This window comes from Onychomys torridus, chromosome 7 (assembly GCF_903995425.1).
Source record: "Onychomys torridus chromosome 7, mOncTor1.1, whole genome shotgun sequence".
Classification (NCBI taxonomy): Eukaryota; Metazoa; Chordata; class Mammalia; order Rodentia; family Cricetidae; genus Onychomys; species Onychomys torridus.
Window position 1 is genome coordinate 29627469 of NC_050449.1, and position 60948 is coordinate 29688416.

Genomic DNA, 60948 nt, shown 5'->3' on the forward strand with positions numbered 1-60948 from the left:
TAGGAGACATGGAATAAGTTGCTTAGAAGGTATGATGGAGCAGGTGGGCACAATGAGCAAGCAGCCCCGGCTGTCTGGAGTGCATGACATTTGGAGGATACCACGCAACACACAGAGAACAGAGCAGGATGGGCTTAGGAGTCGTATGAGACCTGGATTCACACACAGTAGCAACACATGTCCTTGAACAAGTCACTTGACTTCTCTGGACTTTAGTGTTTACCAAAAGAGAGGCTTGGGTTCATTAATACCCAATTTTACACTGCCTTAGAATTTCCTAGAGCTGGTCGACTACCCAGGGCCTAAAATCATGTGCTCAGTGCTCGTACGCATCCATAGAAGGGGCAGAGCTTTTTGGAAACAGTCTTCCTCCCCCACATCATCACCTACCATTCTTGCCTGTTTGGCAAGAGCCAGAGACAAGCTGGAGAAAGAGTAAAGTGAGGAACTCTGGGCCCTTTAAGGCTAGAACAGGTGGTGGCTGTCAGAGGGCTGGCCTTGAAAAAGGAGTTGGGTGTGAAGGTCAAGGAAAAATAAAGGGTCTTTCTCCTGAGCACTGTGGCAGCAAAGACGCTGATCGGACTCCTGGTCCCAACACTTGGACATGTGTGTTGGTCATGGGTCCTGATTCCCAGCAGGCCGGAAGGGGAAGTTGCCTCAGAGCTGAAAACCCTCAGAGTTGGTTGTCTGTACGTACCCTCCCAGAACCACAGAAACGGAAGTAATGAACTGAATAAACAAGGACAGTGACCATCACCATTTTTTTTTTCAAAGAAAAGCCATGGACTTATGACTCACCAGTCACTGCATGCATAACAGATCCCTTCCTTAATGCTGAAGAGAGCTAAATTAGCCTAGCCTCGCCCTGCATCTCCAGTTTCACCCACCCACCCCGGCCCTCCACTGTCTGTTCTAGCACCTGCCCCTTCCCCTGGCTCCTCTCTACTCTCCACCTACCCTGTGTCCTTTATCAAGTCTCAACATTCCTATCCAGAGCTGACCCTTGTTGGACTGTCTGTGCCTACCCAGGCCCGACCGAGGCATTCCCAAGAGGGGCCCACATGGCAGTGGTCTGGCCCCAGCTTGGCAGGGGCTGCACCTGGGGGACTGGGCAGGATCCTAGCAGGACAGTAGGTTTCTTTGGCCCTCATCAGACTTGTCTATTTCTCTCCCACAGAGTCTGTGCCAATGGCCGTCATCATCGGGGTGGCCGTAGGAGCTGGTGTGGCCTTCCTCGTCCTAATGGCAACCATTGTGGCCTTCTGCTGTGCCCGTTCCCAGAGAAGTACGGGAGGGAGACCCGGGATCTCAGGGAGGGGGACAGAGAAAAAGGCCAGGCTTAGACTGCCCAGGAGAGCAAGTAAGCAGGAGTACAATGAACAGGGGCCATAACAGTGTTGTGAGCTCCTGGGGCAGGGATGGGTATGATGTGCTGTTATGCACCTGGAGGGTGTCTGGCAGCAAGTGGGAACTCCACTGAGGCTGAACCAAACTCAACTGGCCTCCATCTAGCAGGACAGGCCACTAGTGCTCTGGGTTGGGCACACAGCACTCTTATTTGGGGTGGAGAGGAAAACCTCAGAGGGAATGGGGTGGTTTGACCCTCCTTGCTCTGCAGACTGAAATTTTAACCTGAAAAGCAAGTCACCCACACAGGGCACAAAAGCATGTGCAGAGTTGCTCCAGACACACTTTTAACGAGCTTTTCCTCATTAGCAATACAGTTCTAGTGTCAACACACTTAAAGAACTGTATGAACACAGGGCTTCCATTCTGGGCTCCGCTCTGGAGTTACATGTAATTGGCAGGTGTAAGGGAAAGGTAGGATGGCTGAGTTGAGTTGAAGATAGGAGAGATGTAATCTACTCTATGACCCTGGGCAAGTCACACACATGTAAGGCCTCAGTTTCCCCATTTGGGATATTAGGTGGTTGGATGGCATGACTTTTATGACTCCAACCAACTCTAAGCTTCTAGGATCAGAATGCACTGAGTCACCAGAACAAGTCACGATCACCTGGCATCCTTTACTGCTGGAAGGAAGCCACTGCTTCCTCTCTCATATTCTCCACTCCTGGCTAGCAACCTTACCAGCAACCTTACCCAACAAGATGGCCTTGCCACCTCCCTCGCTGCCTCCCCACGGAAATGATAGGAGAACATATTCCAGTAAGACTTACCAAACAGGCTGCTCCTGTAGTTCAGGGAAGCTAGACCTGTGTGTGCTCCGGATTGGACGAGAGACCTTGTGGTCTTTTTATCATTAAGATTTGTGGTCCTAGAAATGGAAAGCTCAAATCCAGGTGGCAAATCCAGGACAGAGAAGACTTCTTGAAGGGAGTGGGGACTCACAGTGACAGGGTCTAGGTAGGTGAGGTGAAGGGATGATGAGGACTACCTCTCCAACCACAGGAGATGCTGAAGTACCTATACCAAGGAGCTAGGCAGTCTGCATGGCTAGCCTTTAAGGCCCATCCAGCCAAAAGTAGATCTCTACAGTGGTTCTATGGGTGGGGAACCCTCAAAACTTCAAATTCAGAGTCTGAGGGGAGGGTAAATCCTGAGGTGGGGGGCAATGGGTGGCAGCAGGGGGCCGTGGGGAAGTTGATGTCTCTTGCCTGAGGACGAGAACTGAATTTTTGTCTATGCTTTCCTATCTTATGTCCAGATCTCAAAGGTGTTGTGTCAGCCAAAAATGATATCCGAGTGGAGATTGTACACAAGGAGCCAGCTTCTGGCCGGGAGGCTGAAGACCACACCACCATCAAGCAGCTGATGGTAAGAATGCCGCCTGTGCCCCACTCCATTCTGAGAACAGAAACTCTTTGATGCTCCATACTGCCGAGAGGCAGCACATCCAGGCAAACCCATGCTGCTCCAGGCATACACGCAGCCAGTGAGCATTTATTTGTGTATCTGTGAAGTAATATAGGAGATTCATAGACATGTGTGATTCAGTCCCTGACCTGGATCCTGATCGTCGAGGTGGGAAAGAATCTGTGCTTAAATTTACATGTGTGGCTACATGCAGTCATATACATACATACACACAGAAGGGTGGGGGTATTATAGATATTCAGTGCATTTTCTTCTCTTCCACCTTCATACACACACACACACACACACACACACACACACACACACGCACGCACGCACGCACATGCGTCTTCCAGAAGCACTGGTTCGTTCTTGGGAACTGGATGTCTACCAGAAGTAAATGCAAAGCTTCTCCAGCAACACCAAGCCGGCACCTCCTCTTCCTGATCCTCCCATCAAGGACCAGAATCCTCCTCACTGTGCAGGCAGAAACCTAATCAGCTATGCCAGAAGCTCGTAGAGCACACGATACAGGATGAGACTATCTGGAAAGAGTGACAGAGAGCAAGGAATAAAGGACATGGGCTTCTCTGAACCTCAGTCTATGAAGTGAATGTAAATGCAGTAATATGCAGGTTCGTCAGCAGGATTATAGGGGGAACAGCCTGAGTATATCTGTGTGGGATGTGGTCCCATGATTCCCAGATATCCAAATCTGAGGATGTGCAAGTCTCTTGTATAAAATGGTATATAACATTTACATAGGAACCACCCGTATTCTCTCATAGACATAAATCATCTCTACCTATAATATGTAATGTAATATAAATGCAATGTAAACAATTACTGTACCATATTATTTAAGGATTAATGATGAGTAGAATATGCATGTTTGGTACAGGCAATTTTCCCTAAATATTTTTGATGTATGGTTGGCGGAATCCGCTGTGCAGAATCCAGCAATGTAGAAGCCTGCCTGCAGGAGCCCAGAAATTGCTAACTACTGTGTTGCTCTAAATCCACCCACTAGATGGGGAGCAACTGCTGCCTGATTCATCCCTGGCAGAGGCTCACGAAAGCTTGGTGAATGAAACTGACCTTTCTCTCTGCTACACTCTCTCTAGCCAGTCAATTCACAGAACTCTGCTTCAAAAATAGGTCTCAGATCTATGTCCCACCTCTCCTCCATGCTCACTTCCTTCTTTGGGGTCTTGCCAGTGCCCCCTGGACCACTGCAGCAACCCCTTCATGGAAGTTGGCTTTGGCCACTTGTCACAATCCAGCCTCTGGGGCCCTACAAAAAGTGTCTTTCTGAAAGACAAATCTGGCGACACACATCTGTAACGCCAGGTTACAAACCAACAGTAGTAGCTCTGTGACTTTGAGGCCAGCCTGAACTGATTGATGAGACTCTGTCTCAAACTAAATAAAATGTTAAATGTAAATCTGCTCTTGTGACAATCTACTGAAGTCCCTCGGTGGCTTCCATGCATGCTGGATGAAGTCCAGCTAGCTGCTCAATACGTCATCACACCCTTCGCTGCAAGGGACCTGCCAATCTTTCCAGTTCCGTCTTCCAGCCAAACTGATCTGGCTTTCCAGACATAAGAACGGGTGGTTCCTGGTCTGGGAGTCCTTTATATACCAAAGACCCATGTCCCCTCGCCCTGTCAACCTGTCTGCTGAATTTCACGTCCTGCGATAAGAAGAGATTCAAATGTCATCCACTCCGAGATTTTCTCCACTGCCCCTCCTCACACAACGGCGAGCTTTGCACCCTCTGCTCCAGTCCCCTTGAGTCTCTTTGAGAGCCCAATGCTGGAGGACAAGGAAGCCTCTCCAAGTCCTCTGGAGCTTGTCAAAGGCAAAGGTCCTGTATCTCCCCCAGGGCCTCCCTAACATAATACCAACATAGCAGAGTGTTCCTTCACACAGGAGGGAACCCACAACCCAGACCTGAGAAGGAACCATGCTCCTTCAGCTTCATCAGGTCTACCCCTCAGGCCTAATGGATCCTTCAGCTCTCTCTCTCTCAAGGAGGCATTTCTTATGTCTCAAAGTCAAGCCCTCAGGAAGAGGGCAGGTGTCCCTGAGTATTTTAGGATGAGCAGAGGGGGTAATTTGGTAGAAGGGACTTTCTGAGGCTCTGTAACTAGTCTCTCCCTTGGGAAAACGTTCCCTGGTCCTCCTCCTCCACACGGGGAGATCTTATACCCTATGATCTGGTGGTCCCCCTCCTCCACACGGGGAGATCTTATACACTATGATCTGGAGAATACTCCATTAAGAGGAAGTAAGTTTAGCTGTTACATCTGGGGAGAAAGAACAACAATCTAGATGGAGCCAAAACATTGACTGGAAAAATGAAGAAAAAAAAAATAATAATAATGCAATTAGTGAGAGAATAACAGGATGAAAGCACATTGGCCCGTGCTGTGGGCCTCCAAGACTGAGATGTAAGAGAGACAAACAAAACACCCCACTCAAAGAGCTGGGTGGGAGCCTGAGCTGGAGTGCCGCTGCTGGAGCGAAGATGCACCGTGTGTGTCTCAGGAAGCATCCCTATGCTCCCTGACCACTTTACACACTCACTCTGCACTGTGGAAGCTTTGTTCTGATCTTATTCCCCAATCACTACTCTCAGTGAGCTGCTCACTTACTCAGAAATACCACGCGTTGCACTCACCCTGGCCAGAAGCATTCCAGTCAGTGACCACAGCATACAAGGTCCTAAACCAGGTGTGGTGGGGATTGGAAGAGAGCGAGATCTCTTCCCTCAGGCTGTTTGGCATATGTTAAGACTGTTGCCCGGTGCATTTGAGTCGCTGCTATAAGGAATAGATGTGACCTACAGTGTAGTCAGTTTTTTGTTGCTATGAGAGACACTGAGAAAATCAGGGTCGGAGTCGGGGGAATGGCTCAGTTGATATGGTGTTTTGACACACAATTATGAGGACCTGAGTTAAGTTCTCTCAGAATTCGTGTGAAAAAGGCATGCACCGATAATCCCAGTTGTGGGGAAGTACAGGACAATTTGCTGGGCTCACTGACCAGCCAGGCTAGCTAAATTGGTGAGCACTGGGCTCAGTTAGAGACCCTATCTCAAAAAATAAGATGGAGCATGATTTTAAGATACTCAACACCAACCTCTGGCCTACACACACATGTATACACACACACACACACACACACACACACACACACACACAACTTATTCACACAAAGATTCATATACAACACACACAAAAAGAAGAAAAAATGCATAGTGGCTCATGCTTCCAATCCCACTCGGGAAGCAGGAGGATTGCCAAAAGTTCCAGGTCAACTTGAGCTACAAAATGAGTCCCTGTCTCAGAACAGCAACAACAAAAACAACAGTGGTGAGGTGATTCAGAAGGGAAAAGCCAATGATGCTCAAGTCTGACCATCTGAGTTTGAGAAAATTGTCCTTTGATGTCCATACACACCACACACACATACACACACACACACACACACACACACACACAGAGAGAGAGAGAGAGAGAGAGAGAGAGAGAGAGAGAGAGAGAGAGAGAGAGAAATTAATTAACTTAAAAAATAAAAGAGGAACAGTTTCTCTTGGCTCATGGTTTCAGCCCATGTTCATGTGGTCCTGATGCTGGCAGACCCATGTCAAGGCAGAACATCACAGCAAAGCATGCCTCAGAGAAGACTGTCTACCTTATGCTGGCCAGGGTTCCAGTGGTCTCTTCTAGGGCACACCTTCAGTGGCCTTACTTCCTTCTACTAAGCACTACCTCCTAACTGTGCCACATGATGGGTACCATGCCTGGACCACATGGTCTTTGGGAGGATAGTTCAGATCCAAACCATAGCACCTATGTTGCCAGCATCTCAACGGGAATTCCTTCCAACATCCTACCCCTGGTTGACAGACTGCCCTAAAGAGCCTGCTCTGTACCCAGTGTTGATGTTCTATGATTACTCACTTACCTCTGATACATCTACATCTATCTCCCTGATGAGCAGAGCTCTGTCTTTCTGCATCTCACTCTCTATATACAGGGCCCTTAATGCATGGCCTGGCCATAATTTTTCAACAAACATTCAAGTGGGAAGTCTGGAGAAGAAGTCCTTGCCCAGTGGAAGAAAACAAGGCTTTACAATTATACCAATGCATCATCCACCCTCCTGTCCTGTGGTGGATGAGGGTTCCCAGAACATCACTGAGGTCTGGAATTGTATTCTAACTTTCCCACCTGCCTTTCTGCAGTCCAGCTGTGCAGGGTACACATATGGCAATCCTCGAGCTCATTTCTTCGTCTTCTCCTGGGAGGAGATGGAGTTGAGCCCACCTTGAGTAGCCATTTTTGGGTTGTAGATGGACCGGGGCGAATTCCAGCAAGACTCAGTGCTGAAGCAGCTGGAGGTTCTCAAAGAAGAGGAGAAGGAGTTTCAGAACCTGAAGGTAGGAGTAGCTGCTAGCCGGGTGTTTCTGGACTACAGAGACCACGGCCCCATCCCTTATGTAAACAAAGCACCACAGCAAGCAGGATGGAAGGGCTCAAGGCCAGCCTGGGGGCAGGTGTCACTGTCTAAAAGGGAGGGGCTGAAAGTAGCTTCTCTCCTTGCCCTAACACTAAGAAACTGAGTTAAGACTGGGTTTGTGCAATTCTCCTCTCCCACAGCCTTGTAGCAAATAGATTTTAAAAATCAGTGTTCGTGTTCTGGACAAACACATAAAAACAGTTAAAGGCTGCTTTCCCAATGATCGTGCATCACCCTGATGTAAATCAGGTCCCTCCTGACAAATGAGCATGGGCCAGGCTCTGCTGGTATCCAGGCCATGCTAACCCTTCCTGCATCCTGGTCAGTACCCAACCTCCCCAATCCTTTCCTCCTTCCATGTCTCCCCTGTGCAAAGCAGGACTGGTCAGCCCAGCCTCCTGCCACAGACAGCGAAGGCTCCCTGGTGAAATGCCTCTTGTTCTTGCCTACCCAGGACCCCACCAACGGCTACTACAGCGTCAACACCTTCAAAGAGCACCACTCAACCCCAACCATCTCCCTGTCCAGCTGCCAGCCAGACCTGCGTCCTACGGGCAAACAGCGTGTGCCCACAGGCATGTCCTTCACCAACATCTACAGCACCTTGAGTGGCCAGGGCCGCCTCTACGACTATGGACAAAGGTTCGTGTTGGGCATGGGCAGCTCTTCCATCGAGCTTTGCGAGCGGGAGTTTCAGAGAGGCTCCCTCAGCGACAGCAGCTCCTTCCTGGACACGCAGTGTGACAGCAGTGTCAGCAGCAGCGGCAAGCAGGATGGCTACGTGCAGTTCGACAAGGCCAGCAAGGCCTCTGCCTCCTCTTCCCACCACTCCCAGTCCTCTTCCCAGAACTCCGACCCCAGTCGACCCCTGCAGCGGCGGATGCAGACTCACGTCTGAGGATCATGCACTGTGGCGGGGATGGGCCAGGGGGGAGGACAGGGCACATCTTTGTTCTCCAAGGACTGGGGCTACTTAGCAGAGGACCCTAGGACTGGCCGCCTCCAGGGTGACCTCCGAGCACCTCTGCCACCACCTTCCTCCGAAGCTCTAATCAAGCACAAATCTGTCTCCCAGGTGGGAAATAAAGAGGATGCAGCTGAGTGCATACTGCTCAGGGCTTTGGCCCTTGCTCTCCCCTAAAGGCCCCTCAGCCACCCTGCCCTCCCACAGGCACTAGTGGCAGCTAGAACTTTGCTTTTATGAAACTGCCGTCCACTCTCCTAGTTCCTCTTGCTGCCCATAAGCTATCCCTGGTGTCTGTGTTCCTTACAGCTTTGGGGAACGGAGGACTTTTCCCCAGCGCTGAGTTGCTCCAGAGACCCCAGCTTCCCCACTGTGCATAGCCTGTCCCACAGAGGCTGAGGGTTGAGAAATGACCCTGGCCAGCGGAGCATCTGCCTGGGCGCCCACCCCCTGATTTGTCTGGTGTTTTGTGACTATATTCTGTTCTTGGACTTGATGCCTCTGAGCTTGGTGGTGGGACTGGCCCGTCAGCCCGGTGTCCTCAGAGCTGAGGAAGGGAAGGAGGGAGAATGTGAACGCCTGGAGAAGACCTGGCCCCACACACTCTGTTGCAGGCTGTCCAGTGCGGCGCCCTCACCCTCACCCCTGCTTCGTGTTCTCCCTTCCTTCCTGCAGCACAATCAAGCTGATCTAAGGAGTGTGAGAACTTCTCTGGCCAGGGTTTGGTGAGCAGTTACCTCAGAGTGCTTCCTGGGAGGTGTGGATTTGAGGGCCTGAAGTACAGGCTGGAGGATGAGACAGACTTTTTCAGCTGATGAACACAAGAAACAATTATCCATTCTCCAGTGGACTGGACTCTGTGCAAGGGGAAACATTTTTCTGCACCTCTCCCTCCCATCACGCTCCACTTAAGAATAAACGGTAGGGCCGTTACCCCCAACAAAAGCTGTCCTGTGCTTTTGTTCCTGCAGAGCCACAGCAAGACCCCCAAGAGTCCAAGTGCATTGTGGGAACTCAGGGGTGTTGTTGGTTTGGTTGGTTTTGGATGTTCTTCACTTCAGGTTTTCCCAGGAAGGGAAAGTCATTGTTGGGGCTGGTTATGGCCATAATAGAACCTACAGGTTGACTCTCTGTGGATGACATCAACCAAATAACAGGTCTTGCCAACCTTGGTTCCTGCCAAATGCAGTAAGTCAATACCATCACTCTAGCCAGATCCTTCTAGCCTTTTGTCTCAGTAATAGTCTGTAGGGGCGTTTTCCTCCACTTTGGAAATAAGAAGCTGGCCCTCTTGAAAGACCATAATCCAACAACAACAACACTCTAACACTCACAAAAAGTATAGGACTCACAAAAAATAAATAAATAATAACTTTTTTGGGTTTTTTTTTTTTTTTTTTTTTTTTTTTTTGAGACACGGTTTTTTCATGTAGCCCTGGCTGGCCTGGAACTTGTTTTGTAGACCATGCTGGCCTAGAACTCAGAGATCCACCTGCCTCTGCCTCCCAGTGCTGGGATTAAACTTGTGCACCACTACCACCTGGCCAGAGTAAACTTCTAAACATCATCATAGCAGATAGGATGGATAAATGAATTAGTGTTCTAGAACAGGAAGTGGAGTTCAAATGGAACTCTGAAGAACCAAATTGTCCCAACAGCTTTTGACTCTTCCTCTGCAATCTTCTTGGAGGTCCTTACCAATCATGAGATCCTTCATCATCAAATCTGTGCCTTTTCCACACACAATTTCCTTGAATGATCCTAACCTTAGATCTTATGCCTAGCCTTTATAGCTACTCCACTCAGAGTAACCTTCTGCTTCATTTATATTTCCTATTGCTTTAAAACTTTCTCAGTTTCCTTGCTATCTTTCTCTGCAGTCCCCAAGCCAGAAGGATTAGAAACCCATTAGAAATGAAAGTATTCACTGGAGCCCTGCATCCTGCTCCTTGTACCCTCTTGGCTTGTCATAGATTCCAGGATTGTTGATCCCTGTCCCCTCTAGGTTCATCTCAGAAAGCTTTCCCTCTTCTCATACGCATTTACCCTTTGCCAATGGAGGACAAAGGCCCATGACTACATGTAAACCGTCTTGATGTGCTGGAATAAGAAAGGAGTGACTTTAGAGGATTGGCCCATTAATTTCTCCTCATCTTTCCCACTTGGACATGTGGGAAGCTACTTCCTAATCCTAACCACAGCTCACTTTACCCTATACACCTCCTCTCTTTCTCCTCTCCTCTCTTCTCTCTCTCTCTCTCTCTCTCTCTCTCTCTCTCTCTCTCTCTCTCACACACACACACACACACACACACACACACACTGAACTAATAGGGTGGAAGTATCCATTCTTTCCCAGAATCAGGGATTATGGCACAATAACCATAGCAGGAAAGAAAACTGTCCCATGGAACAGAATGAGCCCATCGCCCTCTAGGACCTTGACACTCACAGAGAAAAAAATGTGGATAATCATAGAGGACGGAATGACAGCACCAAGAGGCTGTATGCTGCACCACTTTCCCATGCACAAACACATTAAGAATTGTAGAGGAAGCAGGTCTCTGGTACACAGTGCTTGTAAGAGAGTACACCATGGACAGAAAAGCATACAGTGAACTGGATAGTTTTCTGTAGTTGAAGTTCCCTCCACTTGGGGTTGCAGGCGTGGGGGATGGGAGGTGGGGGTGGCATTCTCTGGAGCATTGAGAAGGAGCCTAAACATGTTCATCCCTCAGTTGTCTCCAGCCTCGCTGACTCTCACCAGAGTGGAGGCAGAGAAAAGGTCGGAGGGGGAGGAAGTGGGGAGCCCCGAATTCTCCTGTAGGTGTTTTCCTGTGGGGTAGAATGAGTGTTCTACGCTCGAATTTTACTGAATCCTCCTCACATTTGATAAAGCCTCCTCATCTTTTACATATGTGGGTACGAGGCTTAAAGAAGCCAAAAGACTTGCTCAAGATCACAGAGATAATAAGATGCAAATGTAAGATTTGGACACACATGCCAGTACACGATGTATCCATGACACCGTGCAAGCTCAAAGCCACTCTCTAGAGTACTGGCAGAAGGGGCTCACAGTGCAGGTCACATGCCACTCAAGGGCTGGCTGAACAAAGACAAGCCACAGCTCCATCAAGGAGGCCGGCCTCCATCCTCTACCTTAAGTCCCCAGATGACCTGGAAAGACCACAAACTCCCTGAGAAACAAAGACACTCTGTGTATCACCCCCAACTCCAGGCCAGGATCCAGTTTTCTGATAGCTGGGACTTCATTATTGGCTCACAGTCACTGGACAGGAGCCCAGTTTCTAATTCTCAGACTTGCTATCAGTCTGCAAAGGCCGGGGTTATTTCCACCGCCCTTCAACTTCCACAGAAAAGGAAGTACTCTCGAGTGAAGAGCTAAAATGCCACAGTGCCGAATCTATTTCTGAGAAGCCTGTTGAAACAAGTCATTATACAGCACAGGCCCAGAAGCCACCTTTGAGTTTCGGGAATCCAAAACGACAAACAATGTAGACAGACCCATCGACGTCGTCCTTGGATGGTTTCTCAGAACAGAGAAGAGTTAACAGGAAATTCATCCCTCACTTCCTGGATGAGGAGGAAAATATGCTGGGTATGGCATTTGCTATTATGGAGCAGGAAGTGAAACGGAAGGGTTCACATCCACCAGTTTGATTAGAACTTCCCAGGAATGTGTGATTTGTGATGGTGTCCATCAAGGGAAAAAAATAAAGGGAAGTTCTGACCTTAGAACCCTCCTTACAAAACTTCCCACAAGACAAACTTTTACTATTTTTTTATCTTTTGTAGTATGAAGGCTCAAGCCCAGGGCTTTGAGCAGGCTAGGAGAGTACTCTATCACTGGCCATGCCTCTGCTCTCAAACTCTTACTAACTGTATAGATACTTAAATTTAAAAAATCTTAATTCAAATATAAATTATTTAAAGGGCCGGTAAGTTTGTCTATTAGGAAAAAAAAAGAAACATTCAGACATAAACTGATGACAAGGATGTGAAATCTCAAATTTCCCTTCCACTTTACAGAGGTCTTTCGGGAGCATCTTAGCTGGGTTGGGTTTAGCGACTGTAACTGCACACCAGCCATCGGCAGTTCTAGCATCAAAACCTGCAGCCATCTCTGGTCTCTGCGGATAAAGAAGGCTCCAGTCAAAGAAGGCTCGGGTCATCCCTTGTGTTTCAGTCTTCCTAGCAAGGTCACAAACAAGGAAAAGTGAGAAAATGTCAAGTTGCCCTTCTCTGCTGACAAGGATTCTTTTCTCAGATGAGCAGATGTTTGCTCCTGGATTATCGATTCTCTCCCTCCATAGTTGCTGTTCTTCCTTGAGACACCTCCCCTCGTGCCTAATCCGGATCTGGCATGCACTGAAAGCTTTTGTCACGAGCCTTGCAGGTTAAATCCCATCACAGCTCTCCTCAAAAGGCCCTTTGTGGAGGAAAAGGGTGCAGCTCAGTGGCAAGGTGCTTACTTAACTTGTGCAAAGCCCTGGGTATGATCCCCAGAACTTCAAAACAAACAATAAGTAAACAAATAGCCTTTTGTGAACATGTATCATTCACAGGATACACTGTTGAACTGTGGTGTCCAACCTTGATTTTATACTTTGTATACATACATATTATGTGTCCACTACCCTATGGGGGATTGTGTGTCCCGTGTCGTGTCGTGTCGTCCCGTCGTGTCCCCCCCCCCCCCCCCCCCCGAGACAGGGTTTCTCTGTGTAGCTTTGCACCTTTCCTGGAACTTGCTTTGTAGACCAGGCTGGCCTCGAACTCACAGAGATCTGCCTGTCTCTGCCTGCCAAGTGCTGGGATTAAAGGTGTGTGCCACCACTGCCCATCTGGGGGATGTTTTTTTTCCCACTTTCCACTTAGCCAGCCCTGGCAGTAGGTGTGCCTCTGTCAATATCCACCTGTCACTCCCTGTCCCCGGTGCTCTTCTTCAACTCACAGGGCAGGGACATCTTGAGCCACTGATCAAGAGGATCCCTTGAAGCCGGACAGTGGTGGCACATGCCTTTAATCCCAGTGCTCAGGAGGCAGAGGCAGGCAGATCTCTGTGAGTTCAAGGCTAGCCTGGTCTACAGAGCGAGATCCAGGACAGGCTCCAAAGCTACACAGGGAAACCTTGTCTCAAAAAACAAAACAAAACAAACAACAACAACAACAAAAAAGAGGATCCCTTGAGTTCTCTGACTGGGAAACAACAGACAAACAAAAGCATCTCTTTCTGCTGCTCCTAAGCCCTATGATCCTTGGAATGCAAGGATGTCTTATATCTCGGGATGCAACGAGGACATTCGAAGAATGCTCTAATGGTGGCGGTGGTGTGTATGTATTGGAGGGGACGGTGAGTCTAAAGAATTAACACCCAAAAAGATTAGAAAATGAAGTCTGGAAGCCACAACTTCATTGGGAGAATGTGAGTCCTGTGAAATCTGTTCCCAGTTAAGCAAGAGGAAAATATTATTCCACTTAAGAAGCTGAATTTAGGAAAGGATTCATCCCCCAAGAGTCACTGCCAATTAGGCAAAGAGGATATCAAGGGGACTAAGTTAAAGACACCCCCTTCACCCCTTCTGCATGGAAATTTAAGGACCAGGGCTATGTTGCCTGGGCACTAACAAATTCTTGACACTAAGTGGGTACTGAACTTTGGAGAAATCCGGAAAAAGGTAAGTACAGACAAAGTGATGACGGTGTGAGGGGCAGCGGGGATTTTCAGGTAGCCTAGTCTGAAAGTTTCTCCGGCTCGCCTATCACACAAGGGCTACACCAGTACAGCAAATCCACAGTGAAAGGACGAGCCGGAGTCCCGGGCAGATTCCAACTTCTAATCCTGAGATCCACCTCCTCAGGTAGAGAAGCTCTATGCTTAACAAAGAGAAAAACTCACTTTGAGACAAGTGAAATGTTAAAGTTCATGGTAGATGTAAGTGGTGTTTTAGGAAGTCTCTGAATCACAGATGGTTCTGAAACAACCTCGTTCAGTAATTGCAACTTTGGTCCTCAAGGGGTGTTTTGACATCCCGGCCTCCTCTCACTCTCTCTGCCCAGCTCCACCCAGCTCCATCCTCTCCACCATCCCCATCTTTCCCAGAGGGAAGACATGCCTCTGTATACTTTACACTGTTAACCCTCCCCAGGAATCTGATATGAGCAAGCAATAACATCTGCTTCCCAGAGTTCAAGTTTCCCCAACTTTTCCGCCAAACACTAGCTGTTCTTCCTGCTGTCCTTCTAAGTGAAGAAGCTGAGGCTTCCAAGCATCTGGGCTCCTCCCAAATGGGGGTGAGCTTCAAGATCATTTCCCAACCTTGCTTTTTTCATTCCCTTTCCTTTTTGAAACAGTCTCATGTAACCCAGGCTTGGCCTCAATCTGGCTATGTACCCAAGGATGACCTCGAACTTGGGATCATCATGCCATCATTTCCCAAGTGCTGGGATTGCAGGTGTGGGTTGACCACATTCTATTTGTGTGGCATTGAGAATTTAACCCAGAGCTTGTGTGTGCTAGACAAACACCTTCCAACTGAATTACATACCCCCCCTATCAGTCCTCTACCTTATTTATTATTGTTTTGTTTTCTGACAGGGTATCTCTTTGTTGCCTCAACTGTCCTGGAACTTCTCTGTAGACCAGGTTGGCCTTGAACTCACAGAGATCCACCTGCCTCTGCCTCCAGAGTGCTAGGATTAAACGTGTGCACACCATCATATCTGGTCAGCTTATTTCTTGGGCACAAAAATCTAAAGATCGAGGACATGGCTGCTCCAAGGTATGGTTGAGGGAAAGATTTTTATTGTGGATATGAAGCACAGTACAGCCAGACAACAGGGAGAGAAAGTAGTAGACGATGGAGCCCTGTGGGGTGGGAGTGGCAGGGAGAATCCAGAGAGGAAGAGAGGAGACAAAAATAAGAGAGAGAGCAAAGAGTGGAGGGCCAAGAGAGAGGGGGCCAAGAGAGGAAGATTAAAGAGAGAGAAACAAGAGGGTGCGTGGTCGAAATGTGGGAATGAGAAGCTGGGGAAAGGGGAGCTCGCGACCTGGAGATCGTTAGGGTAGAGGGCTGGGGGGCGGGGGGCAGACAAGAGCCGAAGATAGTCGTGATACTGAGAGAGCCTGGAGACTCAATGCACTTTGGTTTGCTAATGGGTGCCACAGACAGCCATTGGTGTGTTTTCCTTCTTTCTTTCTTTTTGGTTTCTCTTTGTAACAGTCCTGGCTGTCCTGAAACTTGCTATGTAGAGTAGGCTGGCCTCAAACTCACTGAGATCGGTGCCTGCCTCTGCCTCCCAAGTGCTGGGATTAAAGGTGTGTGCCACCACTGACCAGCTGTCCCTGCTTTCTTTGAACCTGACACTGAGCAAGGTTTTTGTTGTTATTGTTTGTTTGGTTGGTTTTGACAAAGAATGGGACAGAATAAAAGCAGATGGACTATACACATACACATACATACATACATACATACATACACACACACACACACACACACACACACACTCCTTGATTTATAATGGGGTTATATCCTGATACACTTCTTTGTTCATGGTATAGTATCAGTAAAAATATGCATTTAGCCATGGGTACCAATAATGGGAAACTCCAATTTGAGACTCTTCTGGCTTCTGCCCATGGGTGTCTTTCCTTGGTGGATGTTAATCTTTGTGCTTAGTTATAGTAAACTCTAGCTGTGAGAAAAAAAAAATGCATTTAAGCTTGGTATGGTGACACAATTTGTAATACCAGCACTGAAGAGGCAGGAGGATTGCCACAAGCTCAAGGTCAACCTGGGCTACACAGTGAGTTCCAAAGCTAGCCCAGGAGATACAGCAAGGCCCTGCCTCAAGGGAAAAAAAAAGCAATAATACACATAGCCACAGCACAGCCCAGAGTAGAGCTCCATAGGTTCCCCCATGGCCACAGGAATGGCTCTGTGTGCTGTGGGTCACTGTCCCTGCCCAGCATCAAGGGAATATTGTTACACACACACACACACACACACATCATTAACAAGGAAGATCAAAATTCCACTGAATGCCTCCTGATTTCACAATGGAATCCTCATTAGTTGAAGGATCTGCACACACTTCCAACTTTTCAGTTCAGACCTAATTTCCTAAAACCACAGCCTGTACAAAACCAAGGTGATTTTGAACTACCAAATCATTTTCTGTAGCTATAATTAAGATAACAAAAAAAAAAAAAAAAAAAAAAAAAAAAAAAAAAAAAAAAAAACCAAACCAAACCAAAAAACAGAAGGCTTAGAGGAGAGACCATCAACTATGAAATTGTGCTTCTCAATCGTGTTTAGGAAGCTACAGTTACATTCCACATACCACTAAAAAAACGAGTGACTTCACCCTCCAAACTTTTCTTCAAGATTCCCTAGAGGTGGCAGGCAGACTGTAACTTGAGAACCAATGCTGGAAAGGGGGTTTGAATTCAGTCTACTGACTATCCAAAACCTTCCTTACACACACACACACACACACACACACACACACACACACACACACACAGAGTCTCTTAAGCGTGTGGGTATGATTCAAGATTCAAGACAGACTTTTCTTACCAAGTGAGTTAACTCAGTACGGGGGCAAGTATTTGGTCCCACAAATCTAGCTCACGGGTTCCATACACTCTCCAGAGTTTTCCATTATGCAAGGCTGCTTTATAATTCTGTTATTTATAACTCGCTTTACAGTCATGCTCCCATTAGATCCTTAGGATTTCATTGTGAGACAGGCATGGGTAACCGGTATTTTCCAGATGGAGAAACAGGTTTCTTCAGCTAATTCAATGACACAGCAGGGAGGGGCCGCTTTTTGGGTGCACACTACACTTAACTGTCTCTCAGACAGTATTGTTTCCAAGTTCAAACTTTTTGCAGACTGGACAGTCTCAGGAGGAAAGCAATTGGATATATACTTATGTCCTCTGAAAGTGTTAATCAAAACCTCAAGTGGGGGGGCTTGAAAAGATGGCTCAGCGGTTAAGAGCATGCAAGGGCCAGACGACCAGAATTCGGTTCCCAAGGATCCATCATGGGCAGCTCACAACCACCTGTAACTTCAGCTCCAAGAGGATACAACGCTTCTGACCTCACATGTGCATACCCATTCACAGACAGATACATTTAAAATAAAACAAACTTTAAAAAAAACACCCTGAAGTATTTAAATTTAAGACATTAACATTTAAATGTGTTAGCTGAAAGACCTATACTCTGTGTCGCCCAGAACAGTGATCTCAAGCTGGGAGATCCTCCCTTCGTTTCTAGGGCCTCAGTCTCCCCCCCCCCCCCCCCAAAAAAAAGAAGGAATTGGTTTGTAGAATCTAACACAGTGGTGAAGACATCTTTGGCTTCCTGGAAGTCGGTCTCTTCTCTTGGGGCTCGTGGGGCGCGGCAAAGCTCCGAGCAGCGATTATACCTCGACTCCCCACTCCGGGAGAGAACAGGGGGACCCAGTGCTCAGCGGGACGCAGCGGACTTGGGCGGAGGCTAGCAAACGGTCTGGAGGGCGGCGGGCGGGGAAAACTCAGCCGGATGGCCCCGCCCCGTCAGCCCGATGACCCCGCCCACTCAGTCCGATGGCCCCGCCCACCCACCAACAGGGTTAGACAGACTCAGCGCCCCTATCCCCACCTCGCCTGGGGCGTAACCTGCGCGTGCGCCTAATTTAACACCGCTCAAGGGCACCGGAGATTAAGATGGGTTTTAATTGCAAACCAGACGGGAGGGTTAAAAAGAGGCCCACGTGATCTTCCTAGAGTCCAGACTTAAGAGCGGTGGATCTGGATGCTTGTAAGATTTTGATTCCGGACCCCACACCCCTGAGACCCAGGAATCTCCATTTTTCAAGCACCCCAGGTAACTGAAATACGTGGATACGTCCTTTGGTTTTATGGCCAGAATCAGGAATGAAGCCCGGAGCGAACTGGCAGGAGTTACCCGGCCCAACCTGATGTAAACCCACTTGTGCCCTCATTCTCTCCCCCCCCCCCCCTCCCACCGCTGCCTTTTCAGGGCATGGTTTAATCAGTACCAGGCAAGCTGGCAGACACTCCATTCACATAAGTTGGGCTGAAAACTTCTTTCCCAGAACACCAAGGAACGGCATCCAACAACTCCACATCAAAGCTCCACTCCCAGGCCTGACCCTTGCAGGGTACTGCCTCAGCTTGCACAGTTTGGAGAGAGTTAGGCCCATTCCCACCCCCAGCAAAGAATGGTCTGGGTGGATGCCCAGACACACACTTTGCTATGTATGCGATCGTGAGGGTCTGGATGTCACCCTAAGATTATCAACTCCCCCATGTAACTTGTGGAGTTGGGAGGGGCAGCGTGACCCAGTGTGCTGGCTTCTGGTTCAAGTTGAGGCACGTTCAGTATCAGGCAGTGGCCTCAGTCCAGGGCAGCTGGATCATATGTGCAGACAGTCACTTTCAAAGGACTTGGATGGAGAAATGGATACTCCCTTTTTGGGATAAGCAAAGCATAGATGCCTAGAGGCACTCACAAACCCCTACAAAGTCTTCCCAGGATGCAGCCTGTAAGATAGCTTGTCCCAGTGGGAGAGAAACAAGGGAAGGGCTTCAGACATTATGGTCCAACTGCTTTTCAGAATCCCCCCAGACCACACACCTCAGGAGTGCCCTGTTGGATGAGGCTGGCTGTTCTCCTTACTGTTCCAAGGTGGTGTCATCCTGTTCATTCCCTCCCAAGCCACTGCCCTTTCTGTATCCATCGCATCCTGGCTTGTCTTGTCTCAAAAACCTCAAGACTGCAGCTCTTTCTGAGCAAGCCCGGGACACGGCTGTGAGTTCCAACACTCCCTCCTGGCTCCAGATGTAAAGAAACAGCTGTGGGGGTGGCAGCAGGCCCAGCTGGCAGTAGAGCAGGGCCTGGAAGGTGGGGAATAAAGGCCAGAGAGCCAAGCAAATGGCAGGACTGAAGATCCAAGGGACCTGGGACAGAAACAGCCTCATTCCCTGGTCCAGTGACGAGTTCACAGGACTTGCCAAGCTCCTCCAGCCCTGCCCACTCTGGTCTTGGCAAACTTCACCGCTGCACTCACAGGACCTTCCGCCAGCTCTGTTTTATGATTCCTACTTAATTTGAGAAGAGAAATAGCTTTCTCTGTCTAACCCCACCCTGTCCTTAAAACATGCGATTCCCAGAGAGGAGGACAGGGGAAGAGATGCTGCCACCTCCATCTGGCACCCTCCACCTCTCCTCCCTCCCTTAGTCCCTTGGGATGCAAGACACCAACCAGGCTGGATGTCTGAAGATAGGGCTGATCTGGCCACTGCTTGCTCATACCCTCTGCCAGCGTGGAAATGCTCACCTGGGCACCATCTCAATACAAATTCTTTGCCGAAATGACTGTGTCCTGCCATAATCTCAGGTCTGTGCGCTACCACACTCCCAGCCATATTCTTCCCAACCCGAAAAGACACAGAGCCCACAAGTGCTTCCATTTTAGGAAAAAAAAATATTTTATTGGTCTTTTGTAATCTCTTTTTCAGGTGAGGCCCCTTCTAGATGGAGCCCCCTTGTCAATGCCCTTCCCATGCCTGCTGGGAGGTAGCAACCCCTCTCTAGAGGACACTTTCCCACTTGCTGCCTCCATCCTCCCAGGAGGCCAGCTCTAGGTCAGGGCCTTTACAGGCCAATTTTCTGTAAATTTTATTAAAAAGTGGGCAGAACACTGTATTGTGTCCCTTTTGTGAATGCCACGGGACCAGCCCATTGCATTTTTCTTCTCCTTAATTAAATAGCATGTTAAATAATCTCTTGTTGCTGGGGCCAGGCATGTTCATACACGCCTTTAATCCCAACACTTGGGAGGCAGAGGCAGGTGGATCTCTGTGAGTTCAAGGCCAGCCTGGTCTACATAGTGAGTTCCAGATAAGCCAGGGTTACACAGTCAGACCCTGTCTCAAAACCAGAACAAAACAAAACAAAACAAAACAACAAACAAACATTGACAATAACAAAAACCCAAACAAACAAACAAACAAAAAACAAAATAAAAAAAGGAGCCCCCAGAACAAACAAAACCACTTTGTGCTGGCAGAGAGGGGATACCACAGCAGCAAGCCCCCCTCCCTTGGCCAGGCTCCTGTAGCCTCAGTGTGTCCACCCTGTCTAGACCTGGACTCCACCAGAGGAGCAAGAGACATAGCCTCTCCTAAGACCTGGCCAGTCCCAGGACACCCTCCCCATTGAGGGTGAGTTCAAGTGAGTTGTACTGGCACCAGGCATCCTGAAGCCGTAGACAGGGGTCACTCAGATGGCAAAGTAGGGAACTGGCATTTACAGCTTTCATCCAAGTCAGAAGTACGTGAGGTTCTTGACAGCTCCCATCTCTAGCATCCGCTTGATGGCTACAGCCTCTTGGGAGACATTGTGCCCTGACCCCTGTGGAGACAGCCAAGGAAGTAAGTGAGGGGCCCCCAGGTAGCTCTCTGTCTTCAGAAAGGTCTCCCTCCCCTCTTTCTGGTCCCACAATTCTTGGGAGTTTTCTTTCTTATGTGGGCTCTCAGAAAGGAGACAGAAGTCACGTAGCAAATGCAGAGGATGCCAGCTGGGGTGTCTAGATGCCCAGGTCCCACTTCTGACACTGAATGACCATATCCCAAATCACTTTCTGCCCCCACACCTCCTCCTCACCCAACATTCCTCTAGTTGTGGCTCACTGGGCTCCCAAGCAAGGCTGCTTACCGCCATAGACTTAAGTGTGATCTGTTCGTAGTAGTGGATGGTCTGTTTCTTGTTGTAGGCATCTGGGTAGCCAAAGCCAGCAATGTGCACTAAGTCGCAGAGGTGTAGGGCCAAGGTGATAGCTAGCAGACCTGTGGTTGGCTTCTGAGGGGCAGAGGAGGAGGGCATTTGAAGGGGTCCTCCACCACCACCCACCTCACACACACTCAGCCTCAGTGCTCTGCCATGGAAATATCCTTTACCTTAGCTGTCCAACGGGGCAACGGCTAACCAACCAGGCACCTGAATACAGCTAATACAGCCGAGGAAGTGATTAGCTACTCTATCAAATTCTAAACTTTTTGCTGTGCAAGAGCTAGAACCTGGACCTCTTGTATTCTAGGTAAGTGTTCTACCACTGCTCTACACCCCTGATTATTAAGTTTTAAATTTAAAGATTTAACTATTTATTATTTTTATGTGTATGCACCTGCTTGAGTTATGGGCACCATGTGCATACAGAAGCCTCCAGGGGCTGGGAGAAGGCATTGGGTCCCCTGGAACTAGTTACAGGTGGTGGCAAGCTGCCCAAAGTGGGTGCATATAAGAAAATCTAGGTACTCTGCAGAAGCAGAGAGTGTCGTGAACTACTACGCCACCCACTCAGTTCCTAAGTTTTAAATGTTATATGTCTAGTGGCTACTGTGGTTACCTTGTCAACTTGGTTAGATTGAGGCGCACCTACAAAATTACTATAGTACACTTCTAAGGGTGTCTGTTAAGGACAGTAAGGATTCACCAAAGAGTGAATATTCACCCTAAAGGTGGGTGGCACTGTCCCGTAGGTAAGGGGGCTGTAGGTATTTTCTCTCTGCTTCCCACATGCCACATTTGAGTGCTCAGTTCCATCATGTCCTCCTGCCAAGACTGACTGAAACCTCTGAGACCATGAGCAAAATCAATCTATCCATCTGTCAGTTGCTGCTATCAGGGATGAAAGTCTGGCCGACACAGCAGCATACTAGATAATACACCTCCACAGATGTGGGTCTCCAGGGAGGATCATGGCAAGGATCAAGGATAGTGACAATCACCATGATCCTGTCTGTATAATACACCATCCCCTTCCAAACACATATGCACAGATACTATTATTAGCCTCGTTTTATAAATGAGGAAACTGGAGCTTGCAAATATAAACAACTTGTTCAAAGAGGGGAAGAGGGATCTGCCCTTCTCCTGGGACCTGATGGGTTGACACTCATGGCTGTGTGAACTTTCTTGGGATGATATATGCCTCTGTAGAGCAGGATCAACAGTACCTTGCCTGCCTGCCCACCTTATGGGCTGCTGTGAGGATCCCATTTTCTCCATCCCCAATTTATCCACAGCAATGGTCAACTTAATATTCAAACTTCAGAAAGCTGGCCCTGCCAGCCTCCAATGGCCAGCTTTATAGAACATGTCACCTGCCCACTCACCCCAAGAGTCACTTCCTGGACTCCATAAGGCCTCTTAAAGCCAAATCTCTCCCAGCATCTCTTTCAATTGTCTTTGCCCCCTCATTGCTTCTTAGTAAGCCTTCTTTTTCACCCTTGCTACCTTTTAAGACAGGAGCTTGTGTAGCCCTGGCTGGCTTTGAACTTAATCTGTCCGTAGCTGAGGCTAACTTTGAAATCCTACCTCTACCCTCTCAAGTGCTGGGATTACAGGCATCTACTACCACACCTGGCCACCCCTGCCACTTTAATCACCCTGTGCTCTCACATCCAGTTTGGGGTCTTGCAGAATCACGTGGCCATCACTTCCTCAGCAGCTCTGCCCCTCCTCCTGGCACTCTCTGTATTAAGTAAGTAGAGCACAGTTGCCCATTCATCCAGCAGGAAACCTAGAACTGCTTATCCTGCTACACAGCATCTGTTCGGAGCAGGGGCACCGCTCAGTCTCCAAGCACGTGGGCTCAGGCTCACCACTAGGCAGTCACACGGCAGGCGTCCAACGCATGACATTGAATAACATAGATAGTCAAGAATAAGCATATTTATTTAAAATCTGGCTAATATTCGCTGGGTATAGTGGCTCATCCTTGTAACCCCAGCACTTGGGAAGACTACCAAGAGTTTGAGGCCAGCCTGTCTCTAGAAAACTAACAAGAAGACAAAAAGGGGCAGATACTGTTAGAGCAGCCGCTGTGTTCCAACTTTGTTATCTTAAGTCCTGCCATAGACTTAAGAGGTCAGCCCAAATATTATCCCCACCATGCAGATAAGCAGTTGAAATCCCCCAGTCCTAGACCTCCCTGGTAACCACAGCAAGTGGAAGAACCGTGAGTCCTGCCAATGCCTGCTGGTGACCTCTTTCTGCTGTCTCACATGCCCCCATGAGAAAGTCAACTATGACACATGGGAAAACTATCTGTAAAGCTACACTATGGGGTAAACTCTGTCAGTTGTGAAGTACCAGGAAACAGAGTGCTGAAATCAAAGCTGGGCTCACAAAACTGTGATAGCTCCCTAAACTGGTTTACCATACTCATGATACCCAAGACATCAGATCAGTATGTCCCAAGATAAGCATCTAACAGTAACTCTTCATTGACTCAGGCTGTTCTCAAAGATAGGGCCAGTGAGTATGCCGGCAGCTCACTGACTCTGACCAGAGTTTACAGGCTCTGACCAGAACCTGCCAAAAACATCATGAAGTCCAGTGCCCAAATCCAACCTAGACCTTTCGCTCACTCCTACTTTCAGGGTGCCCGATTCAATTCTCCCAAGTACACACTGTCCATCAGGGCAGCACACCACAAAGCCTGTCTTCAAAGGTCAAGTACAAGCTGCACCCATATCATTCTTGCCTCTCGAGTTCCTCCTCACTTTCCACCCAGGACCCCAATCTCCTCCCAGCTTGGTCTCACTGTTGCCAGCTTCTCATCACCTGCTTGATCTTTCGAGGCTGCTGTATGGGCAGGCCCAGGAGCTTGTCTGCTGCAATCTCCATAAAGAAGGGGTTGAGAATCCGAATCTGTTTAGGGTTGACATCCCAGATGAGGGGAGGCTGTTTCCAGAAACCTTTTCGCACCTATGGGGGCAGGGTCAGAAGGGAGAGATGAAAATAGGTAAAGACCTGTTTCTGAACTCTAACCCAGTTGGTGGTCTTCAGGCAGAGGATGGGGTCCAGGTCAAGGTTGATACCTCAGGTGCGCAGCAGAACTGAGGTAACACTTGTGCCAGAGATGAGAGACCAAAGGAGGTCGAAGGGTCCCCTTATGAGGAAGGAAGGGTAATGTGGAGAGTGCAGGGTCTGACCACTACCTGTTTCAGAGATACGCACACAAGAAGGGGCTTGAGCCTTAGACTGTCTACATACTGGGCAAAAAAATGCCAGATCAGACAGTTCAGCCTTTAACCAGATGGCCAAGTGAGGGAGTAGGCTCTTTGTGAGGACCATCAGGAAAGGCACAAAAACTGCCTGTTCCAAGGTAACTGTGGGACAGCTCCCCTGTTCCAGGGTTTCTCACACATTCTGACAGTGTTCCTATTACAGCCCAGAGGGCCTCTGGCTGCCACCCCAACTCCTCCAGGCTCTTGAGCTATAACGCAGGGCAGCTTATCAGCAGCCCTATAAAATAATGCCCTTGGCGAGAGGCCCAAGGCTCTGGCTGTGGAGAGCCTGGTTCACCCTGTCCCTTCACCAACTCTTTCGAGTCATCACAAGGCACTCTGTGGGACGTGAAGCCCTGAGGAGGATAGTATCCCCATAACCATATCTCTCTCCCATCTGTCCCAATTTACCCGCTTCTTATCGCTCAAGATGGTCTCAATCCAGTGGAAGTCCATTGCCTTGAAAGCTACCAGGACCAAGAGCGTGTCTGGGTTGTTTTCCATTTTGGGGTCGAAGTGGGCAGACTCAGGGTAGAAGAGACGTATGGTGGTCTTGGAGCCCACGTCTCCCTCGTAACCAGCCACAGGAGCATTGTTCAATCTGGGCCAGGGAAAGAATATCCATTACTAGAGATGTCAGCCCCCTGTTTGGGACATCCAGGACCCAAAAAGAAGCAGGAGGGATGGCCACACACCTGATGACCACATCGTACTTGTTGATGACACTTCCCAGTGAGCTGTTCCGCAACCGGTGCCCATTCCCCACCACAACACAGCGACGACACTCGAGGCTGCCGTGGGAAGAGGGGTGGTCAAAGCCAGGAGGAGCCCCTGCTCTGCTGAACTCTCGCTGCTCTGCATCTGCCTGGGGGCCACCTCAGGTCACTTCTAGGTTCTCCTCAGTCCCTGATGATCGGCATGGATCAGGCATGCTAAGTGGCCCTGCTAATAGTCTTACTGACCTTGAAGTCCTAGGCATCACAGTGAAGTACAAACAAGCCAGCATGGCAAAGAGATAATAAGAGGAAGGAAAGCATACAGAGTACCGCGGGCAACCCCGGCACAAGAGCTGGGTAAGCTGGCACACATCTGTAACATCAGCACTTAGGAAGTGTCAGAAGAAAATTACAGAATTCAAATCCATCCTGGGCTTCATAAAGGAAAAAAAGAGGAGAAGGAAGGGAGGAGAAACCCTAGGACACAGCTCCCTTGCCTGTGGCCCAGGTCTGTCTGTTGCCATGGCAACACCGTCAGCAGCTTCTGCCTCCTCTGGCATCTAGATGCTCAGGCTAGGTTGCTGTGGTTTTTAAAATTTTTATAATTTTTGTTGTTGTTGGTTGTTTTTTGAGACAGGGTTTCTCTGTGTAGTTTTGGAGCCTGTCCTGGATCTCGCTCTGTAGACCAGGCTGGCCTCGAACTCACAGAGATCCACCTGGCTCTGCCTCCTGAGTGCTGGGATCAAAGGCGAGCGCCACCACCGCCTGGCTGGCTGTGGTGTTAGAGTACCTGTAGCTCCTGGAGACAGGCAGGCTAGGGGGTGTCAAATTGGCCACAGTGAACCAGCGACCGAAGGCTGGTTGACATGGTACTAACCAAGATGATTTGACCCTGGAGCAGGGAAAGGTGAAGGTACCTAGACTGCAAAGAGAAGAATACCTCCTTACCTCTGTATGCTCTCGGGGACAGAATAGCTAGTGATGGCCAACACCCGGAGAAGAAGGTCTTCTACAAAAAGAATGAATAGAAGAAACGAAGACCATGGTCACCAGCATTCTAAAGGCTGCTCCCACTCCACTCCCCAGACTTCCTCTCCTTGACATAGGTACCTGGGTCTGCGCAAAAGAACCCAGGCCTGGAGCCAGTGGACAGCAATGTCCAACAGCATGGCTCACATGAACAGGATATGAACTTCCCACGTGCTTGGGTAGGACAACTCATTATTTTACCACTTCCTTTGGTCCCACTAAACAGCTCACAGGTAGTGAGCTGCTAGTCCACTGAGCTGAGCAATAACTTACCACTCCCTTTAGTCCCAAAGGGCAACTCATAGGCGGATGATGTCTTTACCCAGAAATAATCCTTAAGCTGCAGGAAGATGGGGTGTTCCCTAGAATGGCTACACAGGGTAGGGATGAGAAAGAGATTAGTCTGGCTGAACAAGGTCAGGTCTTTGTCATTCCAATTTCATCTACCCTCCAGCCAGTTAGCAATGAGGCAAAGCCCCCTCAATCCTCCATCCCCCATGCCCTGTCCCATCACCAGGTGCTTACTTGCCGAAAATCTTAGAGGCCTGCCTCTCTGCCTCACCCTGGGAGCACGGCTCTTTCTTCTCTGTGACGGGAAAATAAAAGCTGGAGAGAGGAAGAGAAGAGTCAGGAGGCCCAGTCAACTGAGGCCCCGAGGCTAGCATCCCAGACAGGGTCCACCTCCCCAGTGATGGCACAGAGCTCCTACGGTACTGGAGAAGGATTAAATAGTTAGCATCTCCTCAACCTAAGTTCCACTTTGAACCCAAACCATCGAGGGTGCAGATCTTTCTGCCCCAATATTTCCTTTGTGAGAGATCATAAAAACCACCTGGATCCCCACCCCTACCCATCCCACCCAACCTCATGAAAGGGCTCTGGGCTAGCAGCTGAAGAGGAGAGGTCAGGCCAAGGGTCTCAAAAACTTCCTGCCTTGCTAGACACCCTGCCTTTGTATCAGCCCATCTCTGACAAGAAACAATGGAATGACACAGAAAGCGTACTCACAGTTCAACGTACCTATCTTCTCGGGAGATGGAATACCACACCATGACAACGACAAGGACCAGAGCCAGCATGGCCAGGAACTTCCAGCCTGCAAGGTACATGCACAGAGGAGCTGGAGGTAGAGATAGGAAGGTACAGCTCCAAGCCACCTTCTCCTTTACCCATCCCTCTACCCCTGGCACAGCAATCCCTGGCATCTCCTGTCCCAGGAGCTGGGACCCAGGTATTTCAGGATGAAAAGAGGGTCCCTGGCTCCTAGTGTGACTGTCTACCATCCTTGAGGGAATCCCAAAATGACCCTCCAGCTCAGGGGAGCCCCTGGACAACACTCACGGGATTTGCTGGTCATGTTTCTCAGCAGATAGCAGGGTTCCTGGGGAGAAGTGTCATCCCGGCTGCCTCGGGCCACCTAGGAGGCAGGAGTCCCAGGTGTCAGTCCAGTTCCATCTGCGCTCCTACCTAGACACTAGAGCAGATCACACCCTGTGCCTGACCCTTTCCTCTTCTAGGAGCACGAAGCCACGCCATGGGGCGGCCAGCCCCAGGTGATCTTCCTCCTCAGCTCTCAGAGGGCAGTGTGAGAGATCTTGGTGGGGCCCGGCTACAGGAAGGGGAACTGAGGCCCCAGCCCTCTTTCAGTTCCCATGCCAGACTTACTGACACCAGTGTTCAATGAGGTTCTCCAGCATTTTGACTCAGGAAGAATCAGTTTGGGGGACAAGTAGGTGCATCCACCATTTCTGACACAAAAGTTAACTATGCCAGATTTTGATTGGTTCTTGGTCCAACTGAAGCTCATCCCATCTGGGGCCACTGCTGCCTCTGGCCCCATGAGCAATCTCTGCAGACTTCAGCCAGGCAGAGGCACTGGGACAGATACTGGGAATGAGGATGCGGCTATGAAGGTCCTCAAGAAACCCTCTTCTCAGCCCTTCTAGACTCTGGCAGTACCCAGGTCTCACCTCCTAAGATACATGGTAAACTCAGGAAGGAAGGCTGGTGCTGTACACGAGGGGTCAGGGAGCCCCAAGGGTACGGATTTACAAGGAGTCAAGGGTTACTTCCCTTGTCAGTGGGCAGAAGCTAGCAAAGTAATATGGGAGGTCAGAAGCAGTAAATTGTTCTACAGACCAACTCCTCTAAGACCACACTACTAAGAAATCTTTGTGGCTTAACAGACTTAGGTAGATGTATAGATGCTAAGTGCCAGCTTCTTCCAGTCTATGTTGCTTCTGTCCTGTTCTGTTTCTCAAATGGTCAGGAACAGAGAAAATCACAGAGCCATGCACTGAGCACATGCATTCCACAGACATGGGCTTTATTGGTTTGGATGGGTCCTGGGACATGCATTTTCACCTACAGAGCAAATGACTCATGACAGACTGTGAAGGAAGCGCTAGTTTGTGCTCTCCTGAGGCCAAGTAAAACATCTTGGATTATTTCTTGGAGGCAGGATCAGCATCTGGAGGAAATGTCGTGTATCACAGTCATAAATCTATGATTCTGAATACACTCCTATTATGGAGTCAAGGGTGTGACCCCAAGTGGAGACATTCCCCAGATCCCACTATGAGTTCAAGAACCATGACCAAACAAACAAACAAAAACCACCAAAAAACAAACAAACAAAAACAAACAATTGAGTATAGGGTAGAACCCAGACATGCCAGACACTTCCTCATTCCTCTGTAGGGAATTAGCAGCCATCTGCAAAACACTGGAGGGGATTGAAGATGCTCCTCCTCAAAAGAAAGAAAAAGACTAACTTTTGTTTTACTTTGTTCTCTTTCTCTCCCCTTCTTTCATGTGTGTGTGTGTGTGTGTGAGTGTGTGTGCTTGAGTGTGTGTGAGTGAGAATATGAGTGTGTGAGTGTGTGAGTGAGTGTGTGAGTGAGTGAGTAAATGAGTGAGTGAGTGAGTGAGTGAGTGAGTAAATGAGTGTGTGAGTGAGTGAGTAAATGAGTGAGTGAGTGAGTGAGTAAATGAGTGAGTGTGTGAGTGTGTGAGTGAGTGTGTGTGTGTGTGTGAGTGTGTGTGCTTGAGTGTGTGTGAGTGAGAATATGAGTGTGTGAGTGTGTGAGTGAGTGTGTGAGTGAGTGAGTAAATGAGTGAGTGAGTGAGTGAGTGAGTGAGTGAAAGAGATAGGTGCCACCACACTCACTCAGCCAAAAGTGAGATCTGTTATCCTAAATTTTAGTTAAAGTCACCCTTAATAATTCTTGACAGTCCTCAAAGTGAACACACCTTCCCTTGCTACTCACAACAATCTCCAAGTCATTCCTCATCACATGGGCTTCTCCTGCATGGCTGTCTCCCATGAACTACACAGTGAGACCCTGTCTCAAAAATTAACTAATTAACTAATTTACTTCATTAAAGGCATTAAATGGATGAGTCTTCTTTGAGAAACTCACACCAATGCTCTGGGGTCTATATTTCTAAGCACCTCTCTCTAAGTCTTCATGCTTAAAATTATATTAAACTATCTTTAATAAGCCCCAACTCTGACCACCAAAAGTTAAAAACTGAAACATTAAATGAATGGCATGTTAGGTGACCATGGAACATATGTCCTTCTCTGGCTCTCATTCTCTTCAGCTGTCAACACAGGAAGTAAATCAATAGCTAAATCCCTGGTGCTCAAAATGCATTTGTCAGCTCAGCAACATAAGCACCAAAGGGACTCTTATTAGCCAGGTAGAGTCTTAGGCCTCCTGCAGACCTACAAAATCAGGATCTAGATTTGAACATGGTCCTACATTTAAGTTTGAGAAGCAGTGCTCAGGGAAGAGGTTCTGGATGACAGATGAGCAGGAAAACAGTCTGTTGTTGTCTGGGCAGCAAGATGGCTCAGCAGGTAAAGGTGCTTGTGGCCAAGCCCGTTGAATTACCTGTGTTCAATGCAGGGGACAGGAGGAGAGAACCACTCCCTCTAGTCATCCTCTGACCTCCATACACAAGTTCCCTCCTCCCTCCCTCCCTCTCCCCCCCAAAAAAAGAAATAAATATAAAAATAAAACCACTTAAAATTCTTAATGAGTATTTGTCTGGGTTCCACATGAAGACATTTCCAGTTCACTGGTCTAGCCCAGCCCTGGAATTTGCTTACACACGGCAGGTGATTCTAATGTGCAGTCATGGTGGAAAACCACCAGCTTAGTTAGACAGCCTCCAAAGATGACTACTTAACCTTTGATGAGCACATTTTGATTCAGAGGGTATGGGTGAGGCCTGAGGATTTATGCTCTTACCAGCTCCCTTAGGCCTTGCTAGGACCACACTTGGAGTTGAAAAATTCCATGCCCGGATTCATCATCAACTGCCTCCTCTCCTACCCTCCTTTGTCTAGATCTCTCTTAAGGGGGAACTTTCCAGTTAAAGCTGGCTACACAGTGCAGTGACCGAAGGGGTTTAAAATATCCAGATGTCCAAGTCTGGCTCTCCATGACTTTGATCACATTAGTTAGAGGCCAGGCATCATGAGTAAAAAGGAAAACAAACAAAACAACAGATCCACTTTCTCTGTGACTCTAGCATGCCGCCAAAATGGAAAATCCTGCATAGAACAGGTTCCAGAGTCTATGACAGACAACTACTCAGCCATACTCTGGCACTGACCTTGGGAAGAGACTTTGGCAGTCATTGGGAAGTAGCTTGGAGCAAACTCAAACAAGACAACTACTCCTTCATTGGCCTCTTTCCCAATGCAGGTCTACACTGGCACATCTTTGTTCCAAATCAATACCAGGACAATTGTAAGCAGCCTGGCTAGTCTTAGGGTTTTCTCCAAGGTGCCCAACCTAGGACTTATTTCCTTTCCTTGCTGGGCCAAGCCCAGAGGATTGTTCTGTGTCCCTGGATATTCCAGGGGGACAGGGCTTCTTGACTGGTGGCTAAAAGGACAATCTGTTGAGGAGAAACCTGCAACCCAGTCCAAGGCTCAGCAGCGTCTCCTCTGAACCAGCTGCCAAGGAGAATCTATTCACCCAACCTGCTAGGCAAAGCCAGCCATGTCAGGAAAGTTGTCTGCATCGTTGGTATTCTTCCATGAACCAAGGTATCCCTGGCATAAAGTGTGCTGATAAGCACAGTCAGGGGACTCTCAAAATGGCAAACAAGGACATAGGAAGAAAGGGCCCTGGAGAGGCTGGTAACCAGCTAGTACCTGCTACCCAAAAAAGTCCTATTGATCAATATCCCCCAAGGGCTGAGGCTACCCACGGGACTCAGCTTAATGATATTGCTGAGAGGGAGGGTCTAGGACTGTGTGTGTGTGTGTGTGTGTGTGTGTGTGTGTGTGTGTGTGTGTGTGTAGTAGGGGGCAGGCTGAAGTCCAAGGCTTGCTGAATGGTTCTATGCTCGTTAGCTCTTGAATATCTGCCCCTCAGGATTTTTTTGTTTGGATTGAATTCAAAGCCTTTGGCATGCTAGGCAAGTGCTCTCTCTACCATGGAGCCATATCCCCGATGGCTCTCAGTTCTGTAAGAAAAACAACAATAACAAAAAAACAAAAACAAAAAACAAACAAACAACAACAACAAAAAAACCCTGGCTCTGCTTGCCATTTTAACACCTTTAGACTCATCCATCACTTCTCTCTCCAAATCTACCACCTGGATGAGGGATCCCTGTCTATCACCTTCCCAGAATCAGGTCCAGCCTAATTCTCCACCCCTCTGCTCTTCCTACCTCTTCTGTTCTGTCTCTGCAAACACCTGTGTTTGCTTCATCTCCTCCTCAGGCTATCCTTGTTTCAAGGTTTCCTCCAAGGTCAAACTTCAACACTCCACTTCCTTACTGCCCACTCCACCTCTTGCTGAAAAATGACACACAGCAAACCTTGCTCTGGTTTACAGTGCTCCGATCCAAAACCATCTCAAAAGACACTCTCATGACCACAATGTTGGCACTGTGTCACCAGGAAGCTACGAATGCAGGTATACCAATGTATGTGTGAGGATTAATACTCAACTTGACAGGACACAGAGTCACCTAGGGCATGTTGAGTGATCTTTCAGATTAGCTTAATTGGGAAGACCAATCATTCCACCGGCTGTGGCCAAGACTGATTATGAAGGAGAAAGTGAGTGGAGAACCAGCTCCGAGGGCTCTCGACTTCCCCAGTCTGAATGCAGTGTGACCAGCCACCTCTCACCCTGGCTGCTGTGCCTTCCCCACCATGACGGACTGGACCCTCCAACTGTGAGCCAGAACAGATCCTTCCTGCCTTCAATTGCTTGTTCCAGCTAGTTTGTTACATCAACCAGAAAAGAAACTAAAGGTACACTGAGTAGCTGTACCCCAAGCACACTAACAGAACATCCACTTCCACACCCCCGACTCTGCCCAGGTTGGTCAGCATTAGGATGCCTCCTATGGTTTAAATGTGAGCCCTAAAACTCATCAGTGCACACTTGATCCTGAATGTGGTGGTATTGGGAGACGGGACCTTTAAGAGGTGGGGAGGTCTCCAGAGTAAAAAACTTGGCTAGCGTTCAATTCTCAGTGCTTTGTGCAGAGAGCTTTGCTCTCGTGAGTGCTCAGTGCTTTAACACGGGAATGGATTCCATAAGATGGGAATGGAGCCAGTGTGAAAAGACAAATTCAGCCTCTGACCCTCTCCCCTATTCCCACTCTCTGCCTTTGGTCTGGTGATGAAATAGCCAGAAGGTCTCATCTTGGACTTCACACCCTCCAGAACCATGATCCAAATGAACTTGTTCATTATACATTATCTTGGCTACAGAATGTAGTTAGAGATGTACAGAACAGACTAAAAAAACCGACCTAGTCGTGATTAAGTGGGGCTATCGCTGTAATAAATACCCTTAGGAGCTGGGGAGAGGCTAGAAGAATCGGTATGTGTGGGCTAGGAAAAGTACTGTTAGGATGAACACAGGTTCGGGGAATGGCTCACACCAGAACTGCAGGCAAAGTCTGGACTCTCTGACTACACAAGTGTTGTTAGAACTGGAGAAAAGACCATCCTGGTAATAAAGTGGCTGACAACTTGGCTGAATTGTCTGTGCCCTAAAACTCTGTGGAGGACGGCAGGATGAAAGAGGATATTTGGTGGAAGAAACACCTTGGCCACAAAGCATTTGGGATGCTGTGTGGCTGGACTGAAGACGGTGAGTATATATAAAGACATGATTTTAAAATGGAATCCATAATTAAAAGGAAACAGAACTCAGGGATTGGGAGGATTCTCAGCCTGGACTCTGTAGAGAATTAAATGTTTCATGGGAGGAAAATGCAGGTGTGGCCAAGTAATCATCTGATAAGATTAGTATAGACAGAATGAGGTCTGAGGCTATTCATCAGGACAATGGGAGAATGACCCCAAAGGCCCCTTGGAAACTCCTATTGAGGTCCCTCCCATTTCACACCCAGAATGCCAAGCTTTAGAGAAGAAAATAAACAGAAGAAAGGCAAGACCTTGGGGCTCGCTGCCAAGGGCTGTGATACGCCTTTACTCCCCACATTCTTTGGCAGCTTCCCGCTGTCTCAACCACTACTCTCTGGAGCAGCTTGGCCCATCCCTCCAAAGGCAGCAGGAGGCAAGCAGTGGCAGTGCCCACAGGATGCCAACTCTGTAGGCACAGCATGTAAGAGCAATTGGACATGACTTCCTCAGCCTGGATGTCAAAGGACGTCACGGCAGCCTGGGGCCAGGACATAGCTGGAGCCAGCAAAGGAAACTCTTACAGAGGCAAGGCCCAGCGGAACTGTGGAGTCAGAACACAGTGGGGTCCTAGGAGGCCTAGTGGAACTATCTACATGTGGGCAAAGCCTTCCATTGAGATCCCAGAACGGCGGGTCCTCAGAACACAATATCAGTCTGAGAGCTGAGGGCAAGACTTCAATCTGCCAGCCAAACAACATCACAGGGCTAAATAATTCAAGGGTCAAAATGAATTGCTAGCCGGGTGGTGATGGCGCACGCCTTTAATCCCAGCACTTGGGAGGCAGAGCCAGGCGGATCTCTGTGAGTTCGAGGCCAGCCTGGTCTCCAAAGCGAGTTCCAGGAAAGGTGCAAAGCTACACAGAGAATCCCTGTCTCGAAAAACAAACAAACAAACAAAAACAAAACAAAACAAAAAAAGAATTGCTATGAGAATGAGGAAATAACCCCAGAGTTGAACAACAGAAGCATTTTTAGTATGCAGCTACAGTGGTAGCTAGAGGAAAATGTATAGACAAATTCAAATTAGGAAAGAAAACCTATCATTAACGATTCCACTCAAAATATTATTAGTGTGTGTGTTTGAGACAGGATCTCACTATGTGGCCCCTGGCTGGCCTAGAACTCACTACATGGACCAGGCTGGCCTCAAACTCATAACTCACCTGCCTCTGCCTCCTGCTGGGATTAAAATCATGTGCCATCACACTCAGCCACAAAATACTATTTTTAAGTTATAAAGTAAATCATGGAAAGAAAGGAGAAGAAAATATAGCAGAGGAAGAAGTGAAGAGAAGAAAAAATACAGTATAAACAAAATCAAACACACAGTCTCTGAACAGATAAATCTGCCTTGACTAGGTCTCTAATCACACCTGATTTAGAGACTCTAGTCTTTGGATTTTTAAGATTGAAATTGAGAGGTGGGTCCTTTAAGATTTGTTTAGGTCCTGAGAACCCTTCCCTTACGGGTCGAGTTACAGAGGGAATGGATGCCAATGGATGCCTTGTTGTGAAGTAGAAGAGAACGAATCCTCGCTATCCCCACACATTGCCTTTGCACCGTCTACTATGGGATGAGGCCGCCCCTGGTACCATGAGCCAAACAACTCAGTCCATCATAAACAACCCCATCTATAGTGTGAATCTTTGCAGGTCTCTCTGAATAACTTATGCTTTGTTCCCACAAACTACTGTTGATACATTGATTCAAGCACTAAACAGATCATAGAAGCCTATGTCTTATAGTTACTGGTTTATGTTATTTAGTTACTAAATGCCTTGCTCAATATCCTTTGACCTCTGAAACTGGAGATTTAGAATGCCTGAATTATATATCCCAAACTGTAATTTCATATTATAGAATTATAAGCTTTTATATTTTTGTTCATGAAGTAATAACTTCTGATCAGAGATTTCTTTGTGTCTCCAGACCATATTATCACAGTTATCACACCATATTATAGAGCAGATGTTTGACCAAAAAAAGTGGTAATAAAAAAAATTAAACATGCGCCGGGTGGTGGTGGCACACACCTTTAATCCCAGCACTCGGGAGGCAGAGGCAGGCGGATCTTTGTGAGTTTGAGGCCAGCCTGGTCTACAGAGCGAGTTCCAGGACAGGTGCAAAGCTACACAGAGAAACCCTGTCTTGAAAAACCAAAAAAAAAAAAAAAAAAAAAAAATTAAAGATGTTGTGTGTGTGTGTGTGTGTGTGTGTGTGTGTGTGTGTGTGTGTGTTTCCGGGGTTCAAATCCAGGCCTTACATATGCTAGGCAGGAATTTTATCACTGAAATACATTTACAGACCTTGACTTTTAAAGCTGGCCTCATCAGAGAATCTTGCAGTAGAGAGTGTTAAGTACAGAGGCTCACACTGGTCAAGGACCAGGGATGCAGGATGCTCAGCCCTAAATGGGACATGTGTATCACATACTCTCCTACCAAGGCCCAGGGGTTATTGCAGAAGAGTGGGTAGAAAGGGGATAAGAGGCAAAGAAAGGAAATGGCAAGATGTCTTCAGGATCCATCGGGCAAGGTGCATAAGAAACCCAGAGAGACTGTGACAGCAAGCCTAAGACCTGTGCAAGATCAGCACAGACCAATCCCCAGTATCAAGGGGCGAGGTGGGCCTGGGGTCCTACTTCTAGCCATGAGCTCTTGGCAGCTACTGGGAGAGGAAGAGTCAATTTTCTTTTCTTTCTGTAGCCCCTGGAAAGTCAACCGCATTCCAGTGGGAGGCCACACATCTAAGAATATGCAAACAGTATAAATTGGATGTGATGGGTATTTTTTTAAAAATGACACAAAGTTTGGTGTAGGGAAGGAGGGGTAGATCTGAGAAGAGCTTGGGGGTGGTGAAAATGATCAAAACACATTGTGTGAAGTTCTCACACACAAAAAATTTTAAAGTGAAAATAAAGCCAGCCTCACTACTTTGCAGTGGCTGACTTTAAACTCGCTATGTAGCATAGGCTGGTCTGGAACTCCTGACCCTTCTGGAGCCTCCAGGGTGCTGGGTTATAGGCGCATGCCACCATGTGTCTATGAAAGATGTTCTATGTCTCTTATTAATAACTGAAATTCATGGTTACCAAATGCAGGATCTGGTTCTCCCAACCTCTGCACTGTTGGTTTTAGGAGTCAGGTAACTCACTGTAGCAGCATCTTGTGTGCTATGGGACACTTAGCAGCATATCTGGACTGTAACTACTAAACTTCACTAGGACCTTTCCCACTTTACCAAGGTGAGTCTCCATGGTGTCAGTTAACTCGCAGGAATTCTTCTTAGCTTAGTATTAGTGCCAGTATCCCATAGTGGATTCAAGCAGGACTGAATATACTGTGATTAATGCAACCTCATAGGCTCTTCTTCTCACTAAAGGGCCAATACCCTGGTTCTGCTTGTGGTCTCCATTTGATGGTTTACCTTCCCATGCCAACAAAGATCCACATGACCCACCTCTGCCGAGCTCCAGGGACCCACATGACCAGTTCCTCTCTTCCTCATCACCTAACTCTTCTCTCATGTGTCCATGCCTTGGTGAGGGAAGCTAGGCATACACCTTCCTTCAGCCTCTGCACTTGCTGTATGTCAGGTAGGAAGGCTTTTGTCTTGGACACAGGCTTGAATATCTACACATCTAGCTCTTCATTCACCTTTTCCACACTTCCCAGCAGCAATCCCCCACAGAGCTAATGCTCCCCTACCTGTAAACATTTTTTAAAATTGTTCTGCTTGCTGTTGTACCACCAATAATTAGAACTGTGCCTGGCACACAGCTCTCTCAAAACAAATTTGTTAGATTAACAAACGAATCTGGGGGGGGCTGGAGAGATGGCTCAGAGATTAAGAGCACTGATTGCTCTTCCAGAGGTCCTGAGTTCAATTCCCAGCAACCACATGGTAGCTCACAACTATCTATAATGAGACCTGACGCCCTATTCTGGCATGCAGGCACACATGCAGACAGAAGCCTGAATACATAATAAATAATTAAATCTTAAACAATGGATCTATTCATCAGGAATCATTGTCATGATGTAGAAAAAAGAGCAGTCATGGGTCGAGTCCCTTCGGCACTTGTGACACAGCCCCTGGCAATGTCCTGGCTGGATGTCAGTCCCCATCCCTGTGTAGTGTGATCACAGGAAGCCTGTGGTGAGACTGTTCTTCCAGGCTCACTGAGAGACTGGACAGAGAAACTGACCAAATGCTTCAAGGCCACCTGTGGAAGGTGGAGGCATCCTCCAAGTCACCCAAGCACAAATGAAAAGGAGGTAGACAACCTTCCCAACGTAGTCACAAGGCTCTCTCTGGTGCTCACCTTTGGGCTCCATACACATCCTAATACCCCAGCCTGGAAGACATCTGGGTAGAAGTATCGTATCATCCAATGATACGGTGTCTTGACTGATAACAGTGCTAAGTCATCATCCATTTGATGTCTTGCTGGTCACAAGACATCACAAGGAGCCTTCTGAAAATTATACTTTTGGTGTTTGCCTAGAGGGGCAGACACCAAATTCCATGAATTCTCAGGATTAGAAATCTGAAGCCCATGTGATCAAGTGGCCACTCTGGAGGCCAGGTCATAGTCAGGATACATAAAGGAGAAATGGTTGCCAATAGTGACTTGTCCCAGGTTTCTCCCAGCCACGGCCTCCTGAGGACAGTTCTCTTCCAATACTGCCCACCCAGGAGGCTAACAACACTGCAATCTGGGGCTAGCTCACCACCAGCACGGCCAGGCCCTCTTTCCTTTGGCTTCCAGATGCCTTATCTGAAAGCAGTGAACTATAGTAGCCCTTGTCTGGCCAAACAATACCAACAAGCCCAGGTGGCTTAAAATACTTTTGTCAGGTGACAAGATGGCTCAACTGAATTTGATCCCCAGAACCCATACATATACTAGAAGGAAAAAAAAAAATCAACTCTTAAAATAAGCTCTCCTCTGGCTTCTATGCATGCAGGTGCCTGCAGAGCCCAGAAGAGTGTGTCAGATCCCCTGGGTGGAGTTACAAGCAGTTGTCAGCTACCCAACGTGGGTGTTGGGAACTGAACCTGGGTCCTCTGCATCAAGCGCTCTTAACCACTTTGAACCATCTGTTTAGCCCCAAAAACAAAAATAATTTTTTTTGTGTGTGTGCTTGTGGCTCCCATTATATTTCCATAGGAGAGCACAAAGCCAGACAGTTTACAAGAGTTCTTCTGGTTCAATCTGTGACAAAAGACAGTGGTGCCCACCCCTGAGGGACCATAGGAAGCAGGACAGCTGGTTTCCTACGCTCTGCTTCAAAAAGGAGAAACGAGTGGGACCTGAGATGTCTGGGAAGGGGTGCCATAGTCATTGATAATCCCAATGTCTTAAACATACCACAGTCGAGAAGACCGCTCTCCCTGCCTCTGACTTCTCCTCTTGGGCCAATTCAAGGTGACATTGCCACCTTGCCCCACAGGCTCTTCTCTGTCCCCATTTAACCCTTTTCTCACTTGGCATCTTGCCCCAGTGGCTATTTTTTGGCAAACTTTCCCAGAACCCACCCTGGTAGCCATGTTTGGGTCAGATGGAGCTATCTGCAGAGGGCCTTGTGTCTTCTGGCCAAGAGCTGTGCTTTGTGGGCAGGCCATTGGGGCTGATTGCTCCCTCTGCCACCAGCAAGACGTGTGACTTGGGGATGAACTGGCTTCCTCAAGCCTCAGGTCTCTGGTCTATAAAAAGAGGGTGGAGTTCCTCCTCCACAATTTCATCATGGCCATAAACATGTCCACATGATCCCAAGTGAGGTACACAGATAGCCATGAATAGTAGATACACCAGCAGCAGGCCATCTATTGCAAGCAATAACCCCGAAACTGAAGCCATGTAAAACAGGAGTGAAATGTGAGTCAAACTACCCTTAAACTCTTTTATTTTTTGATTGTTTTTATGTTTTTGGAGACAGGGTCTCACTGTGTAGTCTTGGCTGGCCTAGTGGAGTTCACTATGGAAACAAGGCAGGGCTGACCTCACAGATCCACCTGCCTCTGCCTTCTGAGTTCTGGGATTCAAGGCATGTGATACCCATTCTTAACTCTTTTTTTTTTTTTTTTATTGCTTTTATTTGATGTGCTTGACTGTTTTACATGTGTGTCTGTGTACCATGTGGATGCCTAGCAACTGCAGAGGCCAGAATTGAGTATCAGATTCTCTGAAACTGCAGTTACAGACATACGGGCTCTGGGAATTGAACCCGGGTCCTCTGGAAAAAACATCTAGCTAGTACTCTTAACTACTGGGCCATCTCTCATCCCTGAGTAAAAATTGTTTTGTTTTGTTTTGTTTTGGGGGGGGAGTGGCGGTTGGAGACAGGGTTTTTCCGTGTAGTTTTGGTGCCTGTCCTAGAACTCACTCTGTAGACCAGGCTGGCCTCGAACTCACAGAGATCTGCCTGCCTCTGCCTCCTGAGTGCTGGGATTAAAGGCGTGCGCCACCACTGCTCCGCTGAGTAAAAACTGTTTTGAAAATACTATTTTTACCCTGTGTGTGTGTGTGTGTGTGTGTGTGTGTGTGTGTGTGTGTGTGTGTTTTAAGAGATGGGCAGGGGGAGCTGTTTTTGAAGCAGGGCCTTATGTGCAATTCAGGATGTCCATGAACTTTAGATCCGCCTCAGCTTCCTCCATGCTGGTGTTACAGATCTACAACACAAGGCCTAGTATGGTGGCGTGCTCCTGCAACGTTAGCACTGACAGAAAGCACAGACAGGAGTTCAAGGTCCTTGCACTGAGTACATTGGATCATCCTCACTGTACACATTTTCCTTCCACCAGTGCGAAGAACTTCGCTGCATGCCTCCCACCCCCAACCTGTGCACAGAAGAATGGAGGCTGGGTAGACGCAGAGGCAGGAGTCAAAGCCAGCAGCTTCATGTGTGGGTCTGTGTTAGGACAAGGGTCAACAGTGCTGTGCACGTGGATCTGGAATCAGTGGTTAGGACCCAAGGCCAGACTCCCCGCCCTACTCTCTCTCCTTCCTGCCACAGCGTCCACCTAGCCACCCAGCTGCCAGCAGCCTCCTCACTCCCACATCCGTCTTCATCACATCGGTCTGTTTCAGTTTCATTGTGGCGGTTATACCATGCTATCTCTAGTGTCCACTAGACCAGCCTCCCAAACACCAAATGAATACCAGGTACATGGTAAGTAATCAGCACAAATGTCTAAATCATCATTTGTTCACTCAAGCAAATAGACAAAAAACAAAACTATGAGTGGAAAGTTTCATCAAGTTAGAAAATTCCAGACCCCCTTTTGTGCTGACCTGGACATCCAAGGTGCTGAGGCTTGTTAGAGTCTCCCACTGGCAACGACTATCTGCTAAACGGCTACTTTCAGAAGGACACCTTTATCACCAGGCACATGTGGTTTCTGCAGATATGGCAGTTGCCAGCTTTCCCTCAACTCAACCACTACTAGTTCCAGAGTGCTGGAACATAGCAGAAGCTGAAGACAGCAAACTTTGGGTGGCCCCAGGAAAGATTGGGGCCCAATGGCATACTATTTCTCTTTCCTCCTCACGTGTGCCTCAAGACAGCCAGTTTGGCACAAGATACCAGGACCCAACTGAGGGGGAGCTCAAAGGGCTTTGGACTCTGAAAAACCTGAAATTCTAACTCAGCCTCTGCAGCAGCCAACTGAGAATTCAGCCTCAGATTCCTCCTCTGAAAAAGCACACCTTTAGTTCCAGCACTCAGGAGGCAGTGGCAAGGCAGGGGATACACAGTAAGGGTCTGTCCCCCTCCACCCGCCCCCCAAAAGCCAGTGTGTGTGTGTATAATCCCAGCACTTGGAGGGCAGAGTTCAAGGCCAGCCTGATCTACATAGCAAGTTTCAGGCCAGCCAGAGCTACATAGTGTGACTTTGTCTCAAAACAAAACATAAACAAACGAGCAAAAACACCCTATATAAAGACCCAAAACAACAAAATGAGAGTACCAAGGCTAAGTTCCCAGAGGTGTCACACACTTACGACATATCATGCCATTTAAAGCACTCAGCTTCAGTGCTGGCCCCATACAGAGCAAGCACTTGGCAAGGCATACAGCAGCCCCTCTCCACTCCAGGTCCCCCCACTCCAGAAAAGGGAAGTGGGGCTCAGCCACACCTCCTAACCCACCCCCACACCTGTGCTCACCTGTCCTCTCAGTGGCTGGTCTACTCCTGCGTCTATACACAAGGCTACAGCTGCCTCAGGAGCCAACAGGGACACCACTGCCCAGACTCCACCCAGCACTCAGCACAGATCTACCTATTGGCCCAGATTCATGGGAACATTGGTGGGGTGGAACAGGCAGGAAGGAGGTAGCCTGAGGATGTTGTTCCCAGTGTCTCTAGGCAGCACCCGGGGCTCCAGAGCAAAGCATCTTGCTGGGCAGCTATTTGTCTCCAGAACAGACCTTTCCAAGCCACTGCCTGCCTCACGGTGGTACACAGTGCTCAAGATTCAGGCACCAAATGAGTCACACACAATGCATGTGATCTCCGAGTATCAGCAATCCGAAAAAATTAGAAAGAAACAGCAAACCAAAGAAAAGCAAAGGGCAAAATCGAATCCAACAATTCCACCTCTGAGTATGCACCCAATGAAAGAGAAACCATGACCTCCAAGAGATACGTGTATACCCACATTCACAACAGAATTGGTCAGTCACAAGATCCCAAACGAAGAGGCAATCCAAGTGTCTATGGAAAAACAAAGTGATCAGCAACATTCGGTACGCATGTTCAGCCACACAAGAACACTCTGACAATTGCTGCACAGTGGATGAACATTGGGGACAGTATGCTACGTGAAACAATGCAGTCACTGAAAGATACATGCTGTGTGATTCTACTTAAAGGAGGCACTCAGTAGTCAAAAGCATAGAGACAGAAAGTAGAAAAGTGGTTGAGGGACAGGGTGGGGAATGGGAAAAGCAGTGGTTCAGGGAGCTGGAAGTTTCTGCTTCTTTGTGAAGAGTTCTTCAGTTCGATGGTGGCAATGGCTGAATACTGTGAATGTACTTAATGCCCTTGAACTATGTTAAGAAAGGAGTTAGGAGGATGTCTCAGTCTATAAAGTACCTTCCCTGAACCATAAGAACCTGAGTTGACATCCCAAATATCCATGTAAAAATCATGGGTCAATTTGGATAAATCTAAAAATGTAAATTTAACTTGTGGACATTGCAGTATACACCCAGCCAAGTATGACAGGGTGAGCTCCAGATCAATGCCAGGTCCTATCTCAAAAAAAAAAAAAAAAAAAAAAATAGGTAGACAGTGTTCCTGAAAGTGACCCAAGGCTGTCAATTGGATTCCACATGAATGAACACACACACTCTCACTCTCTCTCTCTCTCTCTCTCTCTCTTTCTCTCTTCAAAATTTTTAAATGACTAAGATGGAAAATATAGTGTTATGAGTATGTATTTTTCCAATACTAAATCAGGGAGTCAGTTTTGATGGTACATGCTTGTTAATCCTAGCCTGTAGTTCTAGCACTTGGTTGAGGCAGAAGACGCACGTTCAAAGCCAGCCTGGGCTACATAGCCAGAACGTATATTTTCAAAAAGAGAGAGGGGTGGGAGGAATCAGGGGAATAAGAAGGAATACCCACTACACCTGAATATATGCTGGTGTTTGGTGGCCACCAATGCAGATTAAATCCCAGTATCTTGTCACAGAAACATGTCGTTGGCTGGTAGAGGAGACGGAAACAGATACAAAGGCTTAGCAGAGCACTTCACAGTATGAGTGAGGCTAAAGCCATACACACCTTTAAATCTAGCAATTCCATTTCTGGAACCTCCCTTTCACACAGACACCCCATCCAAGAGCACTTGTTTATAACAGCAGAAAAGAGAACTAGTACCAGGCAGGGAGCTAGCTGGCTAAGTAAACTGTGGTCTATTCACACTGAGCACTACTTAAACCAAAGGGATTAATCCATGGGGATCAATTTAGATAAACCTAAAACTACAAGTTTAACTTTCTTTTTTTTAAGTTTTGGTTTGTTGCTGTTTTTTTGTTTTGTTTTTTGTTTGTTTGTTTTGTTTTGTTTTGTTTTTTGAGACAGGGCTGACCTTGAACTCACAGAGATCTGCCTGCCTCTGCCTCCCAAATGCTGGGATTAAAGACAATTGCCACCATTGCCTAGCTCAAATTTAACTTTTATGTGTTACAAACAGATAAAGTACGGATCAGAAAACAATACTGCTTGTAGAGTGTGTGCGTGTGCGTGTGCGTGTGCGTGTGCGTGTGCGTGTGTGTGTGTGTGTGTGTGTGTGTGTGTAAATTATGAGCATATGATAAAAGAGTAAAACAGAGGTATACCCAGCTTTAAGGGAAAATTAAATTCTGGGCATATGAGAAGAACAGAACAAATTGTAAGTGTAAATCTTTAGTTTTGCACTTGTAATGTCCTGTCTTGCTTTCCTTTTCTGCTCGCCTGCCTGCCTGCCTGCCTTCCCTCTGTCCGTCCCTCCATCCCTCCGTCCCTCCCTATGCTGGGGCTCATACCTAATGAGGAGTTTGACTCTCTTCCTCTCCCTCACCCATCTCCTCCTTCTTTTAGATGGGAGCTCATGCAGCCAAGGACAGACTTGCACTCCTGACCTCCCCGCTTTGCCTCACCCTTTCTTTCTTTTTGGGCAGTATAAAGGAATTGAACCTAGGTCCTCCTCTTTCCTAGGTAAGTGCTCTACCCCTGAGCTACAACCTTAATCCTCCACCCTTTTCTTTCTTAAAGGGAAAACAATGTCTGACATAACGTGGGAAAATGTTCACTTTTACTAATTTGATGATTGGGATGGTTAACATTACATTTTTAAGGTAAGGGACCGGAGATGCAGCTCAGTAGGAAGAAGTCCGCCCAGCATGGGCAAAGCCCCAGGTTCAATCCTCACCACCGTAGGTACCAGGTGTGCTGCTTTATGCCTGTCATCTCTGCTCATGGCACATGAGGACTGAAAGCAGGCAGATCAGAAGTTCAAGGTGAATCTTGCCTCCATCGTGGTTGTGAGGTTAGCCTGGGCTACATGAGACCCTACCTCAGAAAAATAAAACATAAAATTGAAGTAGAACAAGGGTGTGGATATATTGCTACTGTGAAGACTATAAATGGCACCTATGGTAAGATGTAAAAAATCTGCATGTAAAAAATCCCAGCCGGGCCTGGGTAGAGCTTGTCTAGCATACACGAGGTTCTGAGTTAGAGCCCCAGCACCCGAGTCAGAACTCCTAACTCCAGTATGCTTGGGGCACCATCTTCTCTCTGATTCTAGCGGAGGCCTGAGGTGCACAGTGATGGAGGAGAATAAGGGAAATGGGGCCCCTTCAGTGGAACTGAAAACAGAGTCAACGTTGTGGGTAGAGATTGAGCAATATCTATCAACATCCTTGTTCCCTAAGAATCCACTGCCAGAAGTTCACTCTGCAGAAGTCTTGTGTTTGTACAGAGACCTGTCTATCAAGACTCTTACCGAGCACCTGTATATCGTGTGTGTGTGTGTGTGTGTGTGTGTGTGTGTGTGTGTGTGTGTGTGTGTTGGTTTGTTTTTTGAGACAGGGTTTCTCTGTGCAGCCCTGGCTGTCCCAGAACTCGCTCTGTAGACCATGCTGAACTCAAACTCACAGAGATTCACCTGCCTCTCTCTGCCTCCCGAGTGCTGAGATTAAGGGTGTGTGCCACCACCGCTCAGCATCTGTGTGTATTTTATTACTGTTTTATAGACAGGTTTCACCATACTGCCCACACTGTTATCAGTATAACCACCTCTTCTCTCCATCCTTCCTGGGGCTGGGACTATAGGGACTTGCCACAGCACTGGGCTCCTCCCAGCACATTGTACATCAGTAAAAAGTGGAAACAACGTAAATATCTAGCCACACAGACCTGTTTAAATGCATATGATGCCAGAGATCACAAACACTATGATAGCAGCTGAAAGAGAATCTAAATCTGTATGTTCTGCCATCAAGTGACTCCCTCAAGTCCAGTATTAGATTCCAAGAAGCAGGTAGAAGTGTTCTGGGTATCTCCAGATCCACTTTCAGCAGAGGGTCATATGTATGCCTACGTACGTACGTCTGCAGAAAGATCATTTAAAATGGAAGGATGCAGGAAACTATGAAGGAGGCTGCCTTGAAAGGCAGCAGCTCAGCAGAACAGAGTTTAGAATGGAAGATACATTTCTTGCTTTGGGTTGTTTTTTTCCCCATTGTTTTGTTGTTGTTGTTGTTGTTGTTGTTTTTAATTTAAGTGGAGGTAGGATCTTACCGTGTAGTCTGGAGTGGCTCCAAACTCACAATCCCCCTGCCCCAGCCTCTGGAGTTCTAGGGCTACAGATGTGAGCCAGTATATCCAGTTGAAACTTGTATGTGGAGTGTGTGTGTGAGTGTGTGTCCGTCTATCTGTCTGTCTATCCACCCGTCTGTCTGTGTTTAAGGCAGGTCTCACATTGCACAGGCTACAGAGGACAGCTTTTACAAGGGCTGCAATTACAGGTGTGCACCACCACACCTTGCTTTCATATACCCATCAACCGTTTAACCTTTTTAACCTGTACAATATACTTTTAAATTAAAAAAAAAAAAACTCAGCAGGAAGAAGAGAGAGATAAAATAAAATACTATAATTAAGAATACAGTGTTAGCCAGGTGGTGGTGGCGCACGCCTTTAATCCCAGCACTGGGGAGGCAGAGGCAGGCCGATCTCTGTGAGTTCAAGGTCAGCCTGGTCTACAGAGTGAGTTTCAGGACAGCCAGAACTATAGTACAGAGAAACCCTGTCTTGAAAAACAAACAAACAAAAACAAAACAAAAACAACAACAAAAGAATCAGTGTGGGGGTCTCACATACCTGGACCTGAATTCTGGATTACCCATAGGTTATGAGACTCCAGGCCGGGTCTTCTGCTATGTGACTGAGGATGAAAACACAGCTCTGTCTGGTAGAATGACTCAAAGTAGCAAAGAACAGTGGCCGTTCAGGATTACTGCTGAGGTGGAAGCAGCGGACCTCAGTCCACAGGACACGAGTGCAGCTCCTGCCTTGCTCAGGGGCCGCCTCCTCCTCCTCCTCCTCCTCCTCCTCCTCCTCCTCCTCCTCTTCCTCCTCATGTCCCACTCCAAAGATAGACATCAGCACAAATACTCACGGGGTACACGGACACTATCTAGGATGGCGTGGACAGCAATGCTTTCTGCAAAGACCTGGGAGTTCAAGAGTCCAGGAGTTTGCCAGAGCTCCCTGGGAGCAGCTGATAAGGACAACGTAGCTATGATTATCTATCCTTCGAATATCACTTCCTCATACTCTCACACTCATCAGTGGTTTCTGAGGAACTGACTCCTGCACCTGTTGACCAGCCCTGATGACTCTGATTCTAGGGCTGCTGGCCTGAACCCCCAAGTAAGGTCACCTACAGAGTGGTATAGAAGAGCCATGAACAATACCTCTCTTATCTACTCCTCCAAGGAGCTGGTCGAGAACACTCCTGTCCCATTGCAATTGCAATACCCCTAGGTTTCAAGACTACAAGGGCTGGGAGGTGATGGTACACACCTTTGATTCCAGCATTCGGGTGGCAGAGGCAGATGGATCTCTGAGTTCAAGGCCAGCATGGTTTACAGAGTGAGTTCTATGCCAGCCAAGGCTACACAAAGAAACTCTGTCTTAGGAGGGAAAAAAAAGTTTGGGCACACAGCAGAAACAGAAGCCCTCTCGGACCACAGCTTCCTACATCCACGGCACTGTCAAAAGCTACAAAGAAGACAACAGGCCCACGTGTATAGAGTTTATACGTGAGTAGAGACAGACATGACAAATAGAGATGATGAAGGTACTGTAATGATGACTCATATTATGAAGCCGCTGACTAAAGGCAGTGATGCAGAGAATAACCGGACAGATCCTCTGCAATCAAGTTAGGACTATCCCTTTCAGAAGCTGGTTTTAACCAGAGATCTATACGGGATAGGGACAGAAGGTTCTGGACCCCACCTTTGTCAGAAGTAAAGAACAGAAACAAGTCCGATATAACTCTGTTGGTCAGACATAGCCAACTCAAGGATGCCATGGGTACCAGGTGATCTAAGACCCTGCACAGGCCACCAGAGAAGCATGGGGTTGTCTGGATGTCATAAAAAGTCACAGCAGGGTATTAGTAAAGGACTGATAGCATGGGATTAAATTTTAAAAGATTCCTGGAATAATTCTGAAGCTTATGTGAGTAATTTCTTTTAATTCTTAAACCACCTCATATGCTCCTGCTCTTTCATTCTTATTTAATGATGAGGAGTGTCCATTTCCTCCTGCCTGAGACCACAATCCCAGGACCATATTCACACCCACACCCGACAACAAAGTCTGGACAGTTCACAGGCACTACTGAGTGAGGGAGGGGTGGGCCAGCACTGGGGAGGTCACCCCACTCTTTCCTCTCTCTCCAAGTGCAGTATCTCTGGTAGTTAGTTGATTGTCAATGCCCAGGCTCTTGGCCAGTTCCAGCTGATGCAACCAGCCAGCTAGACCATGGACAGACCCTCGTAGCCTGGATGTACAGGCACCAGCCCTCCAGACAGTACCCAGTACTAACTAAGCAGCCTCATCCAGAGTAATGCTCCTTCTGCACTGAATGACCCTCTCTAGCTCAGACAGAGGCACCCTGACTGACAATGAGGCTATGTCCTAAAAAAGCCTCCTGAGTTAAAAACACTGCAACTCTAAATGCTTCTGATATCCATGATCTATATGCTGAACATCCTATCTTAACGACCCAGTCTACTCCTGGGAGGGCAGCATTGTTCATCCTGTGACTGTGTGGCTGGCCGGGGTTCCGGGGCTGCCCTCTGCTAGCATCACAAGACAGTCATCCTGCATATCACCAGGCTGGTAAGGGGCAAAATTCACAACTCTCAGTGTGTGACACATTAAGTTTGTTTGTTTTTAAGTCTCCACATGCCATTATAATTCCCTTTTTCCTTAAATCAAACCTTTGTAAGTTGAGAACCATCTGTGCTCCCTACGTCTCCAAGCAGATACAAGGTCGAGAACTGTGTAGTCCAAGACTCCACACAGAAGTGAATAAAGGTTTACTCAGAGCTTCACACCCGTTGCTGGCTGGCAGCTCTTATTTGGAAGTCCCAGGGAGCAGCATTTGCTGTTGGAAGCCCCTCCCCGATCCTGGTCATTTCTGCAGGACCTTGCTCCCTCCACCCTCCCCAGAATATCTAGTCAGCTCTAAGTGGACTAAAGGCCTTGAATGTTCTTGAACCCTAATTCAAGAACAAGGAAGTCTACATATTCATGGGAAAACTCTTCTGTATTCCTAGGAAGAACTCAGGGTTAAAGGTACAGGGAAGTGTGAAAGGCGAGGCTGGAGAGGGGCAGTGCAGTGGTGTGCGAGCCAAGGGCCCTTCCCTTCCTCTATCAGCTTGTCTGGACATGGACACAGACACACAGACACACAGACACACAGACACACAGACACACACACACACACACACACACACGTACGTTTTCCTCAGCCTAAAAGCAGATGATGAGGGCAGGGAAGGATGGCTAGTGTTCTGGGTGCTGCTGAAAAAGACCAGGCTTTGAAGTCCTTGAACAACAGATCCTCTGGGTTGACAGGCTGGCTGGTACTCAGGTTTTCAGAGACCACCCAGGGCATCTCTTACCCACCGAGCTAGCCTTGTGGGGAGGGTAGAAATGACTGTGTGAGCACCGACAGCTCTGTCACATCAAAGAACCACACAGCACAGGTGGCCCCTTCCCCATGCAAACTTGCTTCAATAACACTTACACTTGGCCTGCGTGGCAGTAACTTGTACACACCTCTCATACTAGCCGCTACTAAAAACACACACACAGCATCACAGGGCACTCCTATCTCTACCACATACAAGTGCTCACAAACACAGCTCTCTCCCTACCCACTCCACTGCCACATACAGCTTCTGAGGTCTGCTGGGCCCCATCGGCCAGGGAACTCTCTTCCGCCATGCCTTGGTGGTGTACTGCTCTCTGGTTTCTTCAGTTTCAGCCCTGACTCCTGCTGTTTGTTTGTTTGGCTGAAGGTCCCTGGAGCTAACATAACAGCCAGGGAGCCTGGAGCTTCGAGGAGCAGGGAGTGGCTGGCTACATCTGCTCTCTGGGGACCTCTGAAAGTTGGATAAAGGGAATCCCTTGATCCTGCTGCCTCTGTCTTTCCAAATCCAGCTTTCAAGAGGAAAGAGCACCTCCTGTCATCCTCAGAAGCAGTGGGAAGTGGGGATACCAAAGGAGGGGGGCACAGGAATATAAACAAAAGGAAGACACAGGACAGAAGTCCTGGAGAGGCATTTTGGCCACACTAAGGGACTCCTTGGGAGTGTTGCTACAGGGCTGGAGGGGAGCCCGAACCCACAGCCCTGCACACCACCGCAGAGGTTGCTGTTCAGTGGAGTGCTTTTCCTGGCCAGACACCCACCATTCTCCAGGATTATTCAGCCCTCTATCTGTGCCTAATCTATATGAAGGACTGACCGCTCAGCTCACTGAACACCAAACCTAGAAAGTCCTAGGTCCCCTAGGTTTTCCCCATTTGCCTCCCCCTACTATCACCCCCACCCACCCTGCTCAAACAGAGTGTAGGCTCAAGTCTGAGGCTTCAGCATTCCCAGGATCATGTCGGCACCCAGGCCTGAAAAGGAGGCAGTTAAGGCATAAGACTCCAGCCAGCCAGTGCCTGGGGAGAGGATTCTAGAGTCTTCAGCAGATCTAGGTAGGCTATGCCCCACCTTCCTTCAGCAGGCCCAAGTTTCCTCCAGAAGACCTCTGGGCAGAGACCACAAATCAACCACAGCAGTGCCACGGATCAACATACACTAAACTTCCATCTATTAGGCCCCAAACACATGCTCAGGGTAACAGGCATCTTGGCCAGTAGTACTTCTCCATACCCTTTTAGGAACCATACTTTCCCACAGGTTGAATGTGCATGGCCTTTGCAACATTTTTCCAAATGCAGAAAAAAAGGTTGTTTGTAAAGAGAGAGAATCAACAACAGGTACCAGGAAAAAAAAAAACAAAAAAAAAAAACAACCAGAAATTGAGGGACAGAGAAGAAATAGACCAGGAGATAATCTAATAGGCTGAATCCTCAGGGGTGTAGGCATCCCTGGAAGGTAGGAGAGGCCAGAGACCCCCAGAGGCCTCTTCTAGTGTTCCTTAAGTGATCAGGTCCCAGGCCCAGCTCTGGTCCCCACCCCTACTCCAGGGCATACCCAGCGCTGGCCAGCTCACCTGACCTTGCTGGCCTACCAGTCCAGCTGCTCCTGAGAGAGGATATTTTCTTCCCCCTTGATCTGGACAGCTGCTGAGACAGAGATGTAGAGAAGGGAACGGGGTGTTGTAAGGGACAGGGCCACAGGTGGAGTTGTCCAGCAGGCTGGGTGAAGTGGGAAGGGGCTATAGGGACAGCCTGGCATGGTGCAGGGAAGAGATGCCTCCTACTCATTGCAGAAGGAAGTAGTCCAGGGTTCTGGAAGCAGGGCTGGTCTAGGAGAAGGAGACAGAAGCCCAAAGGCAAGGGAAGAAAATGAATCACTTCTTGTTTGTTTGTTTGTTTTTGAGACAGGGTTTCTCTTTGTAGCCCTGGCTGTTCTGGAACTCACTCTGTAAACTAGGCCGACTTTGAACTCACAGAGATCCGCCTGCCTCTGCCTCCTCCCGAGTGCTGGGATTAAAGGTGTGCACCACCAAGATGGCTATAAAGAATCTATTCAGTTAAAGGGTGAGGTCAAGGACCAGCTTCTCAGGCCTGGTTCCAAACCCTACCTGGCATCACTCCCAAACAGGTCCCAGAGCCCTTTCTTAGCTGACACTGACGGATCAGAAGGGTCCAAGGGGAGGAAGACAACAAAGAAAGGAAGGGCACTAGACCTGGAAGTCACCCCCACCTCTGGAGGCAAGACTGCAGTGTCCAAACCTACCCTCTTCCCCTCAGTCTCCCTCAGTGGTCTCACCAGTTTCCCTGTCTCCCAAGCCCCTTCCTGGTGTCTCCTGGTCTCCATCTCCTCCTGTACCTCCCCTACCCCCACTCTAGTTACATAAGGGGCCTGAGAACACACAGAGGGAGCTTTGTTGTCAAACCAAATCCATACGGAGCTGAGCCCGCAATCAGCCAAGGCAGCTGTTCCCCATTCCCTCTGCCTTGGCAGGATTGAAACTCTGGGCAGGAAGCCCCTACACGCCTCCATTTAGGAAGACGGGACAAACACTGGCCCCAGGGCCCCTGGGCAAGCTGAATGGGTGGCCTAGGATCAGTCACCACTGTGTGGGACCATAGCAAAGAACCAGCTGGTCTCTAAGAGAGAACAAAGCCTCAGTGCAAAGCCAAGGTCACAAAGACAACAAAGAAGCAAGCTCTTAGACCAGGAGCAAGCCCTGGTAAGTACCATGACCTAGGTAAGGAGTGCAGATCCACACAAATGCACCCCAGGTTCTGCTCACACACAGGCTCCTAAACTCTCTTGCACACAGGTAACCCATGCACACCCTCACCCACACATTTACAAGCACACACACACACAAAAGCTGTGCTCAATGGCAGGGGGCCAGCCAGAAACCTCCCTACTCTGGCCAGCTCTCTCCAGCAGGTGCCTCTGAGACAAGACTGGGAGCTCTGGAAAGCTGAAATAGATAAAAGTGGGGGCCAAAGGAGGGGTCCAGAAAGAGAAGAGGCAATGAATCAATCAGGGCAGAAGAACCCACAAGGCAGCGAGGACAGTCCCCACACTCCACCGATGCACCCTCTTCCCCTAGCCCCTCAGCTCTTGCTCTGTCAAATAGAGCCAGTCTAGTCTAGTGCAGGCCACTGGGCATTTCCAGACCATTCATTTTAGCTCACCAAGTCCTAGGGGCCTACCATGCCCCAGGAGAGATAACAACTGGGAGCATATAAAGCAGATGGGCTGAACAAGAATGGGGAGGGGGGGTGCGGCGTTCAGGAATGAGAAAATCAGGGTCACACCTGAGGCTAGGCCCTGCACCTTCCCTCCCTCCCTTGGGGAGAGATGCTCTTGAGACCTTTCTGTGCTTCCATTCTATCATTTGCAAAAGGAAATATGGAGCAGTTACTGGGTACCCGCTGGGTGCTAGTGCTGGAGACAGGATGATAACAAAGTCCTGACCCTCCAGCAAGTTAAACTAATGCCTACCTCTGAGGTCTCTTCCAGGGGAAGAAATGTTTATCTCACTTGTGCATTGCAATGCTTGAGTGAGGCAGATAGGAATATCTGTACCTCAATAAACAGACTTCTAATCTAGAAAACCAAATCAAAAGCAAGATCTGCCTGAACTCACTTGCACAGATAGGGCCCTAGCTCCTGCCCAGCTCAATGTTCTTCTTCCAGGGCCCAAAGGCAGTCTCCCTGGAATAAAAGCTGGCCAGCCAGCTTTTGTAGCATACTACACTCCAGGCACTGAATGTTATCTGAAGATCTCATTAAGGAGTGTTAATTTCTTAGAGGTGTAAATAATGCTAACAAGGGCTGCCGAAGGTAGGAAAGGAGAGAAACTGGGAGAGCCTACCACCTGTCCCCAGGGACACAAATTCCCTGGCTTCACAACTCTTGCCTTTGGCTCAACCCACACTCAGAGGTGCCCTCTGAACTCAAGCTCACAAGAGTGAGATGCAGAGTGGCAGAGGCAGAGGGACTCAGGAAGCCTTCACGGAACACTGGTTCAAGGTGACGTGAAGGACAAAGGCGATTCAGAATGGTCATTACCAAAGATGACCAAGTCACGTGGCAAGAATGTGGGAGCAAAGGCTGAGAGGTGACAAATCCATATGGCATGCTACCAGGAACAGGAGGACACTCTTGGTGGGGATGAACAGCAGCTTGGGGGGGGGGGGCACTTTTTTCTTTAAGCTAAGAAACCCTCTGTCCCAGTTTTAGGAGAGTTTACCTGGAACCCCAGAATGTAGAAATGAAAATAAACCCTTTACTCCACAGACACCACCCAACTAAGCGCTCAGCCCCCAAGGCGCCCTTCTTGGGCAAATAACAAGAAGTTGACACAGGAACAGGAAGTGAGGTTATAACTAGTCTGTGCAGGGATCTGAAAGTTACTAAAAAGGAGTGACTAGCTGGACTTGGAGTGGAGAATGGGGTATGTTCTCCTAGGGAGACTCCTGCCTGCCTGTGTCTGAATACAGGACCCTCACGCCTATCCTAACACAAAATGGGGCTGGGCAGTGTAAAGACAAGCTAGAAAGCCTGAACTACATTTTTCCATTAACTCCTCAAAGCAGTGTTTACTAAGCAATCATTTGCTAGTCACCACTCCAGGCAATAAGAATATAGCAGTGAAAGCCAAGGGTGGTGGCTCACACCTTTAATCCCAGCACTCCAGAGGCAGAGGCAGGCAGATCTACGAGTTCGAGGCCAGCCTGGTCTACAGTGTTATACAGTGAGAGCCTGTCTCAACAAATACACCAGAATACAGCAGTGAGCCAGGCAGACGAGTTCCTAGAGCTTAAAGTCCTAACTTTCAGGGAGGAAGGACTCAAAAGAGTGCAGATCCGGGTTGGGGGTTTAGCTCAGTGGTAGAGCGTTTGCCTAGCAAGCTCGAGGCCCTGGGTTCGATCCTCAGCTCAAAAAAAGAGAAGAGTTCAGATCCATTCAACACCATGAACACACCTCCTGGTTCTTGTCCTCTCTGTACGGCCTTTGTCTCTGTCAAGGTCACAGGTAGTCTCAGTGGCCATCAAGGTCACAGGTAGTCTCAGTGACCTTCAGTGGCCATCAAATGCATGCTTCTAAAACATTGCATGTGGCCATCTGAAGGTCCCTAGCTGACTTCTCTCCCTGCCCAGCTGGTGCAGTCTTGGACCAGGGAATGAACAGAGTGCTAATGTGCACTTCACGCGTGTGCATTTTATCTTATAGCAAGGTAAAAATATGCATCTCTTCTCCCCAGTTCTGTGACAATCACTTGGGATCAAAGTAACTGTAGCTGTATTTTCCCATTCCCAGAGCTCCAGGGCCCTCCAGACTGACTATGCCACCAATAATTCCAAGGATCCCCAACACCAGGGTATGCCCAGCGTCCGTCCTCCTGGGCCAGGCCAGCGACCTCAAAGGGACCTCAAAGATGGGGTCTTTGGGGGGAGCCCCTCTTGCACTGAGCCCAGAGCCAGGCATCACGGAGCACCGGATGGCTGAGGTAATCCTTTGTAAACCAGACGCTGCCGGGAGCTGTGACCTGGGCGGGTTCCCGGGCTCAGACACTAGCAGAGCCCCTCCCCTTCCCCACGTGTCCCGGCGGTTGCCTGAGGAGGACTTTCAGCCGTGTGGGCGGCGGCCGCAATTCCAAGGAATAGGAGCAGGCGGGCGGGGCAGATGGAAGCAATTACCGGCGGGAAAGCCGAGAGGCGCGGGGTTGGGAGGGGCCGGCGGGGAAGGAGGGAGGGAGGGAGGAGTAGAGCCCTGGCCTGCCTCACTGAAAAGGATGAGAAGCCCAGCTCTGGGCTAGACTTAAAGTTCAGGCAGCAGAGAGAGGCCCGGGTTTGTATTTCCCCCTTTGACAGGGTTTGTATTTCCTTCTTTGACAGTAAATCACCGTGACCCTGACATCTTTCTTTTCCTGTCCCGGGTGGGACTGGTTAAGACAAGCTCCAGCTAGGAAGTGGAGAAAACAGGGCTGGAAAGTGCAGGCGCTGGAAAGTGCAGGCGCTGGAAAGTGCAGGCGCTGGAAACGGGTCACACTCCCAGCTCCACAGTTTATGAGTGGTGTGACATTGGTAGGGTAATTTTCATCTTCCCCAGCCTGTTCCGTTTACAAAGAGGCTGACAGGAGGTGTCACAGATGTACCAGGCGGCATCCCCTCCTGTCCCTGGTTTGCAGTTTTCCACTAAACGGTGTGAGTTTGTGTCCATGAGCATGTGCGGGTGCACACGAAACTGTGGACACATACCACAGCATAGATGTGGAGGTCAAGGACAATCTCAGCCTGTCACCTTGTTTGAGACAAGGTCTCTTTGCTGTTGTTCACTGCATATGCCAAAGCTAGGTGGCTCTCCAACTTCCAGCGATTCTCCTGTCTCTATCTCCCACCTCAATATAGAGTACTAGGATTACAGAGGCACACTACCCAGTCTGGCCTCCCACAAGTCTAGGGGACTCACTCAGGCCCCTCATGCTTAAGTAGCAAATGCTTTACCCACAGAAGCATCTTGTTAGCCCTAAGTTTGCTTGTTTGTTTGTTTTTTGAGACAGGGTTTCTCTGTGTTGTTTTGGAGCCTGTCCTGGATCTCCCTCTGTAGACCAGGCTAGTCTCGAACTCACAGAGATCTGCCTGGCTCTGCCTCCCTAGTGCTGGGATCAAAGGCGTGCACCACCTCCGCCCGGCTCCTAATTATTGTTTTGAGTCAAAACCTCATGTAATTCAGGCTGGCCTCCAGCTTGCTGGTCCTCCTGCCTCCAACCTTCAAAATACTAGGATTACAAGGATGAGCCACCATGTCTGGCTCTAAGTCCCTTTTCATTATAACGTTATGCTTCCGTGGGAGAGGACACAGGGTAGACCATGGGTACAAGCAGCATCACTACAGCTACAGTAGAACTCACACCTGGAAGATTCCGGTCCAAAGCGGAAACTGTGTGTTTCAGCCTAGCACTTGCAAAACTGCTTCCCTTCAAAGACTAAAGCTAGATCCTAGAGTCCCTGACTCCAGAACAGGCCTAAGCAAAGTTGCAGGCAGGGGGAAAGGACTATCCTCAAGCTCCAACCGCTCTTAGGCATCCTCACACTCACTGAGCATCTAATCAGACCCATGCCTCACCTCATTCTTAGCAGCAACCCCCTCCTCCCTGGCCTGCCTGGAGCAGAACCCAGGGCTTCAGAATCTAGACAATCATATCAGCCTTCTGCACAGCAGCTTTGGAGGTCACAAGCTGCGCTTGTGGATACCCATACCCTGAAAGCCACAGCCCAACACAACCTTTGGGTGGATCTCAGCAATGGGCTGTGGCTGAGACTTGAGTAGTCTTTGAGGCCGCAAGTGACCACCCCCTCCACCTGCATTAGTCAGACACACCTCAGGAAGGTGGGAGGTGGGGTGTGAAGGGGGACACTCTCCCCCTCCTAGCAGGGCTCTGAACACTCACACAGATGTGCTCAAGCTTCTCTGGGAAAGGCCAATGAAGGGAGGTGTAGGCTAATGATTACAGCCATGTCCTAGCCATTTCCTTGTGGAAACTAAAAACTTCCAAACAAAGCCAGGGGTCTTTAGGAAGGAGGAGGGTCGTGAGGGCCGGAGGAAAGAGAAGTGGGAGCTTTGTCACCCAGCACCAGCCCACTGCAGGGAAGAGGCTGCACTGCACCTGCCCTGCATCCACCATCCAATGTCTATCTCCCAGCGGCTGCAGCTCTGCTTTGATCAAAACCTGTAGGTTCAGCCTTCAGACCTTCCTACGGCCCCATCCTCCCTCCCAAAGCCTGAGCCTGACAGCTTGCAATTGCTTGGTACCATCTGAAGCAGAGTGGTGTCCTCTCTCCAATGCATGGTGCAAACCCTGGACCACTATGACAGGAGGATTCTTTACTTCACTGGTAACCTTGGGGCAGGGACTGTGAGGAGAGAACAGAGGCCTAGAGTGGCCTGCAGAGCAAGGATACAATGCCAGCCCGGTGGAGTAACTGCAGATTGACTGGCCATGACTCAAGAGTGTGCTAAGAAGTGGGACTGACCTCTTTGTTCCTCTCTACCCAGGGAAGAAAGGAGGCTCTTCCCAGGAACTTTGACAATTGCAGAAATGGGCAGATTCTTAGTTCTACCCGGAAAATGAAATCCCATGAGACTGAGACAGCTGGCAGGGTAGAGGGGCCAAGGCACTCCGTGGGTGAGTCACTGCTGCAGGGAAGGAGCAAGGCAGGGGAGGGAAGACGGCCTAGAAGGCACCAGGGGCTTCCTCACCCTGAGCCTCCAATCCTAGTGCAATGGGGGCTTCCAAGATGCCCTTTCAATCTAGAGGCCATGCAGGCAACTTTGAAAAAAAAAAAAAATGTGTATGAGTGTTTTGCCTGCATGTATTTATGTGCACTACATGTATGCCTGGTGCCTGTAGAAGCCAGAAGAGGGTGTCAGATCCCCTGGAACTGGAATTAGCTATTCTACAGGTATCTGAGAATTGAGCCTGGGTCCCCTGCAAGACCACCCAGTGCTCTTAACCACCAAACCATCTCTCTAGCCCCAGAAGGGGGTTATTGAGATGGGGTCTCATGTAGCCTCGTTTGGCCTCAAACTCCATATGGAGCAGAAGATGACCTTGAACTGATCTACCAGCCCAGTGCTGGCATCCCATCTCCTGAGTGCTGGGATTATAGGCATGTACCACCATGGTAAGTCTAGACAGCATAGGCGATCAAACTTGACAGATTTAGACAAATGTATCCCTCGCCAGGCAGTGGTGCCGCACGCCTTTGATCCCAGCACTCGGGAGGCAGAGCCAGGCGGATCTCTGAGTTCCAGGCCAGCCTGAGCTACCAAGTGAGTTCCAGGAAAAGGCGCAAAGCTACACAGAGAAACCCTGTCTCGGAAACCCAAACAAACAAACAAACAAACAAAATAAAAAAACAAATGCAACCCTCATCTCCGCGTGCCCCCCCCCCCCAGTACTGGGATTGTAGGCAAATGTTCCACCACACCCCCAGTTCCTAATTTACTTTTATTATGACTTTGGTCTACATCCCTCTCTTTATCTCCACTACCACCTTGAAGTCTTTGGGGGCTGGCCCCAACTGCAGGAGTGCAGGGTTTCACTAAGCAGCCCAGGGTGCTCTCTGTGCTGTCCCTGTGCAACAGGATAGGCCATGAGGGGTGCTCAGCGAAGTGCTCAGAGGAGGGCCGGCGGCAGAAAAAGTTCGGGAAAGGTGGGTGGCCTCAGCTTTCTCAGAGGGCATTCGCAGGCCAACTGCCAACAAAGCAAAACATGTCTAGTTATTTCCCACACTCTAAGTAACTGGCACCTTCCAGGCAGCTCTCTAGGACTGCTTGGGAAAGTGAGGTTACAGACGTAGTTTCAATAGCAAATACGCAACTCTTCCTCTGCGCCAGGACTTTCGAAGTACTGACTTTACATGTATCAGTTTGTTTCAAACTTCCTGGGTAGGGCCTGGAGGGGCCAAGTAGGATCTGCAGAACTGGTCCTGCACTGTGGTATAGGTGCATGACCCTGTGACAGACAACCTACACCCCTAGCCTGCAGGCAGTACTAGCCTTCCAATTCTGGTCCTGGGGATCCAGCCCGGAGAATGAAGAACACAGCAAGATCAGGCCTTATAAACCAGAAAAGTCTACCCCCTGTTTTTTGGAACTGGGAATGGAAGACACGTTGGCATCTAGGGGCTGCCCAGAGGTCCCAGCCAGCAAGGATCTCAGAGAGGCACCCAGAACAGACATGACAAGGGTTTTGTCACCAGCTCTAGCTCAGCCTATTCAGTCCTATCCCTTCCCAATGTCCACCACCCAGACAACTTCAAAGCACAGCTGCCTAGGCCCAAAGACGCCCTCATATCTCCGCTGACTCCTTGGACACAACCAGCCTGCAGTTGGCAAGCCCACCTTTGGGCTTTGCTCAGCGACCTTGCAACGCCAGCACAAAGCAGACCCTGCAAAGCTTGTCACCTCTAGCAAAGCCAGCCCACATGTCCCGGACTCCAGAGGATGCTAGAGGTGGTGGACACCTATTCAGCCTGGGCGCAGGAGCGACAGGGGTAAGGGTTAGAAACTTTGCGAAGGATTGTCCTGTTTGCTCACTCCAAGAGAGCGAGACGAATCAGGCTTCCCGCGAAAATCCAGTCTAGGAAAAAAAGACCCAGCTCCCCAGGGCTGTGGCCGCCCTACATCGACCCCGTGCAGCGTGGCGTCCACGTGCCGGGCCCGACCACCTCCCCAAGCAGTGGCGCGAGGCTGGAGCCCCGGCCGCCCCGGCAGCCCCGACGCTCCCCGCCCTCTGCCGCGGGGCCCCAGAGCCGGGCCGCCGCGTACTCACCCTTGCGGGTGGAGCGGGGCGGGGCGAGGTAGATCCGCGCGCAGCTCCGATCCGCTAGGCGCCCGTGCTGGCGGGGCAGCACTGGCGCAGCGGCTCCGCTCGGCCCGGTCCCTGTCCCGGGAGCAGGGCCGGCCTGGGAGCGGGCAAGTCCGCCTGGAGGGGAGGCGGGGGCCAGGGCTCGGGCGGGGGGCGGGGAAGGGGCCGGACACGCTTGCGCACACGGCCGGGAAGCCGACTGCCGAGAACGCGGCGCTGGAGGGAGGGTGCGCCGAGGGAGGGAGGGCGCGGTGGAAGGAGGGCGCGCGCAGGAGGGGGGGCGGGGGCGCGAGGCCCCCCGACGACGACGACTGGGGTTGGTGTGTGGAGGCCTCCGAGGTCCGGAGAGATGCGCCCGGGGTGCCCGGGTGCGGGAGGCCGGATCGGGTGAGGGCAGGCCTAGGGCAAGCGCTGCCTGTGACTGGCGCCAAGATGAATATGCCCAACGTAGTGATCCCACACTCTGCTGGGAACAATAAGGCCCAAGAAAGGCTTCTTTGCTGTCCCCGCGCGGTGAAAAGTGTCCGTTTCTCTCTACTGTAACTGAGCTACAGGAGAGGGAGTCCATCCTTCCAATATACCCCCATGCCCTCATGGCAGTCAGCTGACCTAAACCGACTGGTGGGCCTTTCCTCTGGCCCGGGCGCCCCAAACTGCCCCCTCTGCACCCTCCCTTGTATAGCCTGCCTTAGCCTCGGATAACTTCTCAGTTTCCGTTCTTGCTGAAGGCGCCAGGCATCCTGTCTCGAGGGGAAACCCCATCAAGTCTTTAACCCTGATTCTTTGGGCACTAGAATTGCCTGGACTGAAGAACAGTGCAGAAACCACCCTGCCTGCAGGACTGACCTTTTCGGGAGTCAGCAGTTTACCCAGTTTCTAGCATGAACACCCTGTGGCTCCAAGGAAAGTGTCAGATCCAGTCCTCGTCCTCAGGAAGCTTACTGTACACCTACAGAGAGAAGACTTACACTGGACTCCCTTCAAGAACCAGGCGGCACAGGATGTGACTACACTCAAGATATGAAGAACTGACCGTAAGTGCCCAGGGTTCCAGTGAAGTAGCAGTTCAGTCATCTTCAGGGGAAGCTGGAGGTCCTACCCGATGGAAATCTCCAGTTCACAAGCTCTGCTTTGTAGAAACAAAATGAAGTGTCAGCTTCCAGCTTCATCCATTGGTGACGGTTTCCACCTAAATTATACCTTGCACAAGCAGAAGCTCTTTGGCACCTCACCAAAGCCTAGTTTTATTTGCCTTTGGCCTCTCAGTCATGTATTCATTCAACAAATATTTATTACATATCATGTCCTGTAAGTAAGCTGGGAAGAGAGAACACGATAACTGTGTCTTCTGTGTTGGGCAAGTCAAAAAGAAGAAGAAGAAGGAAGATTCCTATTTTGCAAAAGAAAAACTGCCCCAGGAGAAACAGCAGTGGACAGGCATGCAGGAAAAGCTGGTCCAAGAAACAGCCCAGCCTCCGAACTTAG

The 60948-nt window shown here is 48.9% G+C and overlaps 2 protein-coding genes across 5 annotated transcripts in view; one reads left to right on the forward strand and one right to left on the reverse strand.

Moving 5' to 3' along the window:
• Kirrel3 (kirre like nephrin family adhesion molecule 3) overlaps positions 1-9256 on the forward strand; it is a 166038-nt gene extending 156782 nt beyond the window's left edge. The window contains exons 14-17 of the mRNA XM_036192496.1: positions 1178-1285; positions 2669-2778; positions 7181-7267; positions 7802-9256. Of these exons, the coding sequence (XP_036048389.1) occupies positions 1178-1285; positions 2669-2778; positions 7181-7267; positions 7802-8245 (749 nt within the window). The 3' untranslated portion in view covers positions 8246-9256. The remainder of the gene's footprint in view (positions 1-1177; positions 1286-2668; positions 2779-7180; positions 7268-7801) is intronic.
• A 10558-nt stretch (positions 9257-19814) lies between these two features.
• St3gal4 (ST3 beta-galactoside alpha-2,3-sialyltransferase 4) lies at positions 19815-59629 on the reverse strand. Of its 4 annotated transcripts, none has more exons than XM_036193929.1 (11): positions 59428-59629; positions 27512-27587; positions 27179-27266; positions 26696-26776; positions 26444-26541; positions 26090-26150; positions 25121-25216; positions 24837-25026; positions 23980-24123; positions 21067-21210; positions 19815-20763 (listed from the first exon to the last, which is right to left on the reverse strand). In XM_036193929.1, the coding sequence occupies exons 2-11, from the start codon at positions 27525-27527 to the stop codon at positions 20677-20679; spliced, it is 1005 nt and encodes a 334-aa protein (XP_036049822.1). In that variant the 5' UTR covers positions 27528-27587; positions 59428-59629; the 3' UTR covers positions 19815-20676. The 4 variants fall into 4 exon arrangements, with proteins under 4 accessions (XP_036049822.1, XP_036049824.1, XP_036049823.1 ...); XM_036193931.1 differs by having other exon boundaries at positions 20357-20763; positions 27179-27290; positions 59428-59479; XM_036193930.1 differs by lacking the exon at positions 59428-59629 and having other exon boundaries at positions 20357-20763; positions 27191-27266.
• Between the last annotated feature and the right edge of the window lie 1319 nt (positions 59630-60948).

Excerpts from the sequence above, each read along its gene's own strand:
- St3gal4 (XM_036193931.1), bottom strand. Across the intron at positions 25,217-26,089 it reads GTCCCCGAGAGCATACAGAG|CCTCGAGTGTCGTCGCTGTG; the intron begins GTAAGGAGGTAT and ends TTCCCACGGCAG. Across the intron at positions 25,027-25,120 it reads AAGTACGATGTGGTCATCAG|ATTGAACAATGCTCCTGTGG; the intron begins GTGTGTGGCCAT and ends TCCCTGGCCCAG.